Genomic DNA, 69881 nt, shown 5'->3' with positions numbered 1-69881 from the left:
CTACGCAGACCTAGGAGCCAAAGATGAATGTCGTGCCAGCTTCGAACACGAACGTAGGCTTGATGATGACTTGAGCCATCGAACTCACGTGAAGAGTTTTGGCGACCTCCCCTACCAGGCGCGCCAGCTGTCGGTGTTTTATACCCGGAAAAAACCACTGGGGTACCTGGGGTAGAGTTTTTGTTGGTGGGTGTCACCGAAATTAAGAATCCGATGGTCACGTAGGGACGCGATTTAGACAAGTTCGGACCGCTAGATCATGTAATACCCTACGTCTGTGTGTTGTTTGCTTGTATTTGAACGATCTTGTCCTAAGAGGGTCCCTGCCCGCCCTAATATATCGGGGGAGCAGGGTTACATGGTGGTTATTTTACAAGAGTACTAGTCGGACACAGTCATAGAGTACTACTCCAACTCGGAAGAGTAGTTTCCTTGCCGTACGACTAGTCTTCTGGGAGTCCATGTAGTCTACGCTACCCTGTATCATAGTCTCCATGTCCTGGATCGTCTCAGTGTACGTCTCCCTGTGTGGGTCTGTACAAGTCTTCTGGTGGACCCGAGGATGTATGCCCAACACTGGTGGCATTTTTAAGTTCAAAGAAAGTTGAAATCACGATACATCTGCAAAGTTGAAAAAAAGTGCAACTGATTAGCTCTAGCTTATACTCTCATGGAAATCACAAACAGGAAGTACATAGAGGTTTTATCAGAAAACTTGAATGCCGGATTTAATTTAAAAATAATGCGGTCGTCGTGAACTTACTATGTTGATGTGTGCGAGCTTGGCCTTGTTCTCTTCTGACTCGCACCATTGCTGTAGTTCCGTGTTCCCATCAATAACTAACTCCTTGAGGTTGGTGAGGTACTGTATACATGTAGGCAAAGACTTGATGCTATCACAGCGCCTGATGATGAGCTTTTCGAGAGAGGAGATGTCGCTCAGCCATTCTGGCAGTGCTGATATGCTGTGACAATTACTCAACTCGAGTGACTGAAGGGAGGAGAGTTGCTGTATGCCCTCTGGCAAGCTCGTCAGATTTTGACAGGAGTAGAATTGCAGCTCCTGGAGGGCCAGGAAGTGGTGAAACAGCCTGCAACTCTGGTGGTACCTTATCCAGCTGATAACCAGGCTGGTGATGGTTGGAGTAGAGTTGCAGCGATGGCTGCTGGTTTGTACCTCCACCAGTGAAGATATAACTTGGTCACTTTGTGATATTAGGAACTCACGGCATTTCGGTGGGCATGGTTTCAGTCTCAACATCGGACATTCATATACCTTGAGTGCATCTAGCATAGGGAACATGAACTCTTCCACACCATCTTCGCCAGGGCATGTTGTATTCCACTCCTCCAAACCATCCATATGAGCCACTGTGAACTTTGCCAATCGGGGGAATGCTCCTTTTCCACCACAGATACCCCTTTCAATTTTTATAACATTGGGTATATCACAAAGACGCAGGCTTTCTAAGTACGGTAACTGTCCAAGTGGTGGTAGGTTGCTACATGTAGGCAGATTCTTCAATTCAATACAAGTAAGATTAGGGAGATGATGAGAAATGGCCATGAGCCAGCTAGGAAACCTCGGACTGCTATAACCTTCTAGACTCAAGTCCTTCAATCTCATTGGTGGCACTAGTTGTCCCAACAAATCCTCGTCCTGCAGATGTCGGTAAGCATTCGAGTTCCAAAGCAGTTTCAACCTCAAAAGATTCTGTTTGGTCAACAAGTTTAGTCTCCATGCTTCCTCTAGAAGTCGTATGTTTTCAAGAGAAACTATATGTAACTCACCGATGATATTTTCACCCTCGAGCACATGCAGATTGCTATGAGCACTGACGTCATCAGCACGAACCTTGAAGAGTGGTAATGTTAGTGAATAGTGCAATAGAGAACTAGCCTGATCCATCAATTCATGTCGGCACCCGTCCAGCAGTACAGACTTCAGCCCAGTTGCACAACCTATACTCTCTGGGAGGGTCATGAGCTTCCGGCAATACTCGAGATTCAGTGTATGCAGCCTTTTGAGATTACCAATACATTCTGGTAGATACTCAAATCCATTCCACGATAGGTCCAGATGCTCCAGATTGGTAAGGGTCCGGATGCTCCACATTGGTAAGGGTCCAAGGAAACATTTTAATTTCAAAACCTTGAGATTGGTGAGGTTTCCAATTTCATCTAGCGTACTACGGAGCTGTGTGCCTCTCACTATTGACATATCCAGATATTGTAATGCGGTGAGGCCATGAAAAGCTCCAGCTAAGCCTTTGTCAATATAGCACCATGTCAAATCTAGATGCAATAAATTATGGAGCCTCTTGAATGACTCTGGAAATTCCCTGACACCGCAGCATGACATGTTTAAATACTGTATATTGACCAGGCTGCCTATAGCTTCTGGTAGCCGTGAGATATAACGACAAGATGCTAAGTTCAAATATTGGAGATGTGTGAGGCCACACAAAGATTCAGGTATTTTCTTGACACCAGAACATTCAGATAAATCAAGATGATGCAAATTTGTGAGATTACCAAGTGAATTTGGCAGTTCTCTTATCCCAGAACAACCTGACATGTCAAGATGCATCATACATTTTAAATCACCAAATGATACCGGCAGTTTTGATATGCCAGAACAATCTGACAAACCTAGATAGTTCAGACACCAGAGCTTGCCCATTGATTCTGGTAGTGTGGAAATGTGAGAAGATCCATTCAGGTTCAGGTACTGCAGTTTTGATAGCTCAGTCATAAACTCTGGGAGAACATCATTTTGCATTCGTGGAGCAGCAAGGTACTTCAGCTGCTTCAATTGCCCAATAGAGGCTGGCAACAGTATACCAGAGCATCCACTAAAATCCAAAATACACAAGCACTTTGCAAACGAAAATGCCCCATAAGAGAGATCCAGCTTGACGCTATCTGAGAAATGAAGTGCCCTCACCTTTGAGGGTAAAACATTGGATAACCTTGTTGCCTGGTAATATTTGGTAATCGATGCATAGCGACAATATTTCTGGCTATATGCTTTATTATTCTTCGATGCAACATTAGAAACAATTAACTCATCACCCATGATTAATGTTGCCAGATCATGCACCAGGTCATGCATAGTGTACCGCTCCATATAATCTCCTGAAGTCTGAAATGATAAGTTAACCATACTGCATATCATATCTTCACCAAAGAAATATTACTTATTAAAAGAGTAAAACATACTATCGGTCCTCAAAATTGTAATGTTATGTCATCCCTGTCCCGAAGTAGCAAAATGGACAATCAGATCCAAATAAAACTTGCTGATTGTACCATATGAGTCACAAATCATCTATCTTAAGTTAAACCACCTGCTTGATATGTTGTTTATACTATGCTAGGAAAAGGACCCAATCGACATGTGGGGACCATGTATTGGGCCCATCTCTCCTCTCTCTCTCTCTCTCCTCTCTCTTCCTCCCGCTGTATCCTCCCTCCCTTCAGTGGTAGAAAACTGATTAACAGTCTGGTTGGGAAGGCGTAAATTCTCCCGGAAACCAATCCGGCATAAAGCAATCGAGACAAAAGGGGTGTCTTTTGTCCCAGGTGCCTCAACCGGGACTAAAAACAACCTTTAGTCCCGGTTTGTAAAACAAAACTGGGACTAAAGGGGCTGCCACGCCAGGTGCGGGACAGGCCCCCCTTTATCCCGGTTAGTAACACAAACCGGAATAAATGGTTTTGCAAAAAAAAAGCAAAAAAAATTAAATTCCATGGGGGTCCCAGGGAGGCCCCCCACACACGCAAGTCACAAGTCACACGATTTTCACGCAAAAGATGCGCGTGCGCAGTATGTGGGATTCGAACCCACGACCTCAAGCCTTGTGCGTAGCTTCCTTGTCATCTCACCTACACACCACATCTAACTATATAGGGGATGCAATCCTTTTGTATTAACTCGTGGGGAACACTTTAGTCCCGGACCGGGACTAAAGACAACCTTTTATCCCAGTTGGTATTACAAACCGGGACTAAAGGGCCTTTTTCCAGCCACACGTGGGTGACCTTTTTATCCCGGTTTGTAATACTGGGATAAAAAGTGTGTAAGGACTTTAGTCCTTTTTGGGATCCTTCTATCCCGGTTGGAGTTTAAAATTAGGATAAAATATCACATTTTATCCCGGTTGGTGTCATGGGCTTTAGTCCCGGGTGGTTTTACAAACCGGGATTAAAAATATGGCATTTAGTCCCGGTTGGTCACCGAGACTAAATGGTCCCCCACGGGTACCTGAGTTTTTCAACCGGGACTAAAAGGTCCCCCTCCCCCACGGCTAGCTAATTTACAAACCGGGACAAAAGGAGACCTTTATTTCCGCTTGCAAATAATAACCGGGAGTAAAGCTCCGCGCACCCCCTTTTCTCTCGGGCCTAGATTAAACCGGATTAAGGGGGGAGGATCAAAAGTCGGTTCTCTACTAGTGCTTTCATCCCCTTCTCCTTTGGCCCATCTCATGCTCGGCATGTTACCAATGCTGTATGGGTTGCTCTCACGTTCAGTGACCATGCACGCATCCAATTCCAAGTCTCAGTGCCATGTGTGGCCTCGACGACCAGTTACTAGTTGGGAGGTGAGCTCCTACACAGTCGGTCACCAGCTTGCCGCTTGCTGCAGCCGCTGGTGTCAACACTGCTGAGGTACCCGTCAAGCTTGACCACAACCTCTCCAAGATGGGTTGCGGAGGAAGGAAGAGGCACTCGTCCTATGCACATGCTTGCAATGACAAAAGGGCAAGCACCTTTGTGGCAACCACCAGCACGACTCTACCATTTCCTGCAAGCTTCAGCCATTGTTGCTCTACCTACTCACCTCCAGTGCCTTGAACGCCACATCGAAGCAAGCAAAACTACCTCTTCTCTCTCATCGTTCTTTCTCCATGAAACCCCTAATAGGCAAGCCAGCAGGCAGCAGCTCCCTTCCTCTATGCTGTAGGCTGAATCAGAGCACCACAAGTCCACAACCCCATGACTCGTATCATACTGTAGCAATGTTTAGGGTCTTGATTGTACATTTTGCGAGTTATGGGACTTGTAAGTACTTTATTAGCATTAAAACTAATTATTACCCCTTTGGATATGATCATTCAGGCTCGAGTTAATTTTGGGACAACCATTTTAAGGGAGATTATCATCATTGCTAGCTAGTGCATTTGGTTTCATCGCAACAGTATTATCTTTGATAATGTTGTTCGGTCTATGGCTAAGTGGAAATTGGATTTCAGAGAAGAACACGACAGCGAAGCTTTCCTTGGATAATTTGATGAGTAATTCTGTAACTTTTAATTCCTCCCCCCTTTTTTCTCTTTGAGCCTGTGAGCTTTGTAACTTCATTGAAAATGAAACAGGTAGGGGACTCCCCTGCCAATTTGTTAAAAAAAGGAAACTGTTTTTTTGGGGAGAAGGTGTATTTTTCATCCGTCAAGTATAGCAAACGTGTGACATTCATCTCTCATGTTTCATTTGGTGAAAATCAACCACACCTAAGTTTGACAATGGTTCAATGCCATCTAATGACGGTTTATACCACGAAATTATCTGCTGAAGATATAAACCAATAAAAAATTAATGAATCCTCTAAACTTCCTATCAAATATAAATTATTGTCAAAATTAACAGAACTGATTCAAACTGAGCTATTATAGCAATTGACTCAACATTAGATATAGCTAAGCAGTGACTAGTAAGATGATTACATGGCCTAAATTGATGGTATACTTATGTGACACTAAACTATTATCGAACTTAGGTGGGGATGATAAATGCATGGGTTTAGTAAATTAAGAGGCTGATCCCATCCACCTATATAAATGGTATCTTCACAAGTGGTTCCTTATGTGAACCACCGCCTATGTGCAAATGTGTTTCCACGTGTGGTTCAAAGATACATGAGACTCCTCCAACTAGGCAAGAAGCCCATAATCTATTTATCAAAAAAAAAAGAAGCCCATAATCTATGCATGTGGGAAGGCAGGGTAAATAAGAAAATTGTTTTTAGTAATATATGTGGAAAACTCAAGAATAGGTAGTAGTGTGCTCCCACACCTTACCTATACTTTAACTGAATTTAGGATAAAGATTACCCATGGAAATAATATTATAATTCCATATCCGATAATAGTAAAATGTCAAATGTCATCAATTGAGTTGTCGTAATGACTAGTAGTAGGCAAAAACAACCAATATGGGAACAGATCAATCAGCAGGCAAGGGTAGTGTACGTTCTGGTAGTTATATATACTTCAACATTACCTTGGGCAACTTTGAAACTTGAAGGAAGGACATGCCCAAAAGTTGCCTGGTGTATTCCTTCCCCTTCGATGGCTTGATAAAACCAAGAGCAATCCATTGGTGAATCAAATCATCTTTAGAAATATTATGGCCTTTTGGGAATATGGCACAATAAGAAAAGCATATCCTTAGCTGTGGTTGCATCCTTTCATAACTTAATTTCAAGGACGGTAGCACACCACCATTATCTTCAAAAGATTCATTCCAGATATCACTGTTGTTTATTTCTATCCATCCGGACAGGTCTTTGGACTGTAGCATGTATCCAAGTGTTTGAGCTGCTAATGCCACACCTCCACATTTCTTTGCAATGTCCAATCCTATCTTCTCTAATCTTTCTTGGTAATGTTGATCTTCAAACCTGCTATATCTCTTAATTATTTCCCAGCATGTATAATCGTTCAAAGGCTGCAGCTTGTATGGTGTACATGTGGAAACTTTCCTTGCAATGTCTTCCTTGCGCGTGGTTACTATGACATCTATGGTAGTGCCCTTCTTGCCCACCTGAAGCATACTCCTCAGTTTCCCCAACTCAGTGTCCTTTTCCTCCCATAAGTCATCTAAAACAATAAGAACCTTCTTGCCACCTAGTAAGTTATCTAGGCACTGATTTATGGCTTCCAGTGTATCCCTATTCTGCCGGCCTCCTTCTGTTGGTATTAGAGAAATTATAGAGCTTCCTATTTTATTTAGACTGAAATCCCGGGACACATAAACCCATATACGATGGTCATACTTCTTGAATTGTGCATCATTGTAAATTAGTTGTGCCAAAGTACTCTTGCCTATACCTCCAAGGCCATGGATAGAAACAATCACAGTCGCATCACTGTGGGTACCTGTGGATAAGAGGTTTATGATTTCCTGCTTTTCTCTATTCCTCCCAATTGGTTTTTCAGGCAAACGTGATGATGTTTCACGATCGTCATCATGTTGCTCAAGAGATGTGCAAGTGCCACCCTCTGAGAATTTAAAATCCCGAAAGGCATTGTTGATTTTCTTCAGTTCTTCTCTCATGCTCTTCATCCATGAAAGCACTCCTGGCTTCTGCAAGAATTTCATTTATTCTCAGTTGGAATCTACACTAAACAAAGAGGCTTCAGATCATATGAACATACATGGAAATTGAACCACAAACTCAAGTAGGAACTGGCTAATCGGCTAGATATTTCAAATTTAAGAGGTGAGATGACCAATATTAACCGCTACTAGTGGTATCGACGGCCGGTACTAGATGGATGGTCTTTTATTCTGGCCTGCACTACGCTAGAAACGATTTGTGCTGGCACAGACAAATTAGCATGCTGGCAGACGTGATTGGCACCCGCCAGCATAGATTGCCCCATTTGTGCTGGTGCGCGCTTATGTGGCCCGCCAGCACACAGGCCACTATGCTGGCTGGCCACATAAGCGCCTGCCAGCACGGTGCTTTCAAGAAAATTCAAAATTGCTTAAATACTTGGTAAATATTTTCGAAATTATTTCAAACTTTTACACATGCACATAAATGTTATTTAGTGAATTTAAAAAATATTATTTCATACATAACAGAAATTATAATGAGTAGTTAGTTCACTTGTCACTTTAGGTTGAAACACCCTATAACTCATGAGGTGTTTCAACCTATAGTGACAAGTGAACTAACTACTCATTCTCAATTGTGTTATCTATAAAATAATATTTTTTAAATTGACTAAATAGCATTTATGTCCATGTGAAAAGTTTGAAATAATTTCAAAATCATTTGGCAAGTATTTTGATCCTTTTGATTTTTTTGAAAGCACTACGCTGGCAGGTACTAATGCGGCCCGCCAGCAAAAGGCACTATGTTGGAAGGCGATAATGTCACCCGCCAGCTCAAAAGAATGAAAAATTTTGTGGACACTGCGAGTGGAGCCAAAAATTGGCGCGTTGTCTCCCATCCCTCCCTCTGTACTCATTTATCTTTCATCCATCTCTATCTCTCTCCCTCTTGCAGCACTCTATCTCCCCCCCTCCACTTTTCCTGCCTCCCCTCCCCTCTCCCCCTCCACTTGCCCCTCACTGGTGGTGAGGAGTGGCGATGGGAGCGATGGGGCGGAGCCGCGCCGGCGCAGAGGCGGCGGTGGCAGAACGTGGCAGTGCTGGGGCTGGTCGATGCGATGGCAGGCGGAGGAGGCGGAGGAGGGGCGGAGGACGCAGAGGAGACGAAGGAGGGCCGGCGGAGGAGGCCGGTGGACATAGGAGGGCGAATGAGGCGGAGGAGGGGCGTAGCGAGCAGGGCAACAACAACAGAGAGGGTTGGCAGTGGGGCTGCTCCATTTGGGGAGCGAGAGTGAGAGGGATGGAGAGGAGCGCGCATGTTGGGTGTTGTGGTGCGATGTCGGGCGGTGGCCAGCTACAGGCGCGGCCGGCGGTGGCGCATCGGGTGGCTTTTTTTCCTAGAAATAGTTGTGTTGGCAAGGGATATAACCACCCGCCAGCATAGACCGCTATTTGTGCTGGCTTAAAGTTACTGGCTTAAAGTTACTGGCGGGTGCTAGACCCTCCAGCACAGAGCCCTTTTACCCTCCAGGAAAAATCCTTTCTGGCCTGGTTCTAGGCACGAGTTTGGCTGATCCCCGAACAGGATTTACAAGCTTACATGTCCCAGTAGCCTGTAGGTATTGAGCTATTATCCAACAACATCATCAGATATATGAAACCCAGCCCAAGGACCTGAGCAGTACAAAGGGGAAAAAAATAAACCGTGCTAAAAAAGAAGGTATATTTCTTTGGCACAAAAACAATTATAGGAGGAAACTCAATAATCCAAATGACTTACATAATAAGTAAGTTTGTGCAATATATCTTGCCTTAAATTTTAGATGTATCCGAGTGTAACACACTTGCTATAGCCTAATATAAAGTTTATTTGTGCGAAGTCACATGGCTGCACCTAACCCCTTTGCACTAAATCTTATCTATCGAACACGACCGAGATCGAGAAGACATTCTATTCTGGTTTAGAGTTGTAGACATCCGGTTGGAAATAAGAGTGTGAAATTGATAATGAATTAGTTCTCCCCAGGAGGGATGCTATCGGTTTCAAAGGTATTGGAGATAGATCCTAGCATGTATAAACACGCACCTTTGCAGTTAACCGGTAGCTAGTCTCTTGGTAGTCTTCGAGCATGTCAGCGATTTCTAAGGCAGCATGCTTGAGCCGCTTGAGCCATAGCTGCACCAACTTCTCCTTGGCCGACCGCCTCTCAGCATCCTGGAGCGCCGCTGAGATGGCCTCCAGCACCGAGTTCATGTCCTCCAGGTCGTCGCCGAAGTTCCAAAGCAAATTGGCCTGCTCCTTGATGGCGGCGGCCAGCTTATCTTTCGCAATGCCGACAACAGCGGAAGTGAGCAATCCAGCTAAGCTCTCCGCCATGGCTGCAGAGCTCTGAGAACGCGGTGTGGTGTGTGCAGAGGAGCGCGTCAACAAAGGTTGTGAAATACACTCCTGAGAACAGCTAGGCAGGCGTCAACATTGCTCCAGGCTGGACCACGGCGCTGAGAACAACTTGGAAGGCGTACGCGTCAACATTGCTGCGTTGCCGGCTACGCGGCCGGACCAATGTCCAATTCTAGGCTCGGGGTTATCTTGATTACCAGCTGGTGCCACTTAATTGTCTGCGATTGATTAGCAGCTGGCGCCTGTACCAGTGGGAGCGCACTATGTCTGATTGAGTGCTTAGCAACTAACGGCTGAGGTTGTCGTTTGGTAGGGTTGAATAGTTTAGTTGAACAAAGTAAAAGCTCATGTTTTATGGATGCAAAGGATTGCTACATTAGTACTGTGCTTGAGATATTGAGCCGCGGTGACATAAACAGCATGCTAATCAATCCAATTTTCTTTTAATCACATAGTACAAATGCATATGCTCACATACACGTACGTACACTCGCCCCTACAAGCATACGCACACAATCCTACTCCTATAAGCACCTCCAAAAGACTAAGTTGGCAAATCCTCGAGATTGAAAAAGACATCACCAGCGAGATAGGCACATCGCCTACCACTAAAAATATAACGCTGAATAATTAATGGAATAAATCCAGAAAAATACGAGCACTAATGCCGAGTCGAGAACTCGAATCCTGGTAGGTTCATTCCACCATAACTACACTCAGTTGGCCAATCGAGCTAGTTTAAGGAAATAACATAGAAAATAATCTTACAAAGGGTTGTGTAACCTCCGGTCTACTACTGTAGAAGTGGAATGCGGTGTACAATTATTGCCACGTGCTGAAGCAATTATTGCCTCCCTGGCCATTGCAGCCGCAATGATTTGATTTGATTTGATGGGGTGGGGACTCGCTCGTGGATATGATGGACGATCCTGCTGCCGCTGCAAGCGCCTTTCTCCTGCCGTAGTTCAGGCAGAGATCAAGACAAGGGCATGTTTATTTAGCTGCACCTTTAGTAAGCGTTCCAAATCACAGAGAGTATGGCAAAGAAATTTATAACCACACGAGGATCATCACACCGCTTGCCCAGCAGGTCGACGATCTCTCTCTTTCTCTCTCTGAGGATTTCAAGCATCCTAACAACTACCCACCCACCCACGTCCTCCGATCTGATCGCATCGGCAACACTATTGCTGAGTGCATAGATCTCTTTGAGGTGGTGCTACGCTCAACCAGGTTGGTGCAAGGTCCTCCCATCGTCCCCTTTGGTTTGAGAAACTTAGCTGATGCGTTCTCCATGAATCTCGCGCAGTCCCTCCAGATCCAATCTTGAGACCCACCCACACCCGCCCAGTTTCCGGACTGTGGCGAGTTCCAAGTCCCCTACATCGTCCTGACGTCGAATCCCTACGGAAACGACGATGAGAGCAACTCCTCCACACCAGATCATGAAGCTTTCATGGTCTCCGTTGACGAGCCACCCAGGGCTAGCAAAACCTCATCTCAGGAAGCAGGTTGCAATGCCAGGAACCAGAACCGAGCAACACGATGAGAATAGGAGTAGGCCAACACCTAGAAACAACCTGCCACTAACATGGAGGCAGCAGACGATCAGCTCCAACCACTGCGCGACAGCGATGACAACACCGACCAGGGCTAGATGCAGGTGTCATGCGCACGCCCGCAATCTACAAGCCGACCTCAAGAAGGCCAGCCACAATATTTTCACCACACCCTAGGCTAACCTAGGGGCTGCCTTTGCTGACCTAGAAAATCTTCTAGACTTGGAGCTAATTTGGCGGATCCAGGTGCGACTCCGCCTCACCAACGCCTAGATCAAAGCTTGTAAATTCACCTTGTAGTATGTAAATGATAGCGTTATGCATCAAATGAGAAAAACCACGCTCGATTCGGCCTTAAAACAGAAAAGTTGACTTTCAGGGCAGAAGAAACTCAACTTTGAATTTGGTACCCTAGTTCATGTTTCTACTCCACGAAACGGGCCGAAACGGATGGATCACATCACAACGATGCACCTAGGATGACATGTAGCATGTGCAGGTGTTCTCGGACTAGTGCTTGAGTTGTGATCCATCCAGGCTAGTGCAGGCAAGGCCCTCTCACGAGCAGCACCGCTGCCACGCCCAAGGGATACTTCTATCCACATATGGGTATCATTTTATTTTTTAGATAATAACAATTGCTCAAACCATGTAAATTCACCTTGTAGTATGTAAATTATAGCGTTCCGCATCAAATGAAAAAAACCATGCTCGATTCAGGCTTAAAACGAAAAAGTTATAGACTTTCAGAGCAAAAGGAACTCAGCTTTCAATTTGGTACCCTAGTTCATGTTTCTACTCCACAAAATAGGGCGAAACATATGGTTCACATCGCAACGATGCACCTAGGATGACATGTAGCATATGCAGGTGTTCTCGGACTAGTGCTTCAGTTGTGATCTATCCACTCTAGTACGGGTAAGACCCTCTCACGAGCAGCGCTGCTGCCACACCCAAGGGATACTTCTATACACATATGGGTATCATTTTATTTTTTACATAATAACAGTTGCTCAGACCTTATAAATTCACCTTGTAGTATGTAAATGATAGCATTCTGCATCTAATGAAAAAACTCGATTCGGGCTTAAAACAGAAAAGTTGTAGACTGTCAGGGTAGAAGGAACTCAGCTTTGAATTTGATACCCTAGTTCGTGTTTCTACAACACAAAACATGCCGAAATGTATGTATCACATTGCAACGATGCATCTAGGATGACATGCTGCTTGGGCAACCTTGCACAACTCAAACTGATACTTCAGGCATTGGAGGAATGCATCTACAATGCTCAGGGGCCTCCCTCTAAGAACTTTACCAGATCACTCCCCGTTAAGGTAGTAGCGCCCACATTCAACACCGGAAGATCATTGCTTTGCCAATTAAAAACATAATATGTCAATTAGTCAATTAAAACTACTCTCAGGAAACTCTAAAGAAACTTACCATTCTTCTTTAAAAAGTCACAGAAGAACTAAATTTGGTATTAGGAGTCATTATAGAGATCATGTACCTTTGTGATTTCATCATTGCGTGATTATAGAGATCATGTACCTTTGTGATTTTATCATCGCATCGCCCTTACATCTCATTACACGAAGAAGGTTGGACAATAGTAGATATTCAATCAAATGCAAAGCTTCTCAATATGTTACATGCTGAGAGATCCCATCATAACATAGCTTGCCAAGGACAAAGAACCAAAGAAATGACAAAAATGGCTTTCAAATTTCAGCAAACCACGTGTAAAAGGTGTAAAAGCGTACCAATATTGCTTTTGAATCATCAATCCCTCCAAGCTACAATTGGACCACATTTAGTCAACAAATTTACCACATTTAGTCAACAAATCAATCGATATGAGAAATAAGGTTCATCAATAATAGAGCAGGGATCCATTTCGATAGGATAGTATAAAGATCAACTTTACATGTGAAGTAAGATGTCTATCACCGTATTAGATCCCTTGGCGCAGTCAGGTGCAGAAGTAACAAAAAGTTGTGCATACTGCAACATTCATATCATCTAATCAGAATAGGTAGCTACAAAGAAAAGATCGGTAATAATATTAGAAAGATGGATAATAAGGTTATAAGTTTACAAAGCAAGCAAAATGATTGTCTACTAAATGATGCCTAACTCCAGTGGGAAACTAATTTGAATGAATGATAATAAACCGAGTTCAGGCAAGACATGCAAAGCCAAGCTTATTATATTAACTCAGGGTTTAGTTAGTTTGTCCTCAACTAATTTGAATGAATGATAATGAACCGAGTTCGAGCAAGACATGCAAGCCACTTTATTTCCAAAGTACATGTAAGCAGATTTCAAAAAAGACAAAACGTAACTGGTCATTTCAAGGTAAATATGAACATAACAAAAATTGATATTAAGGTCATGTAAAACTATGTAAACAGTATTCCACTCAACAGAAAACAAAAAATTAAGCTCAACTCACCATTGAATTCTCATTGAAGTGATCCAAACTGCATAACAAAATTAACCCAAACAACCATAGACTATTCATTGAAAAATCCAGGTCATGGAGTCGTGATCCATAACAGTTTGAGAATGTAGACATATATAAAAAAGTAAACAGTATCCCCTATCCATCTTTGTAACCACAAATTCGCTGGCCATCCAAAAATTTGACCCTTGAAGCAAAGGATAAGATTGCCGCACTCAACATAGATCCAATTTTACATGGAATATTTTTCACGTGATCAATATCCTGTGCAGAATCACCCAGCCCTTTGGAAAGCTCCTCAAAATGCTGAAACAACAACATACATGTAAAATATGTAGAATACAATCACCTAAGGATGAAAAGCAAAGGGAAATAAGATCAAACCTTCTCAAAGTATCTTGTTGAGGTCGTAGAAGCATTGGGAAACCCAATGCTCTTGTGTTGCCCAAAGGTTACTTGCATCATATCAATATGGTGACTAGGCTCCACCTTCAAAGATCATTCCATCCCAAGAAACAACAACAAGCATGATTGACCATCAAGAAATGCTTGCAGAAAGTGAGGGCTCAATGTACCTATACATCCCCGCGTGGTCACCGCATATTAGCATCAAGCATATTGCCATTATTTACTTATGTAATTGTGGTTATCATAAATATACCAACAAAACCATCTTCAGAGATCAACATCTAGTAGTACACAACCTTCAAAAAAATCATCTAGCAGTACACAAGAAAAGAAAAGTATTTAAATACTATGAGCTCCCAAAAAGAAAACAAATACATAACACACATAATAACTCACATTTGTTGAGACTGAAAACCATCTTGCAGACAACCATTAGGGAACATCACAGAGACCTGAACAGATCTCTAGTACATAACAGCATATATGTGGTACTGCGAGTGATGAAGACAAAAATACTATGTACATGCTAATAGAAATGAAAATTTAACAGCATGTTGCAGCTTGAATATTCAACATGTATTTGCCCAAGGTATTAAATCAACAAATCAAGTCTTGTATCTTAGCTATTACCAGACAGTATAGCAATATATATATTAGTTATACGTATTAACAGGGACAATCAGTAAAGTACTTCAACATCCAATGTCACATTGAGTAGTATACTAATATGTTGCATTTTCTCCTCTACTAACTGACAGATATGTGCATACAATGCAAGAGTCAAAATCTTAAACCAATCTTTCTCAAGACCTTTGGTAACTTAGCAATAAATGGTATGTTACAGAACTAGAGCAGTAGATAGGCAATACGTACATTGACAAACACAATTTCTGTAGAGGTTTATAAGGGGAAAAAGAACGCAAAATTTATGTCCCCGCAAGAAACAAACATAATAACTCACATTTGTTGAGACTGAAAACCATCTTGCATACAGCCATTAGGGACCATCATAGAGACCTGAACAGATCTCTAGTACACCCATAACAGCATGTATGTGGTATTGCGAGTCGATGAAGACAAAAAAATACTATGTACATGCTAATAGAAATGAAAATTTAACAGCATGTGGCTGCTTTAATATTCAATATGTATTTGCCCATGGTGTTAAATCAACAAATCAAGTCTTCTATCTTAGCTATTACCAGACAGTAGCTATATATTAGTTATACATATTAACAGAAACAATCAGTAAAGTACTTCAGCATCCAAATGGATCACAATGTCACATTGAGTAGTATACTAATGTCACATTTTCTCCTGTACTAACTGACAGATATGTGCATACAATGCAAGAGTCAAAATCTTAAACCAATCTTTCTCAAGACCTTTGGTAACTTAGCAATAAATGGTATGTTACAGAACTAGAGCAGTAGATAGGGAATACGTACATTGACAAACACAATTTCTGTAGACATTTGTAAGGGGAAAAAGAACGCAAAATTTATGTCCCCACAGAAACAAACCGCGAACATTGACCATGATTTCAATCAGAAATGCCTAGAATTCTTTCTGATAAAACTATAAAAGGTTAGCAAACATGCAACAAAATTTAGCTAACACTTCTTCTTCCCATTGTTGATGTTCATGAGGCAACAAACTAAGTTACATCAACTAACCATGGCAGTATTCACTAGCCATACATCTGAAATAAGGATCTGGCTAGTATCCTACCAACGTGTAATGTGGATTAATATTCACACAACAAATGGAGCGAGAGTGGGGAAGGACCATACCGTGAAGGCCTTGATGATCTTGGAGCCCTCGATGGCGTCAACCGTAGGCGGGTAGTTGCACTTGGTGCCTGCGCATCAAGCTGATGATGACGGAGATGGCCGAGGACCAATGTGACTGCAAGTCGGCAACACGGGGTTGCCGTGCCGCTGCCCCTTGTCTTGGTGGGCATAGCGTAGCTCTGATGCTTGATGTTGGGCATGGACGAGGAGCAGTAGGCCGCGGCGACAACAGTTCTTGGATCGGAGGGGGAATGACAGGAGAATGGCTTCAGATGGCAGTGATAAAGGGATGAGGCTGGAGAAGACGGCGGGGCGACGGTTCGGAAGATGAAGTGGGGGCGGCACGAGAAACCGAAGAAGGCAGGGACGGACGGAGCTCGCATTCAGTTGAAGGAACGCGAGTACGCGACGATCCCTCTCCCAGGAGGCGCGTCAGTTCTCGGTGGTGGGGGAGAGGCGCGTCAGTTCCCAGGAAGAATGGCTTCTGTTTCACGCGACGATCCCTCTCCCGTGTTCCTCCGTCTCCGCGTTTAGACGGACGCATTGTGGTTGAGCTGGGCCATTTTTGGGTTTGGGCCTACGAAGCAGCCCGGCCCAGGACGGCGGCTTCTTCCTCGCGGCGCCGCAGGCTTCTTCGGTTCTTCCTCGCGACGCCGCCGGCTTCATCCTTTCCTTGCAACGCTTCCTCGTGCTCGCACCCAAGGCCGGTGGAGGCGGCGGGCAGCGTCGCACGAAGCTCTGGTCCGTGAAGACTCGGCTCCTGTAGGGCGGGCGGCGGAAGACGCTGGGGGCGTGGGAAGGCAGGACGCTGGTCCAAAGGGCAGTGCCCAGGACCAAGTGGCGGCGAGCAGGCGCTGGTGGTTGGGTTCTCGACTGGGGCTTTGGGGAAAGCCTGGAATTTCAACAATTAGAAATTTCTCAAGCCTTAAGGTATTTCTCTTTGCTACCTGTTCCTCTTTGTAATTAGAATTTTTTTTTTCCCGTCCAGACTGCTGAAATTAGTTTGAGTTGGACAATGCGTACCCAAATTAACGTTTGATGGTTTGATTCATTGATTGTATATACGTAAGTAGAAGAGAAGACTTATGGTGTCATCTCCAGTCTCAATTTTTCAGGAAAGGAAAACATGCAAATATGTTAGTAGATTTGCGAAAGAAGACAGAGAAGGTGGAACTTCGGAGATCAACTATACTACTCACGTCCGTTTCACTCATTTGATAGGATACTGTTTCTAATATTCATGCCAAGTCCGATACATATTGGATCAGTTGGGTGTTATCCACACCTGTTAAACTACCTCATGAATATTGTGCCTTGGCACCCAAATCATACCTGAACGCTGATGGTGCTGATACTATGCTTCATCGTCGTTTAAGTGTTGGCAGATGGTACCGTTGATAGCACTTCTAGAGGTCAGGTCATTGTGCGTCTCAAAAGAAAAGGGGGGATCACGATACTTCTGGCACATGCTCACAGCTGGGAGGCAGTAGTAGCAAGAGGGCACATGCTCACAGCTTCTTGTTGGTGGTTAGGAATCTGGGAAGCAAGGGAAAGCTCAAACTGTTTGTGTCTTCGATGTATTTGTGCCCAATTATTGGTTAAAATTGACATGATCCACGGAAGTTACGCTAATGTATATTTTAAAATATGCGTTCTTATCAATGGCAAAAACATGTAGCTTTCTCTAACCAACCGGAGGATATAATCGTATTAGTCAACGTTTGGTCTCACATGTACTCTGTGTTCTATGCATACCCCTCTTCATCTACAACTATAATGATTGGGTTGTTTCCTAGCCTTTTGTAATTTCTGACATCCTAGTTTCATCTCTTCAATTGCCTCTATTTAATTTTCCTTGCTATCAAATACAAAATTACAAAGTACATATGGTCATAAGAAAAAATACAAAAAACTACACAGTAATATCTATAGTCAAGTGAGCACTACAGAACATTAAAGAAAACTTGTAAATTCACATATTAGGAGCTTCTGCTGGTCTGGACACGTGCCGTGCATAGGATGAGGCTTGGGATTCAAATGGGAAGAATGCTGGTTCTTATGCTACACTGATGTTTGCTTTCTTTCTTTCTTTCTTTTTTTGTTTCAAACTGTGTGGCAATCCTTAATACTAGTGGTCACTTTGTTTGGGTTTTTATGGGGTATAGCCATACCCTCAGGCCTTGGTACACCTATATTGTAGGGCTGTAAAGCTGATATCTTTCTACTAAATTGGTAAGTATACATGGGCATATCATATCGACTACTTATTCTCTTAACCACTTAATTGTTCAACTATAGGCGTGGTTGCTTTTAAAATTCGATTGTTAGTTTGTTTTTGAAAATTAAAACTGAATATTCATCTGTATTCAATTATGTTTTGTTTTGCACGGCATGTATGCAGAACTGAGATATGGAGGACGAAGAAAACATTGAGGATGAACTGTTTCTTGTGGGGTCACAACTCCAGGACATTCAAGGTATGATCACACTAAACACTTCCCAGTTGATAGACAATTAGACATGAATTATCGATACATGCATCCTTTTCCCTGACTATTCGCCTGTATCAGCTACTTACTGAATTGCTAATACGTCTTTAAGTTTTAATGATAATGGACATGAAAGTTCCTTCACTTTTATCTCCCTTTTCTTTGGTCCTGAAGTCAATAAACACTCTTATCTCCCTTTGTCTCCTCCTTGCTTGCTGGAGACTCCCAGGCTTCCGAGTACTGTTGTTGTTTTTTTTTTTAAAAAAAATCTTGATCACATGGGGAGACTCCTCCCCCGGGCTAAGGTGCCATGCTTCAAACCCGGGTCCATAGAGGAGTTTGAACGACTCCTGGAGTTCAATGCTCTAACCGGTCCACACACGAGAAGCTTGGCAGTAGTATTGTAGGGTTAGTTGTTGTGTTCATAACAGGTTTTCTCAATTATTGTTGCATTACCCATTATTCTTAGGGCCCTTCATCTGCTTCTTGATGTATGGAGAAGCAATTTTGATCTCTCTCAGCAAGCAGTGTTGACAACCAGAAGGTTTCATTTAGCATCACACTAACAGCAGACATGTTTTCTGCATTAGTCCTTTTGAGTGCTATACTGACTTTTTTGTGGACAAGGAGTGCCACTGCGTTAATTTTCACAGTTGAAATTAATGCTTTCCAGGACAAATTAGAACATTACTTGATCGCCAAGAGGAGTTGTATGAGCGACAGTCACAGTTAAAGGCTTTGCTGGAAGTATCTAAGAAATCTAGAAACAATTCAACTTCAGTTATTCTGGAAGATTGGTCTGGGAGCTTCCCATGGGATTCTCGGGCTGATGATACCAGATTCAATGTATTTGGCATCACCTCCTACCGGTCAAATCAACGAGAAGTAAGTTTACAGCAGAAATAATCTGTTTCTTTTTTAAAGAATCCTTCTTGGGCACACCTAGTTATAACCTGAAAGAAATGCGCAAGTTTCTGTTTCATTTTGACTCCAAGTGGGATTTCTAAAACCATTTCATTATTGAGGAATAGATGTTCAAAGTGTTTTGGTTCTTTCTGATGGTTTTTGGATTACCATTCCTCTGATATCCCTATTGTTTTTATATCCTTTTTGTTTAGTGTTGATCCTAATTTTACACCCATAGGCTATGTTATATTGTATAATTTCATCTTATTTTCCGCTCTGTAACACATATTGTGCTTACAGATAATTAACGCAGTCATGAGTCAAAAAGATGTTCTGGTCATAATGGCTGCTGGTGGAGGGAAGAGCCTGTGTTACCAACTCCCAGCTGTACTTCGTAATGGAATTGCATTGGTTGTCAGCCCTTTACTTTCTCTTATCCAGGACCAGGTTGTTAATCTGTAAACATCTTTTTTTTTCCTTGCCCTATACATGCACATGCTAATTCTTAAGAAGTTGTGCTGTTCTAGGTCATGGGACTGGCAGTTTTAGGTATAGCAGCATACATGCTGACTTCAACTACCAACAAGGAAGTTGAGAAGTTCATCTATAGGGCACTTGATAAAGGTGAAGGAGAATTGAAGATATTATATGTGACACCAGAAAAGATATCGAAAAGTAAAAGGTTCATGTCTAAGCTTGAGAAATGCCATCATGCTGGACGTCTTTCTCTCATTGCAGTAGATGTGAGTGATGATAATACTTTTTTTGAAAACTATGAGTGATGATAATACTTGTTTCTATTTGTGCCTAATGCCCGAAATTGTTACACTACACTAATATCGTTTCTCTCAATAAATGCTCTTTCTGTTGTTCTTATGCAAGTTATAAATTCCTAAATATTATGCCAAGGAATGACCATTGGCAATTATTCTCTTCACTGTCCACATTTTTTGAGTTGTTTATATTCTGTATACAGTTGTTTCCATTATGAGATAACTTAAATAATTTGTCAGTGGATGAACATATCTTGTGTTCTTTTCAAACTCTATGTAATCTATCTGGAATTACCATTGTCATTTGCATGTGATGGTTGTCATGCAGGAGGCACACTGCTGTAGCCAATGGGGCCACGATTTTCGTCCAGACTACAAGAATCTTGGCATTTTAAAGATCCAATTTCCTAGTGTTCCTATGATTGCTCTAACAGTGAGTAACACAAATACAAATAACAATCAAGTTTAGAAAAAAGTTAATTTTGTGTGAACTTGCCTGCATTCCATTACAGGCAACTGCAACAGGTAAAGTTCAAACAGATTTGATAGAGATGCTTCATATCCCGAGGTGTGTCAAGTTTGTTAGCACAGTTAACAGGCCCAACCTTTTTTATAAGGTATGCCTTTTATCAGTCTGCAAGTGTTGATATTTTCTTTTCCTATTCTTTATCAAATTCTGAGAAAGTAAAATGCAAAAGGATGCAACGAGGATAAAGAGGATTTAACTATCCTTGTTATATTTATAGAACTTGTTTACCTTGTAGGTACATGAAAAATCACCGGTTGGAAAGGTTGTCATTGATGAGATCGCAAATTTTATAAGTGAATCATACCCAAATAATGAATCTGGAATTGTATATTGCTTTTCAAGGAGGGAATGCGAACAGGTAGGCAGAACAACCATGAATCACTCTGTTTCTTTTATTCGCTGACATGGACTTAACCATTCTAATAACTGCATTGCTGCTTCCCCATTGTGATCAAACTGAGCATAGTTGACCCAATGCTTCAAAGATCAATATTCTTTTTTAGAGTTCCATGGAGAAACACCCCTATCCGTATGCATTGCAACAGGACCAAGTCCAGCGTCTCTTACAGCACCGATGGGTGTTGACACACCACAAAACATGTTCAGGAGCTCGTAGGCATCCAGGAATACATCCAAAATCGAAGTTCATACAGAATCAAAAGCTTTTTTGCATCTCTAGTTGCTACACCAAAACCTGACATCACTTCTTTTGTTCTCCCACCGATCAGGAGGGTAGTTCTCTCCCCACACCCCTCTTCTGTTGCTGTCTTGTGGTCATCAGATTGGGATCAATATTTTGTAAAGTTCTTTTAGGAGACACGTGTAGTTCAATCAATATATCTTTTAAGTACAAAAGATGTAAATACATTTCAAACACTGAAGCAAAAAAGAATTGTACAATTTGAATTTATCTCAGCATTAAAATATATATTTCTTTGTTTCTTGTGTCAGCAAGTTTCTTTTTCACTATATTTGAACGTTCCCCTCTCCCCCTCAAACTGCTAGGGCACTATCCACTAACCCTTTGTTAAATTTTTGTGCTTTGTTGACAAATAGGTTGCAAAAGAATTGTGCGATAGGGGTATTTTGGCTGAGCATTATCATGCGGATATGGATATTGTTGCTCGTGAGAAAATTCACATGCGGTATGTACAGAATTTCTGTTTATTCTCTTTTGTTTGTTTCGCTATCCTTAATTTTTTTCTTTGGTTCCATACATGTTTACCAACATATATTTTTAGAACAGAAGCATGATTGATCAAGTAGGTTGAATTCTAAAATACAGCAATTGCCCCTTTGCCATGGTGAATGCCCCTAGTGTACATAGTGTTTAAAAACTGGGTGCCTAGGGGCAGCAGTGATTGCTGTACTATTGGCCCTGATGGTCAAGCTGCTACATACTCCCTCTGTCCCAAAAATAAGTCATCCTAGAAAATATCAGACAAATTAAAAAGATGTAAAATGACCTTATTTGCCCCTATTTTTTAGCCATATTGGGTGCTAATTGGTTCTTGCATGCACATGGGCATACCAAATAAGGAATAATGACTTGTTTTGTGGGGCAAATTTTGAATTCAAGATTAGAGGAAGCGATGAAGAATGCAGTGGAAGAAAGGAGGGTGGCAGTTGCCAAATGGAATGCAATGTAGTGTGTCGTTTCCATTTAAATGGCATATACTTTGGCTGAATGGGCCAAAAGGTTAGGCCCTACTTAGGTTAAGGAAACATGAGTCTTTTCGTAACCCTTCCCTCTTCAAGTCTTCATCTTTCTTCCGCGGGACACCACCATTTCATTTCAGTGGTAGCAAGTAATCTATGGTATATGCCTTTTGGGTTTAGAATATATCATAACCAAATATTAGAAAGTATGACTGTGCCGAATCTAAAAATATCATATACAGATAGGGAGTACTATCATGAGAGCTTTGTACTACTTTTTGGTAATTCACTGCCTTGATGTGGTATTGATATAGTCCACATTTTTCTTTTCAACAGTTGGAGCAAAGGGAAATCACAAGTTATCGTTGGAACAGTGCGTGCCCCTTACACCCCTGCTCTCCCTCCCTCCCTCTTCTAAATCTCTCTGTCTAACAAGTTTTTGCATGTTTGTTGGACTGTAGGTGGCATTTGGAATGGGAATCAACAAACCAGATGGTGTGTTCGCTCTTTGGAGTTTGATCAAAATGGCTTGATGTACTTCCCTACGTATTTAATCAAGTTATTATATAGTGTAAACAACACCAGCAGGAGTCTGAAAACAGATTAAAATTTGCATGTTATTGGTCATATGACTTGTGTGCTGGACATGCAAAACAAATTGAGAAATCAGAAATGGGATCAAGGACAAAATGAATTGGCCTGTATATTTCCCGAAATCATCTTGTTTTTGGTCGGCAAACTGATGAGCGTTGTCTTGTCCCTGAAATAGTTCCGTACAGACAAAATACTAAGCCTTCTCCCTGAAATAGCGGTAAACACTATTTCGTAGGTTTCTGTTATAATTTAGTTGAGAAATGTTAAGCCATTCCATATTAAATGTGCTCGTACTAGGATCTTTGAATATGGGGTCATTATGTGAAAACATGGATTATCAAGTCAAGCATTTCCCAGGAACTTGGGTGACATCTAACTTCGGCCATCGATCGAATTACAGTTTTGGTATTTGCTATTGCTTTCTTCCCAATAGATTATCTAAGAAATATTTTTTTTCTAGTTCGATTTGTGATTCATCATAGCCTTAGCAAGTCTATGGAGACATACTACCAGGTATGTTAATATCATTTTTTTTTGTCACCCAACCAAGGGGTCCCTTTCTAATAAAGCTATCTGACTTCAGGAGAGTGGTCGGGCAGGGCGAGATGGATTACCTTCAGAATGTGTTTTGTATTATCGGCCTGGCGATGTTCCAAGGCAGGCAAGACTATAAATTCTTGCTTTTCTCTCAGTAGAAGTTCTTGTTATCATCACTATATGTGCCATGTTTTCGATGAACAGAGTTCAATGGTCTTCTACGAAAATTGTGGCCTTCAAAATCTATATGATATTGTACGATACTGTCAGGTAAATTCCCACATTCCTCAGAGATACTATGGCAATCTTTAGAGTGCTAGTGAATTAGTATAAGGTCATCTTCTATTTGATTTTCTTTGTCAAGTCCTTCCTACATGAAACTTCATTTATTTTAGTCTCTTTGCTACAAACAACTGTGTAATCAAGCCTTTCTGCCAACCACACACCACAACAATACCAACAGGACTACCTATCTGTATAATGCATTACAGCACTACTGGTGACCACAGCCACTGCATATCCAGCTCTAAATTGTACCTTTTTTGCCTTAATGTAATGACACGCAGCTCTCCTGTATTGTTCGAGATAAAAAAAATACAATGGCAATTTAAATTTATTCCCTGCTCTAAAAATGTGTGTTATATTCTATCTCAGAAAGTGGACCAAATGATGTCAAATACTCCCTCCGTCCCCAGTTATAAGTCAGTTTTGGGTTTTTTAGAGTTTAGGGTTTTTACTATGCACCTAGATATAATATATATCTAGATGCATAGCAAAACCTATGAATCTAAAAAAACCAAAACAACTTATAATTTGGGACAGAGGGAGTAGCAGGACTTCTAGCACATTTTGCATTTGAGAAACAAAGTAATAAATTGTCACTGTAGTGTTTTTGTTTTCAGTATAATCTGATTGCAGTTTTTTTCCCAGTCTAAGAGGAGTTGTCGACGCGGTGCCATCTTTCGACATTTTGGAGAGGCTCTGCAGGACTGCAATGGTATTTTCTTGCTACTTTATATTTATCAGGATCAGGATCTAAACATTTGGATCATCAATATTTACAGAATTCTTCACAGGAATGTGTGACAATTGTGCTTCTAGTATCGAGCTCAAGGAGATAGATGCCACCCGTATGATGACTCTGCATCAGTCTCGAAATTACAATTAATGATCATAATTTGAAGTTCTTCATTTATTTTCTGTTCATATTCCCATGTTAATTTCTATTACTTGTTGTTCAGACCATACCAAAGTTGTAGTTTCAGTTCTACATGACCTGCAACTTAATGAACAAAGAGCTACACTGTTGCAGTTGGTGGATAAGTTCAAGGCTAAGTGGAAAGGTTTAGGTATATCTCCTGAAACAAATCTTTTATGATGCCATAAGCTGTTACTCATAGGTATTATGTCATCAGTCATCATCCAGAGGTCTGTTCACTGTTCTAATGCAAGTCGCATATCATCTAGCAATTTTACATTACAGTTGATCATGTTGAAGCAGGTCGTTCCAATCAAGATGTTGATCTTAAAAGAGAAGAAATTGAGCAGTTGATAGTCCAGCTTATACTCGACCATGTTTTGGTATGTGTCCCTGCAAGCAGTGCAAGCGAATTCATTACTAGTGTATATTCTAGTTCAACCACCTTGTGCAATGACCGCTAAGGTCAGATCCTTTCTTGCACTTCAGAAAGAAGAATTTCAGCATACAGCATATTCAACCAACGCCTATGTTACCTTAGGACCACTGTGGAAGCCAGCCTTGCAAGGTATTATACTGGATTGTACATTCACATGTAAAATACTACAGCCAAGTGCTGATGGGCTCCATGCTACACAGGGAACAGACCAGTGAAGCTTGAGATTGCTGCTGTCCAGAGTTGTCAAGATAAAGGTGGTGGTGGTAGATCATCCAGAGGTGCAAAGCGCAGCCGGATGAGTGATCTGGAAGCTAAACTTGATGAACTGCGCAGGGAGCTGTCATCATCGTCCAGTAACGGGGGCATAAGCATTTTTCCCCATGCAGTTCTCTCCTCTGAGCAGATTTCGCTCCTGAGCTGCCAGAAACCAACCACAGAGGCGGAGGTGAGGTGTTTGATACTTATCTCCTTGTGTTTGCAATTGCAAGTGAATGAAGTAATGTAATGTAACATGGTGCACATTTCTGTCTGATAACCCCAAGCAGCTAGAGCAGGTCATAGGGAAGGTGAAGACGGAGAAGTACGGCAGCAGGATCATTGAGCTGATCCGGTCCCATGTCAAGGATGCAGGAACAGGAAATGCAGTTGATGCTAACAAGAGGCACAAGAACAAGAAGGGTAAGGATGTTGTCTGTGTAGAGAGTAGCGACGAAGAATAGCAATGGTCTTGTCCGCGTCTCTGGTTCTTGTTTCCTGTCACTGTACCATACACATAATGCAGACAGAGTGGGATAGACAAGGTTTTCTTCTGAGGAACATACAAATGCGTGAACAAGGAAGAAATATCACATTATCAGTGGAAATGGAACAAAGCTTCAAATTTACTTGCTTATTACTTACTGGGCAACAAGACCAGAGGACTAACTAGGACAAACAAAACACATAACGATAGATGATAGCAGCAATGTCTTTTCTTCCTTTTTTTCATCAGGAGGAAGGAATGCATAGCAATGCGGATACGGTTCTTTGTTCCCGAAACAGAAGAGACATGACATTGGATATTTGGATGATTGCAATTGCAAGCAAGGAAAACAAACAAGACATACTACTCAAAAAAAAAAAGACATACTACTCAAAAAGGAAGGGAATGGAAGAGTTTTTTTATTCGAGTTTTCTTTGGTTTCTTATAGAGTCGATGGGCTCCCTGACGATGCAGATGGAGGAGCCTCATCGCCGCCCGCCTGCCTGACTGCCTGCTGCCTGAGTCGGAGCGCTACTCGGAGCGCGCGGCGTAGCGCTCGACCTTTGGGTCGGAGAGGTTGATCCCGACCATGGCCTCCCCGAGGCCTGAGCTGACGTCGGCGAGGATCTCCGGGTCGCTGTAGTGCGTCACGGCCTGCACGATGGCTCGCGCCCGCCGCGCCGGGTCGCCGCTCTTGAAGATGCCGGAGCCGACGAAGACGCCGTCGCATCCGAGCTGCATCATGAGCGCGGCGTCGGCCGGGGTGGCGACTCCCCCCGCGGCGAACTGGACGACGGGGAGGCGGCCCAGCTGCTTGGTCTGCATGACGAGGTCGTAGGGGGCGGCGATGCGCTTGGCGTAGGCGAAGACCTCGTCGTCGTCCATGTTGCGCAGCGCGCGGACGTCCCCCATGACGGAGCGGATGTGGCGCACGGCCTCGACGACGTTGCCGGTGCCGGCCTCCCCCTTGGTGCGGATCATGGCGGCGCCCTCGCGGACGCGGCGCAGCGCCTCCCCGAGGTCGCGGCAGCCGCAGACGAAGGGGACGCGGAAGTTGTGCTTGTTGATGTGGTGCGCGTCGTCGGCGGGCGTGAGCACCTCGCTCTCGTCCACGTAGTCGACGCCGATGGCCTCGAGGATCTGGGCCTCGACGAAGTGGCCGATGCGCGCCTTGGCCATGACGGGGATGGTGACGGCGCGCTTGATGTCGCGGATGAGTCCCGGGTCGGACATGCGCGCCACCCCTCCCTGCGCGCGGATGTCGGCGGGGACTCGCTCAAGGGCCATGACGGCGCAGGCCCCGGCCTCCTCGGCGATGCGCGCCTGCTCCGGCGTGACGACGTCCATGATGACGCCGCCGCGCAGCATCTGCGCCAGGCCGACCTTGACGGAGAAGGTGGCGGCGGCGGCGGGGGACTTGGAGGAGGCGTCCATGACCTTGACCTTGTTGTTGCCGCTGCCGCCGCCGTAGAGGGCCACGACGCCGGTGCCGTCGGAAGCCATTGATGGGGGGATTGGGGTGGGGGGGATTGGGGGTGCTGGCGGCTCTGGGAGTCTGTCTGGGGGTCTAGGAGAAGGAAGAAGAAGATGTGTGGCGGCTGTGTGGTGGGGGTGGGTGCTGCGTGCGTGCCCTGCCCAGGAGCAGAAATGGGCCGCGCTATCTATCCCAAGCCCAGGAGGAGAAATGCTGCCAGCCACTTACTTGTTAACGGGCTGGCTGGCTGTCGGCTGTCGCTGCTGCCTTCCTTTAATTAAAAAAAAATCCGAGACCGAGAGTCGAGAGAGACAGACAGGTGGGCCTCCCACCATGGATGGCATACCCTGCCTGCTGAGGTGAGTGAGTGGAGCTGGTAAGGATAATCGAAAGACGACCGACGTGGCCAGCACGCTAGTAATTCTCATCTTCTGATTCCTCCTCCACCACCCAACAGAAAAGAAAAAAAAAATAAAGGAAAAAAGGCGCTACCTGCATCTGCAAAGCGTGCCTGCCACAAATCATCAAGAACAATGCATCATCATGACAAACCATTCATTCATATGGAATACATATATAATTCTGCACCACCAATATATCTAATAAATATATAACTGATCGGGATATGAAAAATGATGATGGCTGAGTTGCACATCCATGACCAGGATTAGAGATGGCATGCATTATTCTGGAGCGAGCAAGCCATGGATATGATGATCCCGGCCGCCATGGAGTCAAAAGCCACCATTATTCAGTGAGTCAGTCAGTCCCATGGTATCCGCCTGTGGATGGTCCACTCCGACGGGTTCACCGTGGCGTCGCCGCTGGAGGAGACGAGGTCGTAGGGCGAGTCCTCGGCGAACTCCGTCGGCATCGCCTTCCAATGCAGGCACGGATCCCAGTCTGCCTCCTTGAGCACCTTCAGGATCTCTTCCACCACGATATTGCTACCCTCTTCAGACAGATGCAGGCCATCGCTGCGATCGAAACAGGATTACAGAATTTCACGAGTTGGAATAATTCAGCAGATCGATCGAGTGGTAGCAACAACAAGAACAAGCCACTCACGTAAAGCACGCAGTCATCCAGTCCTCCCTTGTCTGCATGGCATGCCAGAGGTCAACCACCTTCAGGTTCATCTCTTTGCACAGAGCCACACAGGCGTCCGAGTAGAGACGGCAGGTTTCATTGGTTCGCACGATCTCGCTCAGTATGGTGCTGCTGAATTCAGGATCGATCTCACCAATGCCTTTGTACTATGTATGTAGATTGCAACAAACATGTATGGATATGATCGCAACAAACCTGGTTGATCTACGAAGCATCTCCTCATTCAGAGGTGGACAGCTCAGGAAAATAACACGGGTCTTCTCGGATAAGCTCTGGGCACAAAAATCATAAGCGCATTGGTACATATTCGCTCGAGGGAAATAAACAAGGTGCACAGGTCGACACATTTTTTACCTTCAGGTGCTCTGCAATCTTTCTCATGTTGTCTATGTACTCGTCTACTGGCACGTGAGGCCCCAGACCAGACGGGTGAGCAGCAATCGAGTCATTTCCACCAAAGTAAACTATGACCAAGGACGGCTGCACTGGTGAATCCTATGACCCATGGAGGGTACAAAGTAAGTGAAAAATTAGCCTGCTGATTTTGAACCTCATCAACAAATTAATTGCATCCATGAAATCGTAGGTAAGAATATGTTCATTGGGCCGGGAAAGAATAACTATTCCTCTATTTCAAGGAGCATCCATTTTAGTATGATCAATTAATGAATAGGCCCTAGTAATCAGCAATTTAACATAGTACAGGTTCGCACCTTCTGAGGAAAAGAATAGATAACTTCTTTACATTCAAAAGCTACTAGGCATGCTTTCTTTCTCTAGCCTTAAAATTTTGTGGACGTATGGTATTTGCATAAGTTCAAACAATACAAGAGTCATAATGGAGAAAAACGAGAAACAGAATTGAGATCACGAGATGTGATATAAGACAAGTCCATGTATTGAATTCAATTCTCTTACCACTTCATCTGATCTTAAGGAGGCCATGAGGTTTGCAGAAAAGGAGCATACCTTAGGGAACACTTTGTCCATGACTTGAAGGGCCCGCCTTGTGTTCCAGCCAATATATCCTCTAAGCAAGATATCAGCCTGAATGAATGGCAGCCAGACACAAGCATTAGTGAAGTAACAATATTGCCAGGTGGTTTCATGCGCCAACAAATTGACCCAAAAGCTTAATCTGAACTACAATGTCATTGATCGGCATCACATGCATCTTTAATGTTTCTCTAATGTCAAGTCATGTCACAGAAAAACACACACGCAGAGGACACCCCGTTATGATAGCAGATATTAAAGTTCCATGAGCCAACCAGTTAACCAACTGAAGAAAAAAACAGTGTAATATGTTCCCAGCACATTCATACATGTAATTTAGCGCAGACAGCAAGTAATTTAGCGCAGTAAACTGTGTTTCAAATGTGTATGTTTCCCCCCAAACTGTATTTAGCGCCTTGGGGTGTTTAGTCATTCCTATATATATCCAGCTCAAAGTCCTATACATGAGAACTATCTGTAAAAAAAAATCATAGCAAGCTTTCTCCACGAAAGGGGAAAAAGGAAGAGAGAAACAATCAAGACATTGCAAGATAGGAGTGTAGCTGATTAAATACTAATGGAGACATGAAAATCGTGTCGTCGATGATTCTGAGAAATTATATTCTGTTGTTCAGCTAGCGTTACTCCGTGGCCTTTTTCTGATTGTCACCTCACCTAAAAAGTAAAAACAGAGAGCGAAACTCATTCTGGTGGCCGTATTTAATTATATTAAAGACGCCTTTTAATCATGCTAGAAGAATGATTTGGTCCTTAAAACCCCGGAAGAGTAGCATGGATGGGACATTTCTTTCTTTGACGACGATTGCTAGCTGTTGGATCAATTCCATCATCCTTTTACTGAGTGACGAGGCCAATCGAGCTTGAAAACAACAAATCATGGCGTACCTTGCGGGCGTAGATGTCGGCGAGCGCGGCGCCCCATCCGCCGTTGCTGAAGCTGTACTGCACGATGGAGGAGCCGAAGAGCACGATGAGCGGCCGACGTCCGAGCATCCTCCGGTCCGACGCCTTGGCTTAGCTTGCTTGGTCTTCCTCCACCTCCTCCGCCGCCGTCGGGAAGGCTCTCGATTTGCTCTGATCGAATTGAAGAAGAAAGTAGCTGGAGCTGGATGGAGAGGTGCAGTACTGCTGTCTACCGCCCACCAGCTACTCCATTCGCTTACTTTATTGCGGCCGTCGGAGCAGAAGCACTCGATCCTGATGGGTGGATGGATGGATGGACGTGGCCGTGGCCTTGCAGGTTGCAGCCTCCTAGGAAACCACCACAGGCACAGATCGAGCAGTCCAACACCGGCACCGCTGGCACTGGTACAGCAGCAGCCACCCCCACTAGTGCTGCTGCGAATTTATTCCCCTGCCAACGGCCTCATTACTCCACACCACACAACAAGGAAAACGTACGTAGTACAAGACGTCAAAGCCCTGCCACTGTGGCCCCGCATCCGCCTCAATTTCTTTTTCTTATTCAAAATCTGACCTGCTATAAAAGCAGTGACATGATGTAGGGTGCCACTACACAAATATGAAATAGATAGAGTTTTCGATTCTTAAATATGAAATAGAGTTTATGATAATTCACGGGCAACTCACATGCTCGATAAAATTAGCGCCTGTTTGGCTCGAGCGTCCACTTTAGCACCTATTACATCGGATGTTTGAATACTAATTAAAAGTATTAAACATAGGCTAATTACAAAACTAATTGCATAGATGGAGTCTAATTCGCGAGACGAATCTATTAAACCTAATTAGTTCATGATTTGACAATGTGGTGCTACAGTAACCATTTGCTAATGATGGATTAATTAGACTTAATAGATTTGTCTCGTGAATTAGTATAGGGGTTCTGCAATTAATTTTATAATTAGCTCAGGTTTAGTCCTTCTAATTAGTATCCGAACATTCGATGTGACACTCCTAAAGTTTAGCACCTCGTATCCAAACACCCCCTTATTATCGTGCTTAGAATAACGTAACCCCCTTATTATCGTGCTTAGAATAACGTATGGTCGAGAATTTCAAGTAACACTTGGTCAAAAATAATGCTTTTAGGAACAATGTTTTTTCCGACACAGCATGCTTTCCAAAACAATAGTAGACGGGAATATGTCGACTGCTAAAATTGGCACGGTCAGATAACACGTTCCGACTAGGTTGCCAAACCTTGCCTGATCGATTTGGTGACTTTGTCGAAATGCAAAATGGCTTCACCATTGTTTAACTCTAGTCAAAACGATTCAAAACGATTGAAATGCATATACAGAACGTTTGATTTGGGTTTGATTTGGGTTCGGTATACTCGAGGAACCTATCAGCACCTGTTTGTTCTTTGGCGAATTTATGTTCTTGTCCCTATTTTGAAGTGTAATTGTGATTTTGCCCTTGTTATTCAACTTTACTATTTTGTCATCACAAGTTAATATGATTTCCCCTCTAGTCAACGGAAAATATGAGCAAATACGTAAAGACCAACGGCAAAATTACAATAACTCGTGAATAGTTGAGGTAAGATCACAAAATTAGAAAAATAAAGATGTTTTTTTCCCTCTCCGTCCCCTCGCAAACCGGCGAGGATCGGCTCCCTGCACGCTACAGCGGTTGGAACCGGAGCCTCCAAAGCCACACCAAAGTGGCCCTATACACGAAGGTCAAGCAACACGTTACACATTACCAAGAGGGCGGCTGATAAATTACAAGGATGGAGTCGGTGTGCTGAAATTTGTAGGTGGTTGGATCGTAACCGCCGTCGCATCAATCGCTGGTCAATCTGTCGCGTGCTTCGTCCCGGCAGCATATGTATAAAGATCCTTGCAGGAATTGCATGCCTTGCTAGACCCTGCATCGTCGGAGACGAGGACGAAAAAGGAGGAGCAAATAAAGCTCCATTTCTCACCTGGCTCCAAATAATCGGCCAATACAACCACTCCACTCATGGGTGCTTCTGCTTTCTCATCGCCATGCATTCAAGTCCAAACGTATGAGTAGTTGCATGCAACTGCGTCACCATCATCACCTACTCTGCTCATCTACTGTCACTACGGGAAACAAGAAAATTGCCGAGTGTATTTTTTTTGCCGAGTGTTTTTTTCGAGCACTCGGCAAACAAGCTCTTCACCGAGTGCCAAGCGCTCTTCACCGAGTGCCAAGCCAAAAACACTCGGCAAAAAAAATACACTCGGCAAATCGGGACTTTGCCGAGTGTCAAATAAAAAACACTCGGCAAACCCCCTTCTTTGTCGAGTGTCAAAAAAACACTCGGCAAAGAGGGTAGTTTGCCGAGTGTCAAAAAAGACACTCGGCAAAGAGGGGGGTTTGCCGAGTGTTTTTTTTGACACTCGGCAAAAAAATATTTTTTTTCTCTTTTCACCATGAAATTTTTTCTACTCCCCACATACAACATGTGGTACTCCATGTTAAAATTTGGTATATTTTTGGATTTATTTGCTATATTTATTTAATTAATTGCATTTCAAGGAAATTTTTGGTATAAGTCAAATTTGAACTGCAAGTGATTCAAATTATGGAACAAAATGAGTAGAAAAATGATATGCATGTTATTTGGCCCTGTTGACGCCAGATTTTGACACGTGTAAAATCGGCATTGGAAGTGGAAGAAATTAGGAGATGCGGCGAGATACAAGGGCGATGATTGGAAATTGGCCGATTGGTGCTATAGTCAAGGATCGGCCAATTAATGCTACAGTCGAGGATCGGCCGATTGATCCTTGGAGTTCCGCCTCACCCGACCCCTGAGGCTTGGGATCGGACGCGCCCGACCCTCCGAGGGAGGATCTCCACCTCGCCCGACCCCTGAGGTTTGGGATCGGACGCGCCCGACCCTCCGAGGGAGGATCTCCGCCTCGCCCGACCCCTGAGGTTTGGGATCGGACGCGCCCGACCCTCCGAGGGAGGATCTCCGCCTCGCCCGACCCCTGAGGTTTGGGATCGGACGCGCCCGACCCTCCGAGGGAGGATCTCCGCCTCATCCGACCTTAGTTCCCAGGGTCGGAATGGGTCTGAGCCCTCGACATGTGGGTCCTGATCGGTTACCCCCTTGCCAAAGAGGTGATCGGCCGATTATGAGGTTGGAATAGTTGGGCTGATGTGGGCTTAAAAAGGATTATGAAGACGAAGAGGGGGTCAGCCCATGAAGCGCGTGAAAATAGTACGAATCATACTTGTAAATATTCGTTTTCTGTTTAAATTTAGGGATAGAGTTCTAGTCGGATAAGAAGTCGTTTGTACGGGGCTATACATATCCACCCTTGTAGATCTGTAATGATCATCAACTCAATACAACAAACTACTTTTTCCTCGTACTTACTTTCAAGCAGACGACTTCGCCAATACTTTTTCTCCTTTTTCACGAGTTCGTACGGGTTGGCGGGGCTGCATTAACTTGACCTCCGGCTGATCTCGTAAGTTCCGTTTATCGAGTAAATTCTAAGCTTTAACTTCGGGTGCATTGCTGTCGTTTCGTTTAGATTTATTCACCAGTTATCGATATTTACTAGAATTCTAGGTTTTACCTGTTGTTCTAGTTTTATCACCAGTTATCCAGCTAGGAATCAGTAATTTCGGCTTTTCTTGTTCTTCGCTGTTTACCTATTTCACGCATAGCCGATCAGATCTGTTCCTAGTGTTGCTACTGTAGCGTTGTTTAGATTACTCTAGCAGTTTTCTCTATAAACGTTACCTGGTAATCGGTTGCATCATAGCCGATTCCTTTATTACTGCAAATCAGCCGAATCGCTGATAAGCTTTCTCAAGATCGGAATCTTAGCCGATCGCAACCTCTGGGAACTGACACGTTTATTTCCTTGCCAATCAACAGGTCAGATTGGCTGGCATGCCGTGCGAACCGCACCAGGGCAATCACCCGAACAGGAGCTAAGCAGATTCTCCCGGGTCGTGTGTCCGACGCTGGGAATTCAATCAGCTGATTTCTAGCGCCAACACACTTTTGGCACGCCCGGTGGGACCAATACAACCGCCACCATGTCGAAAGCTGCTGAAGTCTCCGAAGATAACGTCATCGAGGTGACAGAGGCAGATCTCAAGGACGACCAGAAGGAAGAACTAGAGAGGCAGACGGCATACTACCGAAAGACATGTCTGTAGTCCTTCAGTCGCACCAGGAGCAGGGAGACTATCAAAAAGGCTCCGTTTCCAACTCCCCGCCAGATCACAATCACTGAGGACTCGGACAAGATGTCCGAGATGGTCCAGCAATCCGTCTATCAAGCTTTCATCGATCAATCCCCGGTCCTTTCTAAATACGGTGTACAATGCCGTCATCAGCTCCTTGGCTAGCGGTGTATCTCAAGGGTACCAGGGGCCGGCATATGCTCCGCCGATTACGGCTCCGAACAAGAATACACCTTATTCGGCTTCTCAGCCGATCCAATTTCCAGTTGGGGGTTCTGGCGCTTCCTCATCATCGATCCCTATGGGGTTTAATGGTACGCAACACCTCCAGCCACGTCCTCCTCCCCTAGCTCCCTCCCCCGGCGGCCCTTCCCTTCCCTCCCCTCCCCTCCCCTCTCCCTCCCCCAGCCGGATCTGGCGCCCCTAGCTCCCCTTTCTTCCCCGGCCAGATCTGGCGCCCTCCCTTCTTCCCCGGCCGCGGGGCGGCGGCGGCGGCGGGTCGTGGCGACTGGGGCGGCGGCGGATCTGGCCGCGGGGCGGCGGCGACCACGTCTTCGAGTTCAACTACGCCATCAACGTCCGTGCCCCAGGTATGCCGCGGCAGATCTGGCGCCCTCCTTTCTTCCCCGGCTGCGGGGCGGCGGCGGCGGGTCGAGGCGGCGGCGGCGGGTCAAGGCGATGGGTCGAGGCGGCGGCGGCGGCGGCGGGTGGAGGCGGCGGCTGTGCGTGGCGGCCGGCCGGTGGTGGTGGCTGGCCGGAGGTTGTTTTTTTTTTAATTTTTCGCAAAAAATGTTGCCGAGTGTTTTCTGGCCACTCGGCAAAGACTTTGCCGAGTGCGCGACACAAAACACTCGGCAAATCCGTGTTTGCCGACTAAAAATTTGCCGTGTGCCATTTGTCGAGTGTTACACTCGGCAAACGGTTCGCCGAGTGTTTTTAGCCCTTCGCCGAGTGCCCCTGGCACTCGGCAATGTTTCTGTTTCCCGTAGTGTGTCTGTGCAGTGCTTGCCCCCGTGTTTTTAATTCACTCGCGCCTGTTTGGTTCTTTAGTAATTTTAGTCCGTCAAACCAAACACCCTGCGTCTATTCCATTGCACTGATGATGATCTGTCTCACTCTCTGACTTCTTTCCTTGTCTAATTTTATGACTGATTTTTCCTTAATATGTAGGGATTGGACTGATTCCTTCTCAATACCTGCAAAATTGGTCTGAATGTCTAGCATGTTATCGGTTGTATTCTATCTCGACCTAGTCCATCTAAATAATGAGCTAGCAGCGTGCGGTCCGACGAACAACCCACGATGAGATCATCTTCCTAGTGGCGCTCGCCCCATGCCACCATCGTTCTTCATCTTTGACGGCACTCCCACCACCCACCGCCACCTCCTCCGATCTCCCCCATGCCCCCCCTCCTCTAATCGCTCCAGCACTACCCTTATCCACCATCTCCAACAGCTCCTGACTCGCCATCACCGACCGCTACCACCCTAACCTAACTATGCTGGGAAGCTCACCGTCACCGAGAAACCTATATAACTTCCAGAAGTTTTTTTTTGTTACATGGCTTCCAATGTTTAAGATCTGTGCTATAGTATATGGATGGTGATGAAACTACCTCATCTCCCAAGCCAACTACAAGTAAATATCTTACCCCTGACACATTGAATTGGTCTATTCAAAATGTTGTATTAGGGTTTCCAGAATGTTGAATCAGTTGTAACAAAATGTTGAAGCGTGTAGCAAATGTGGGAAAACCTTGGTGAGGTGGGGGGAGCAAGTCAAAAATAAATATGCGATCTCCGTGCAATGTTGAGTGAGCCTATTCAAAATATTGACAGAGAATTTACGGATTGTTGAATCAAGTGTAAGGAAATGTTGAATAGTATTCGTGGAGAAAGACTGATGGGCTGCAATGGTTGTGCTAGATAGGCCTAACGGGCTTTGAAGTTGTGTGGCTTAACTGGCTTCCGCAAGCCACATAGGAGCCCCTCGTCATCACACCCCCCACATCCTCCGCTACCCATTGGTTGTCTCCCACCACGCACGGCTGCTAGCGTCCTGCCGCCTCGCCTCCCCCACCCACAACCCATCACCACTTCTCTCAAAAAAAAACCCATCACCACCGTCGACTACCCTCCGAAGAAGCCCTCGCCCTAGAACTCTAAACCCTAAGGCCCACGCCCTCCTACTACTAACCCTAGCAAGGATCGAATGAGCGATGGTGCAAACAGAGCACGAGCAAAACATGAGGAGGAAGAGGGTCTGCCAACTAGTGGGCCCCGCGGAGCATTGGATGTGGATCGCGCATGACGTGTTTTTGATAGATAGGATTCTATATCACGTGCGCGATACATACTCATTGACATCTCAAGGTCCTTCATGGACAATGATGGCCTCCTCCAAGCGCCCTAGCTTCTCAATTGCCTCCTCCCGCCCTTTCAGTGGGGATGGTAATGAGTGCTACCATAGGATTTACTTTACTTTACATCCTCCCAAAGACCCAAAGATCCATCTCTTGGGCAGGGCGAATGAGTGAGACGCCAATAGTAATTTTTTGAAGAGGCTACGACAGGCTAGGAGCCGTCCTGAACATTATATTAATATGCAAAGTTGGTCCATACAAATTTGCAACATGGGGGCAGAAGGGATGGCGTAGCTTAATTTACAACTTTATGAAAAAGTCACTCCATAACATGAAGGAGGCCTTGTCTAGTGAGGCATGGAGATGGTGTCTCCAAAGCTCCAAGTCGTCCACTATGGCGCGGAGGGTAGCACAAAGAGGCGGGTAGGAGTACTTGAAGACCATCTCATTGCAAGCTTTCCAAATGTTCCAGAGGATCACCGTGTGAAATAAACATGGCCCCATAAAGGCTATAGTTACTGATTTTGGTGACTAAGTGACAACATAGTCATTAGGACTAACGGTGTGTCAAGCATGTACCTTGTAGGTTTTATAGGTCCCAAGAATGCAAACCAAATCATGGAAAGATCCAAACCATGGTATTCAATTGTCCAAGCCATGGTATATAGGATTACTCATGAAAATATAGCACCGAATGATCCGATGGTCCAATGTAGCAAGTGTTGGAGCATTTGGTATAACAACAAAATTCCCAAGGGCACCGGATGATCCGACACTAGGTGTCGGACTAAGCATTTTTACTTTGAAATCATCAAGAAAGTTCTGGATAAAATACTCTTCAACATCGGATGTTTCGATACCCATCGAATCAAACATCAGATGAATTTTGTGTTTCGGATAGAAGAGAAGGAGCGGCACTAGATGATCCGATGCACTATCGGATGGAGCGTCGGACAAATTTGGCAGGGAGGGGTCAAATTGCTATATGCATCAGTAGGAGGCACCAAATGATCCAATGCCTACTCCATATGACCATTGGATCATTCGGTGCTCATAGTGTCAACTAGTCATTGGAGTATCAGCTCCTTTAATGATTTGAGCTATTTATACCCCCTCTACTCACCCATTTGGAGTTGTTGTAGTGTGCAAGAGTGAAGCGTCCCCACATAAGTAGAGACTAAATGTGATACAAATATCAGTCCTAGGAGGCTGATAACACATTTATTCGACAGATAATTCAGTTACCGTACAACTCCCGAGGGAGTGGGCGTGAAAGCCACGCAGCAATAAACAGTAAATAAATAACGGCGGCTAACCAAGCGACTGCCAAAAGACAGCACTCGGGACTACACGGCAGCAGCAGCATCTTGGGCGGGACAACACCACAGGCAGCGTCGGGTGCGGACACAACCTCTACTCGAGGTCCTCTGCGGCGAAATCAGGGTCTTCCTCTGTAGCAATGAAGCAAGGGTGAGTACTAACGTACTCAACAAGTCCAACCCCATCCACGGAGGGGATACAAGCAAGTTTATGCACAAGTATAACAAGGATAGGCTAGAGTTTATTTGCGGAAAAGCTAAATTTTTTTTTAACACATGCAGGGGATCGTTTCGAAAGGGTTTTTGTAAAGTTTTCCCTTAATACCCAGGACATTGAGTGGGGTTGATCCTACACAAAGGATCCAAGCTTTTATCGCTATCGGACTCCCCGTCCGTCATAGCGCACGGCACAACTGCCGGACTCTTCTGAATTTCCACACACACACACACACACTCATGACATTCTTGCCCAAACACTAGTTATGTGACCAAGCCGTAATTCATCCAATACCGTGGACACGGCTACCCGGGTAGGTGTTAACTCTGCAGAGGGTGTACACTTTTCCCACAAGTAGGGTACCGTAGCACAATCACCTTAGTGATGGTATGGATCCTAACGAAGCCATTACCCACCTTAGCTAAGACTGGCTAGTTCTCGCGGAAACACCCAAGGGGTTCACGGCTCGTCCAGGAGACCGTAACCGGGACGTAAGTCACCAAGATCTTACTCCTTTTCCATGGGTTCCCGTTGCTCACCAGCACTCCTGAGGACTAACCCTCCAGCTAGTGGGATTTATGCTAAGCCGTTGCCCATACAACGGTCGAGTGGTTGCACGATAGTGGAATTAGGCAAGATGACACATCAACTCGGTCCTTAATTACGACCGGATGGATATCTCCCAACATTGCTCAACCACCAAGGTACGAGCACAACAACGTGGCATCCACACAAGGAACACCCATCCATCCCGTCTACACATCCTTTTCCCCGAACCCAAAAGCCATTCCTCTTACTTGGACGCACACACATGTTTACTTTCCGAAAACACCATTGTAATAATGATTGCATTTGAGTATCAAATTCCTAAGCGTTCTAGCAGCGGTTATCAACAAAACAGAGCGAGTCATATTTAGAGATAAGCATAGGACAACAAGGAATGTTCATATCAATCAAGGGGTGGCTATCCAACCATGTCTTGCGGTGAAATAATATGCATTTTGTAAAACAGGCCAATAGGTTGTGTTTGAAAAACTAGGTATTAAGTATGCATCAAAGGGTGAGATTGGACTTGCCGTCTTCAAAGCCTTCCGGGAGTTCCGGCTCGCGGTACTGGTCCTCGGGCTCGGGCTCATGGTCAAACTCTTCCTTGGGCTCCTCCTCGGGCAATCCGTGATCTACGGCACACACAAACAGACACACAAATAAATAAAAGAGAAACGATTTTTAACCGTGAGCTCCGAACAGGAAACGCGAACGGAAAATAGGTAGAGGGATTATTTTTGGGAAATTTGGATATGGATCGGCGAAAGTATTCTGGAGGATGACGTGGTAAAGTTTGGGGTTAATCGGAGAAAGTTTGGCGCATGAAATGACGGGTTAAACATGGATTAGGGGCTTAAACGGAGGCTTAAGGGCTGATTTACAGTAACCAGGGACCTATTTGTAATTTCTTTCGGAAGTGGAGGGGCTTATGTGTAATTTGGGTAAACTTGGGGGTCGGATCTAAAATCAAAGGCAATCTTCTCTTCTTCTCCAGGAACTTGGAGAGAGAGAGGGAGGAAGAGAAGTGGCCGGCGGCCGGCCGGCCGGGCGTCGCCGGCGGCGAGCCGGGGGCGGCGGGTGGTGGAGGAAGAGGAGGGGGCCCCGTTTTGCCCCTCACCTTGGGGAGGAGTGGGGAGGGGCGACCGGGCGTCGGTCTCCGGGCGGAGAAAGGGGGCGGCGGCCGCTCGTGGCGGCGGCGGTGGCTCACGGCGGCGGCGGTGGCTTGTAGTAGGGAGCGGTGATGGTGCTGGTGGATGAGGAGGTTGGCCGTGTGCCGGGCCTTTTATAGGCCGGCGAGGGAGAGGCGGCCGGCGTGGAGTGGGGCCGGCGATGGCGTGCGGCGGTGGCGGGCGGCGCCGGGGAATCGGTAGGGGCCGGCGGTGGCGTGCTCCCACGGGTAGCGGGCGGCGCCGGGGGTCGGTAGGGGCCGGACGATGGCGTGCTCCAGCGGGCGGCCGGGGCGGGTGGCCACTTCGGCGCGGGCGTCGCGCGGCGCCTGCTGGGGCCGGGCGGCCGGAGCTGGCAGCCACGCGCCGGGCGCGGGCGCGGCAGGGCCCGGGCGGCCGGTACGGCCGGCGGCCGGAGGAGTTAAGGCCGGGGAGGGGGGGCCCGGTCAAGGGAGGGGAACCGGCCGGAGGGAGTGGCGCCAGTAACCAGGAAGAAGAAGGAGAGAGGAAAGAGAAGAAGGAAGGAAGGAGAAAGAAGGAGAAGGAAGAAAGGAAAAGAAAAGGGGAAAAAGGAGAAAGAGAAAGAGGGGACCGGCGGTGATTTCGGCACGCGGTCGGAGCACGCGCACGGCGGTCAGACGATGGCGCGCGACGAGATTTACGGCACAGATAAAAGGATAGGTGGGGGTCGGCATGGGTACCGGGACGGCGAAATCGCCGGGAAGGTTTCCGATTTCCGGGAGCTCAGCGGTAAAAAGATTTTTAAAGACGGTTTTTAACGGCTGATTTTAGTTAGTGATTTCTGCGGGCGTTACAAACCTACCCCACTTAAATTGAATCTCGTCCTCGAGATTCGACTGAGTCCGGAAGAGATGGGGAAATTCCTTCTTTAACGCGTCCTCGCGTTCCCACGTGGCCTCTTCTTCGCCATGCCTGCTCCATTGTACTCTGCAGATCCGGACTGTTGTATTCCTTGTCCTTCTGGTGACAGTGTCTAAAATCTTGACGGGTACTTCTTGATACCGAAGGTCCTTTTGTAGGTCTATTGTTTCCACCGGTACTTGTTCCTCCGGTGCTCTCAAGCATTTTCTTAGCTGGGAGACATGGAATACCGGGTGTATATCCGACATTTCTTCAGGCAGTCGGATGCGGTATGCTACGGCTCCAACTCTCTTTAACACCTGGTATGGTCTAATATACCGAGGGGCTAGCTTTCCTTGCACCTGGAACCTTCGCGTACCCCGAATCGGGGATACCTTGAGGTAGACAAAATCTCCCTCATTGAAGCACAATTCTCATCTTCTTTTGTCAGAGTAGCTCTTCTGTCTGGACTGTGCAGCCTTTAACTTCTCTCGGATTTCTGCTACACGGTCTTCTGCTTCCTTGATGAAAGCTGGTCCGACCAGGGAACGCTCTCCGACTTCTGACCACATCAAAGGGGTCCGACACTTTCTACCATAAAGAGCCTCAAATGGTGACATGCCTAGACTGGCTTGGTAACTATTGTTGTATGAGAATTCTGCATAGGGTAGACTTTGTTCCCAATCCTTTCCATAGGTGAGGACACACGCCCTTAACATATCTTCCATGATCTGATTTACCCGTTCGGTTTGGCCATCGGTCTGGGGGTGATAAGCTGAACTAAAATCCAGTTTGGTGCCCATGGCTTTCTGTAAGCTCCTCCAAAACCTAGAGGTGAACTGAGTCCCTCTATCCGAGACGATTCGGCTGGGCACACCATGCAGCTTCACTATGTTGTCGACGTAGAGTCGAGCCAGTTTTTCTCCACCGTAGGTGGTCCGTACAGGCAGATAGTGAGCAACCTTGGTGAGTCGGTCCACTATTACCCATATGGAGTCATTTCCCTTCTGAGTTCTGGGCAAGCCTACTACAAAATCCATGCCGATCTCATCCTACTTCCAAACCGGGATAGGCAAGGGTTGTAGCAAGCCGGCTGGCTTCTGGTGCTCGGCCTTGACTCTTTGGCAGGTATCACACCGGGCGACAAACTGAGCTATGTCTGCCTTCATCCCATTCCACCAGTACTTCTGCTTTAGGTCCATATACATCTTGGTGGATCCGGGGTGAATAGAGTATGCTGAGTTATGGGCTTCATCCATGATGGTTTGCCGGAATTCTCCGTCCTTAGGGACACAAATTCTGTTCTTATACCACAAGGTTCCCTTGTCATCTACCCTGAAATCCAGGGCTTTATTTTCTCCGGTCTGCTTGCGGATTTTTACTAGGTCTTGGTCTGAACCCTGGGCTTCTCGGATTTTATCCTCCAATGTGGGCTGGACACTTAGCCTACGGCTAGCATTCTGGGGAATGATATGCACATTCAACCGGGCCATTTCCTCTCGTAGACGGACATTCTCGGGTCCGGGCTGTCCATAGGACTTTCTGCTTAGGGCATCAGCTACAACATTAGCTTTGCCGGGGTGGTAATGGATTTCCAGGTTGTAGTCTTTTACCAGCTCTAGCCACCTCCTCTGCCTTAAGTTCAGATCGGGTTGGGTAAAGATGTACTTTAGGCTTTTATGGTCGGTGTAGATTTCACACTTATTCCCAATCAGGTAATGTCTCCAGATCTTGAGGGCATGCACTACGGCTGCAAATTCTAAGTCATGGGTTGGGTAGTTCTGCTCATGGGGCTTAAGCTGTCGGGAAGCATATGCCACAACCTTCCCATCCTGCATGAGGACACAGCCTAATCCTTGTCGAGATGCATCGCAGTAGATGACGAAGTCTTGCTGGATATCTGGCAAGGTCAGCACTGGGGCTGTTGTCAATCTTTTCTTCAGCTCCTGGAAACTCCGCTCACATGACTCGGTCCAGGTGAATTTCTTGTCCTTTCTGAGCAACTCTGTCATGGGCCGGGCTATCTTGGAGAATCCCTCAATAAACCTCCGATAATATCCAGCTAAACCCAGGAAACTTCTGATTTCACTAACATTAGTGGGCTGCTGCCAGTTGGAGACGGCTTCCACCTTCTCAGGGTCAACTGCTACTCCTTCCGCGGTCAAGATATGACCAAGGAATGCCACTTTCTCAAGCCAAAATTCGCACTTGCTGAATTTAGCATAGAGTCGGTGGGCTCTCAATTTTTCTAAGACCACCCGTAAGTGGTGTTCATGTTCTTGAACACTCTTGGAATAGATAAGTATGTCGTCAATAAAGACTACGACAAACTTATCTAACTCGTCCATAAACACCTTGTTCATGAGGTTCATGAAGTAAGCCGGTGCATTGGTCAATCCAAAGGACATCACGGTAAACTCAAATTGACCATAGCGGGTGACAAAGGCGGTCTTCGGGATGTCGCTCTCCTTGATCTTGAGCTGATGATACCCCGATCTCAGATCTATCTTGGAGAAATACTTGGCTCCCTTTAATTGGTCAAACAGGTCATCTATTCTAGGGAGGGGGTACTTGTTCTTAATGGTGACCTCATTTAATGCGCGATAATCCACGCACATCCTCATACTTCCGTCTTTCTTCTTGACAAAAAGCACGGGGGCTCCCCACGGGGATGAGTTGGGCCTGATAAAACCACTATGTTGTAACTCTCCCAACTGCTTCTTCAGCTCGGCTAACTCTGAGGCTGCCATTCTATAGGGTCTCTTGGCTATAGGGGAGGTCCCGGGGACAAGGTCAATTACGAACTCTATGTCTCTGTCAGGGGGCATTCCAGGTAGTTCCTCAGGAAAGACGTCCGGGTATTCACTCACTACCGGGACTTCTTCTATGGCCTTGGTCTCCATGCTGAACACCATGGGGTCTGGACCACTTCCCTTAGTGTGACAGGTCACTTGCACACCATCTCTATTGGTCAGGTGCACTACCTTATCAGCACACCCTATATGACCGTCATGCAGGCTTAACCAGTCCATTCCAAGGATCACATCTATCCCCTTAGACTTAAGTACTACCAGATCCGCTAGAAACTCTACCCCACTTAAATTGATCCTTACCCGAGAACAACCTAGCCGACACTGGATGTCAGCTCCAGGAGTCCGGGTTAATAGGGGTAACTTTAGTAGTACTGTAGGTATACGATGTTTTTCCACAAAGCTTGAGGATATGAAGGAATGTGATGCTCCAGAATCAAAAAGTACTGTTGCCAAGATTGAGCTGACTAGGAACTCACCGAGTACCACGCCCTGAGCGTCGCGAGCCTCCTGCGCACCGATGTGGTTGACGCGGGCTCGTCCGAATGACTGCTGGGGCGGCCTCATCTGCTGGCCGTTGTTGTTGCTGGGGTTGCCACTGCTGCGGACTGGCACACGGTTGGCTCCTGACAATGCGGCCCTGGGCCCAGCTACTGAGTTGGACAAGGCTGATGCTGCTGGCTTGTTGGCATAGGGGCAGTTGGCGATGAAATGCCCTGGCTCTCTGCAGTTGAAGCATGCCCTACCATTGCTGGTAACCTAGCTGGCACTGCTCTGTGGGGCCTTGATAGAGTTCTGGCTCCTGAATGGGGCGGCAGTCTGATGCGAACCAGATGCTTGGGACTGGGTCCGATAATGCATGGGAGCTTGGGACCTGGGCAAGGGGTGACCGAAGCTCCTTGGCTTCTGGAATCGGTCCTGCTGGTGCGCCTTGCTTTCCAGGAACCGACGCTTGTTGTCCCTCCGCTCTTCTGCCTTGGCCCTCTCAGTTAAGATGGCCATGTTCATCAGGGTGTTGAAGTCGGGGTATATCTGAGGAGTGAGCAGGGTCCTCAGCTCTGCGTTCAAGCCTTTCTTGAACATGTCCTGCTTCTTCTCATCCTTGTCCACCTCCTCCGGAGCATAACGGGCCAGCTCCATGAACTGGAAGGTGTACTCCTCCACAGATCGGTTGCCCTGGCGGAGTTCACGGAACTCATCCGCCTTGCGCTTCATGGTGGCGGCGGGAATGTGGTAGCGATAGAATTCCGTCACGAACTCATCCCAGGTGATAGTGGAGGCATCCTGGGCGGCAGAGCAGTAGTTCTCCCACCAAGCTAGGGCAGTCCCAGTGAGCTGGTGTGCAGCCAAGAGAACTTTGTCCCTGCCCTCACAACCAAAGGGCTCCAGCTTCCTCTGGATGACGCGCAGCCAGTCATCTGCATCCAAAGGGTTGACAGACCCGCCAAAAGTGGGTGGCTTGGTCCGGAGGAAGTCCGTCAACTTCTCATTCATATTCTGCCCGCGGGGCCTCTGGCGAGTAACGGCGTTGGCTAGAGCTTCCAGCAGAAGGGTCTGGTTGTTCATCACTTGAACCAGATCGATGACCGGTGGGGGTGGTGGCTGCTGTGTTCCCACTTGGCTTTCTCCCCTTCCTTCTGGCTGGCTTACTTCCTGCTCCTCAGGAAGTACTGCTGGGGGTGGCTCCTGCCTTTCAGGCTGCCTCTCTGCACTGGGGGAGGCATGGGCCTGACTTGGGGAAGTCCTGGTGGCACGCTTGGGCGGCATCTGCAGATTGAGTGAGACCTTTTTATGAGAGTATGATTTGGATTTTAGTGATCTTTAAAGTGGTTAATTCGTATTTTTGAAGAGACAGAATCCACCTCCTGTCGACAAACACACAGACTAACAAGCAACAAGCACAAACGATTTTATTTATTTTGCCACGGGGGGGGGGGGGGGGTACAACACTGCTGGGGTAAGGCCAAAACACGCACTACACGACCGGTTACAACAACACAACTGGGGGTACAACTCTAAACTGCGGACCATGACGGCTTCATTCCTTGGGCAAACCTGGCTGGCACACTACTCGCGGGGCGAGTCTTCTCCCTGGACTGAGTGATCTTCCAATGGGATGAGAAGGGCCAGCACCTCATCCTTTAGAGTCCCGCCCGTGGGAGGGGTCTCGGGAACCACTCCATCCGACACCTCGGAGTTCCTTTCTGAAGGTGGTGGTGCCGGGGTGGCATCCGGGCTCTTCCGCTTACTGGGCCCTGGGACAATGGGAATCCCTTCAAGGATCGGAGCTTCGTCGTCCTCGATGGCCACCATCCTCCTTCTGGCACGAGCAGTGAGGTGGGCATCCTTCAGCTCCTTGGAGTGCCGATCCTCAGCCTCCTTGAGAGCCTCAACGGCAATGGCCTCGTTGCTTTGAGTGGCTGCGGCTCGGGCTTCGGCAGCGGCTAACTTCACCTGAAGCCTCCTCACCATAACCTCTGCGTCCTCGGCCCTACGGATCTGCTGCTTCAACTTAGCAGCCTGCTCGTCGTAGAGCTCATACAAGGTGAGAAGGTAGGCAGCCATGTGCAGCACAGTGGGGTCATCCTCGCGCTGTCCACGTCCTTCCAAGGTCCGTACCCGGGCTAGCCAAACCGGGCGGTTTTTCTTGACAGGCGGGTAGAACCTCATCGGGGTGCGGCCGATGTGCCTCTCATAGATCTGGCACAGGAAACGGAGGGCCTTCCGGGCTGCCACTTGATAAGTATCCTTGTGTCGGAAGCCGGTGGCGGTCACGTTCCATGGCTGGATATCCGGATAGCGGCTGCTCCACCCGATGTAGATAATCATCTCACACCGAGGGGTCCCGCGGTCCTCGTACTCCCTGCTGGTGTACTCCGGACGCTCGTAAATCCCAAGGCGGTCCATGCAGGCGAACAACAATCTGGGAAAACCAGGCTCCTCCAGGGAGTGGCTGTTGACCCATCCTTCCTCGGCCATCTGGAAAAGATCCGGGGCACAAATTAGTTTTACAATAGAGCAAGGGTAGGAAGAAATTTTGTAATTCTTTTGTTTTGTTCAAAAAGGGATAATCCGGTCCTAAGGTCGCGTCCTACAGCCAACGACGGCTCTGATACCACCTGAAGCGTCCCCACATAAGTAGAGACTAAATGTGATACAAATATCAGTCCCAGGAGGCTGATAACACATTTATTCGACAGATAATTCAGTTACCGTACAACTCCCGAGGGAGTGGGCGTGAAAGCCACGCAGCAATAAACAGTAAATAAATAACGGCGGCTAACCAAGCGACTGCCAAAAGACAGCACTCGGGACTACACGGCAGCAGCAGCATCTTGGGCGGGACAACACCACAAGCAGCGTCGGGTGCGGACACAACCTCTACTCGAGGTCCTCTGCGGCGAAATCAGGGTCTTCCTCTGTAGCAATGAAGCAAGGGTGAGTACTAACGTACTCAACAAGTCCAACCCCATCCACGGAGGGGATACAAGCAAGTTTATGCACAAGTATAACAAGGATAGGCTAGAGTTTATTTGCGGAAAAGCTAAATTTTTTTTTAACACATGCAGGGGATCGTTTCGAAAGGGTTTTTGTAAAGTTTTCCCTTAATACCCAGGACATTGAGTGGGGTTGATCCTACACAAAGGATCCAAGCTTTTATCGCTATCGGACTCCCCGTCCGTCATAGCGCACGGCACAACTGCCGGACTCTTCTGAATTTCCACACACACACACACACTCATGACATTCTTGCCCAAACACTAGTTATGTGACCAAGCCGTAATTCGTCCAATACCGTGGACACGGCTACCCGGGTAAGTGTTAACTCTGCAGAGGGTGTACACTTTTCCCACAAGTAGGGTACCGTAGCACAATCACCTTAGTGACGGTACGGATCCTAACGAAGCCACTACCCACCTTAGCTAAGACTGGCTAGTTCTCGCGGAAACACCCAAGGGGTTCACGGCTCGTCCAGGAGACCGTAACCGGGACTTAAGTCACCAAGATCTTACTCCTTTTCCATGGGTTCCCGTTGCTCACCAGCACTCCTGAGGACTAACCCTCCAGCTAGTGGGATTTATGCTAAGCCGTTGCCCATACAACGGTCGAGTAGTTGCACGATAGTGGAATTAGGCAAGATGACACATCAACTCGGTCCTTAATTACAACCGGATGGATATCTCCCGACATTGCTCAACCACCAAGGTACGAGCACAACAACGTGGCATCCACACAAGGAACACCCATCCATCCCGTCTACACATCCTTTTCCCCGAACCCAAAAGCCATTCCTCTTACTTGGACGCACACACATGTTTACTTTCTGAAAACACCATTGTAATAATGATTGCATTTGAGTATCAAATTCCTAAGCGTTCTAGCAGCGGTTATCAACAAAACAGAGCGAGTCATATTTAGAGATAAGCATAGGACAACAAGGAATGTTCATATCAATCACGGGGTGGCTATCCAACCATGTCTTGCGGTGAAATAATATGCATTTTGTAAAACAGGCGAATAGGTTGTGTTTGAAAAACTAGGTATTAAGTATGCATCAAAGGGTGAGATTGGACTTGCCGTCTTCAAAGCCTTCCGGGAGTTCCGGCTCGCGGTACTGGTCCTCGGGCTCAGGCTCGCGGTCAAACTCTTCCTCGGGCTCCTCCTCGGGCAATCAGCGATCTACGGCACACACAAACAGACACACAAATAAATAAAAGAGAAACGATTTTTAACCGTGAGCTCCGAACAGGAAACGCGAACGGAAAATAGGTAGAGGGATTATTTTTGGGAAATTTGGATATGGATCAGCGAAAGTATTCTGGAGGATGACGTGGTAAAGTTTGGGGTTAATCGGAGAAAGTTTGGCGCATGAAATGACGGGTTAAACATGGATTAGGGGCTTAAACGGAGGCTTAAGGGCTGATTTACAGTAACCAGGGACCTATTTGTAATTTCTTTCGGAAGTGGAGGGGCTTATGTGTAATTTGGGTAAACTTGGGGGTCGGATCTAAAATCAAAGGCAATCTTCTCTTCTTCTCCAGGAACTTGGAGAGAGAGAGGGAGGAAGAGAAGTGGCCGGCGGCCGGCCGGCCGGGCGTCGCCGGCGGCGAGCCGGGGGCGGCGGGTGGTGGAGGAAGAGGAGGGGGCCCCGTTTTGCCCCTCACCTTGGGGAGGAGTGGGGAGGGGCGACCGGGCGTCGGTCTCCGGGCGGAGAAAGGGGGCGGCGGCAGCTCGTGGCGGCGGCGGTGGCTTGTAGTAGGGAGCGGTGATGGTGCTGGTGGATGAGGAGGTTGGCCGTGTGCCGGGCCTTTTATAGGCCGGCGAGGGAGAGGCGGCCGGCGTGGAGTGGGGCCGGCGATGGCGTGCGGCGGTGGCGGGCGGCGCCGGGGAATCGGTAGGGGCCGGCGGTGGCGTGCTCCCACGGGTAACGGGCGGCGCCGGGGGTCGGTAGGGGCCGGACGATGGCGTGCTCCAGCGGGCGGCCGGGGCGGGCGGCCACTTCGGCGCGGGCGTCGCGCGGTGCCTGCTGGGGCCGGGCGGCCGGAGCTGGCGGCCACGCGCCGGGCGCGGGCGCGGCAGGGCCCGGGCGGCCGGTACGGCCGGCGGCCGGAGGAGTTAAGGCCGGGGAGGGGGGGGGCCGGTCAAGGGAGGGGAACCGGCCGGAGGGAGTGGCGCCAGTAACCAGGAAGAAGAAGGAGAGAGGAAAGAGAAGAAGGAAGGAAGGAGAAAGAAGGAGAAGGAAGAAAGGAAAAGAAAAGGGGAAAAAGGAGAAAGAGAAAGAGGGGACCGGCGGTGATTTCGGCACGCGGTCGGAGCACGCGCACGGCGGTCAGACGACGGCGCACGACGAGATTTACGGCACAGATAAAAGGATAGGTGGGGGTCGGCATGGGTACCGGGACGGCGAAATCACCGGGAAGGTTTCCGATTTCCGGGAGCTCAACGGTAAAAAGATTTTTAAAGACGGTTTTTAACGGGTGATTTTAGTTAGTGATTTCTGCGGGCGTTACAAAGAGTCTATTGAAGTGCAAGACACATCAAGAACACATCCATACCACAAACAGTGCAAAAGTGATCATCCAAAGGCAATTAGCACAAGCTTAGAGAGACATTAGTGCTAGGATAGGCTTAGAGAGAGTGAGTGAAAGGTATTGCTACCTTGTGATTGGTTCAAGAAGTGAACCAACATTTGTAAGCTTGGTGCGCTGGTACCTTGGGACCTTGGTGGCTGGCCAGTGTTGGTATTTATTAACGTTACGAACAAATCCGCAAGCGTACATATATACCAATGTAGCATTTCACCCGGAGAGTATTTAGGGTATCATATTTATATTTTCCCAAAGGATTACATTGGTGTAAAAGGATTTATTGGATACATATCCAAGATAATAAGATTAAGTAATACACCAAAGTTCAGGCAGGGGTAAGCCAGGATAAATATATGAGGGTAATGTGACACACATTGTCGTACATACATCTGTGGACCCACCAGAAGGTTTGGACAGGCCCAAATATGAGGCTGGATACCGAGACACATCTGACATGGAGACCATAGTGCATGATGGTGTAGTCTACATGGAAAGATAGGAACTAGTTGAGGATTAGTAAAGTACTTGTTGTAATAGGGTAGGCTTCTTCTAGTCGTATCCGACTAGTATTCTTGTAACCAACCGACCTGTAACCCTGCCCTCAACTATATAAGGTGAGGCAGGGACCCCCTCTAAAGCAATTCAATCCAATCAACACACAGGACGTAGGGTATTACGCAATCTAGCGGCCAAACCTATCTAAATCATGTGTATGCATTTACCTTTGAGTTCCTGATCTCAACGAGCCCCACCAACCAAAACACTACCTCGGGCACCCCCTTGGTAGGTTGTCGGGTCTAAACACTGACACACACAGCCAATCTCAAGAATAAAGAATAAAAAAATAAGCCTAATGTTAGTGGGAGCAAGGCATACATGAGGTCCTAGTGGCATCTATCTATACTAGCAAGGGTCGTACAAGCACATGATTAGAGCTAACTCTAGGCATACAACATTACGGGGAGAATACCCATCTCTGGTCCGCCAAGGCAAGGTATCTTTCAGAACTCCTACACTATACCCGAACGTGGGGGACTACAAGGGACGGGCATGGCTGTCACCATTTGCCGCCTACCCCTCAGACCATGGTGCACAGTCATATTCGATGGATCCCAACACGCCCGAGCACCATGCTCGTACACGTGATCACTACTCTAGCCCCTCCGGAACCCCGACCATGATGATCGATAGGCATAGAGCTAGAGCAAGCTTGAAGGCACAATGAACCTATGCGGTAAGATAGATTCAGCCTAAGCATATGAGTATAACTTAATAGAGCGCAAGTCATGGCATAGCATACTATCGAAATAGCATAACAACTATACTCTTTATAGATAGGATACCAACAAGTTAAGTACAAAATCATACCGAGACCTTGACCGGGAGGGACTTGGTGACCGGAAGCATATCCTTGGTGGAGCTCCAATGTTGACTAGGGGTAGCATTTGTCTACCGACACCACGGGATAAATTATGGTGCTAAGTTTGCATCCTTCCTAACCCACTCTTTTACATTTTTCACATTTTATACTTGCAACTTGAATGTCTTTACTTTCTTAGAGTAGTTATTGGTAGGATCGGCTCTAGGTTGCAAAATGCTTTTTGGTGGGAAGTTTCACTATATCAACTATATATGCACATCTAGATATTTAGATATTTGATACTTTAGTGGAAGCCATAGACTAAATATTTTAAATTTGGCTAATTCGCTCCGTGCTCCTCTTAGGCTACAAGCACATAAAGCTCCTTTCACCATGATAACAGCGGACCGAACATGTCAAGTGGGGAGTACCGCCACTTCTGGAATAGTACAAAGGTCTGTGAAGGAGGATAGATATGGCGCACAAGGCCAGCCAATGCAGCGCCAAAGCTGTCGGGCCCTGGCGCAGCATAGTAGTAGGCCAGCCAATGGGACAAGGGAGACTCCAGTTCCCCTATTAGCCTGGGATGATCGCTATCTGAGTGGCATGCATATCCCTACTATTAGCCTAGCCTCAGCAAACATGGGAGTATTTGCTTGTCTTGAGTGTTTTTCTATAACTATATGATTTTGCCATATTGTTCATCAAAAAAAGTTTTTGTATTATCATTTTGTTCATTTTGCTCGACTACTAAGTTGATGTTAAAACCATTATTGTATATCTTCTTAAAATGTTGCTCACGACTAGAAGGTAAGCGATGTTCTATAACTTCCAAAAATCAATTGTATTTTGACTTCCTTCTAGAACACCAATACATGCTTTCCTTGGAACTCTCGATTGAGCTTGGAGCATTTCCAGCAGATCTCCTTTTCCTTTTCACACATTTCCTCTTTTTCAACCATAAAGGGGATTTAATGCAGAAAACCTCCTCCAGCAGATCCCTTTCTATTTCCCTTTCCCCTTTCTCACTCTCCCACTCCTCTTTACAAACGGGAATTCACCCCTCTCCCTTTCCATGTCCCTTTCTCCCTTCCTCTCTCCAACAGTAGGATCCACATGCCACGCAACATCCCTAGCCGACCAACCCGCCCTGCCTTGCCCCTGTTGTGTGCAAGCATCGCTACCGGCCACTCCCACCATGCACGCCGCTACTGTGGGCCCTGTCCTCCCGCACAGCGCGCCAACCGGCCTAGCTAGCTTCGGCACAGGCAAGAGAAGAGAGAAAGAAAGAGGGGAGGAAGAAGAAGGGGTTTTTACCCTCTAACGCGCTATTAACCCTCTAGACTCTGGTATAAATATACATGCACAATGTACGTATTAGCTGTTCAGCTCCTCGCCTCCTCCCATTCATTCCAAACGTTAATTGTTTTTAAGGCCCAATAAGAAGCAGCCCATTTAAGCCTATCTAGCTGTTGCTCATCTTCTCCCTTCATTATTATTTAGAATACGAAGCATCAAGTGTCGTGACTTTGTCCGTTCGACTGTTCGTCTTTGGTCTTTCAGTCTTCTCCTTCGCCATTTCACCAGATACCGCGACGGCGCGATGCTGGTACTGCCGGACTGACCACTGGAAGACCAGACACCACGCGTCGCCACCGCGGCCACGCCGCCGCCGCTATCCAAATTGACATTGCCGCAAGTAATCCATAATCACATGGCTATCGGTTCTACTTTGCTTTGTCCATTGCCCTCCTTACCTCAAATCCTGGCTCCGCCCTGTACAGTTCCATATATTAAAGAAAGGGGGAAATATTGGTGGCGGAAAAAGCTAGTTGGAACCTAATGTCTTTTACACATTATCTTGGCAAACAATCCAAAGAACAAATACAATGTGCAGCATGCAGAATGAGCCAAGCAAAAGCACTGTCCCGAGCATGTCAGCAGACCACCACTACTCTAAGTTTCATGACTCCATTTAATTTCCATATCTTGGACCAAAGCCAATTACTCTTCTTGTAGTCAACTTTACTCTGAGGTAGTCTTCGAGGCTTGTTCTTAGCATTGAGGAAGATCCTTGGGTGGTGGTATAAGAGTCTCATCAGGTCTTTTCCCATTGTCCACCACAAAGACCATCTTTAGTCCCCATGATGTGTGCACCTCAAAATGGCAATGCATGAACCAAACACCTTGAACATAGCAACTCATGTTAGGAAATAGAAGTAGACTTTGATCTGTGAAATGCTAATTAGAATTTAGGAATCCTTACCTGGGTTGTCTGCCCTAAATCTGATTGCTGCCCAACCTCCGGTAGGAACTCCGATGGTGTTTCTCTCAATGGGGTCAATGAGGTTAAACGTGGAGGGAGAGGTTTTGGGGTTGTAGTTCCCGACCCCATTCCCAACCACGAAAAAGTTAAAACCATGCAAATGGATCGGGTGGCTCTCAGGTGATATGATCCCTGTATCCTGGAGTACAACCTGCACTGAAGCATTGTATGGCAACCTATAAACCCTCGTTCCCTTCATGGTTTGAAGGTTCTTGGGGCCGCTTCCTGTATAGTTGAACTTGTGTGGTGGTGTTGCTGGGAAATCATCGGTGAACACCCCTGGAATGTTGTAATAGTGTGCTTGTAGAATTGGTGTGGATGGCATAATGAACGTCACATTGTTGATTGTTCCAACCAACCTTGTTGCGTTAATGCATTTTGCACATGGGTTGACACCCACGCCAACGGTAAACACAAGGGAGTGGTCTACTGTCAGTGGCACATTGGCTGGGTACTCCTCTGAATTGAGGCTACGGAGGGACTCAACAAATTTTGAGACGATGGTGGTGGCATTTTGAGGTGGTGGCTTGATGAGAGTGAGCGGTGCTGTGGCAGAGATAGTGTTAGCATAATGCAAGGTAGCAGTGCCTGTTTTGTTGTCAACTTGCACGGGGGCATCCATGAAGGGAGAAACTGACAAGAGGTAGCGGCCAGCAGTTCGATCAGCAGTGAGGAGGACGTTGGTGGTCTGGCCTGGAGTAATGAGCAGAGTTGCAGTCTTAAATGGCTTGGTATAGACTGCATCAACCTCAACCACAGTGAATTTGTGCCCGGCAATCTTGAAGAATAGGTCATCATTCAGAGCAGCGTTGATGATCCGGAGCATGTATGTCTTGCCATTTTCAACGTTTAGCTTGAATCCATCTGTCCAGTTAATTTTGAACATGCATCAGGAAGGCCCCTTTGTTTTGGCATTCTAGTAGAAATGGAAGAATTAAGGTGCACAGACTCTTGGATAAGTAATACAGTTCTTTCATGTACCTTGCGAGGAGGCACAATCGGACAGTGGACCAGGGTGACCGTTGATGGTGTGTGAATCGGAAACATTAGGTCCTACTCCTTGTTGCATGGCCTGGTTGATCACCACTTCTGTGTCTGCTTTCCACCATTCTCCTGCAGAACATTACGAAGAATTGCTGCTCATTGTGTGCTAGAGATTATATATGAACCCTGACATATGCATGAGAGCGAGACCATCCATCAGATACTACGTACCTAGCACAACAACAACCTCCTTGTGGGGAGTGGGAAAGGGATAGGGCACACCGAGCTTGGGGAGGATGACAATGGCGCCATGGACGGTAGCCCTCAGCCAGTTGATGTGGGCATGCCAGAGGAGCGTACCCCGTTGGCCAGTAACAGTGAAGTTATACAGAAAACTGGTGCCCGGCTGGATCGGACACTGTGTGATGTATGCTGGTCCATCAGACCACCCTGTCCGGATCTGCCTTACTCCATGCCTGATTTACGATTGATGACCCAGTTAGCAAGCTATACATGCATGCATGTACTCCATATGCTGCATATATCATCTTTGTTTGCCATCGAAAGGCATGGATGAAAACAGAGCTGAGATGCAAATTTGAGCTCGATCGAAGCGTGGTGTGAGTGTGACCATGGGCTACTTTACCAGTGGATGGTGACGTTGTGAGTTACATGATTGACAACCTTGACAAGAACATTATCACCCTCTCTTGCATAGAGGGTTGGTCCTGGGAACTTGCCATTCACAGTGAGGATGGGCTTGGTCGAGCAAAGGCGTGTCACGTTCCTCATAACCACCTGCACAAAGCCAATCCATATGCTGCCATTATATTTTTTTTCTTATTTTTGCTAGCACCTGATCAACCTTGGTTAGCTGGCGCAATAAATCTTGGGATCGGATGGCTTGACTAAACTAATCCTTAACATGCGGATGCAGAGTGGTAATAATTAGCTTGTTCAGTACTATGCAGCACACGAAGAGAAACGGTGATGATGGAAAGCTAAGCTGGGACCTCACATTGAACTTGTAATGGCGGGTAATGGCGTGGGCGCTGAGAGCCTGAAGCAGGACGAAGCTGGCCATCAGGAGCAGCCGCACGAGACAACGCTGTGATCCGGGCACGGCCGCCATTTCTCTGTTGATCGGACGATGCATGGGTGCAGAGCGAGCTAGGCAGAGGAAGCGGAAGAGACTGTGCGGCATGCAGTGTCCCGTGTGCATGGAATGACAGGGCAACGCACGCTTATAATGGCCTTTCGGAGGTGTTGCGTTTGCAGCTGCCATGTCGTTTTTAATTTTAGGTGAACAAGCCTTGCTCGCCAAGGCTACCCAGGCTGCGCTGCGGTAGGAAATGTGTTAACACCACCACATCTGCAGCTAGCTGTGGTTTCTTTTCATTTTATTTACATGCAGTTACACACACATCACACAAGTCCCTTTCTTCCATGGGTTTGGGTTGGCTGGCTTTGCTTTGCCGACCCAGCTAACACTGCACTAGTTCATCTACTTGTAGCCGCAGCAGGTCTCTCTTTTCGGCCCAGGGGTTTGGTTCCATGTACTTGTCCTGGATCTCTCTCAGTCGTACTCCCTACTAACAAGAGCACTTGCTATTAAACTACTGCCACAGTGAAGCTAGGATTGCAGGTATGGGAGTAGAAAGATCCCTCACATTTCAGTGCACCTTTAAGTAACTTGCAGTCCACATTGTTGATTGTCCTCGTGTCATATGTACAAGCTGCAAATTACAACGACACCCACATTGATGTGAATGCATACACGCTATATTAGTTTTGTTTCTTCATTGCAAGACATAATATTTGCCAATTAGAGATAATCTAATTATATTAGTTTTCATTTAGAAATAAGCAGCCTTTTCAGTTATATATATAAGCCAAATCTGACAAAAGAAGTTGTTAGTGGCGTGCAAGGTTTGTTTCTTCATTGCATGACAACATACATCATGGAACATCTCATGGATCCTATAGGAACAATCCTAAATACACCATAGAACATCTCATACATATATCATGGGAATAGTTCAAATTACACCATATGGAATATCTAATTAATACCATGAGAATAATCTAGATAGACAATGGAGCATCTTATGAGTTATGAGTATTGTGGGAACAATCCAAACAAAACTACCAGATATACCATCGAACATCTCATTGATACTTCCGGATCACAAAAAGGGACATTAGGCTCTCATGGACATTTCATCGAACAGGTGTTGTGCATTAGCTAGCTCACCTCGGCAGCGGGTAGGGCAATGCCAGCGGTGGACCGGTGGAGACGGTGGTAGACGAGCACAGGGACGACGCGGCAGCTGGCAAAGATAGCGGCTGACGGGCATAGGGACGGCGGGTGGTGACGGACGTGATAGCTTCCACTACTAATGTTTTTACCAAAAATTCTTTAAATCCTAGAAAATAGCAAAATAGTTTATTTAAATCCTGAAAAATAGCAAAAGAATTCAAAAAAATGGAAACTCCTGCACTCAACTTATAGTGAAGTATAATACATGTAAAAGATGCCCTTAGCATACTTCAGCAACCACCTGTTCAGAGAGAAATTGATCTATTGATGTTAATTTTCACTTTGGTTTCATTCTTCCTTGTGAAAACAATGAGAAGGAAGCCCTAAAAAAAATAATGTAAAGAAGAAGAAAAGAGAAAAACGAAACGAAAAAAACACACTGGGCCGGGCCAGGGGCCCTCAACTCAAGAAGAGTCGCTTTCAGCTGTCTTGTGCTGTGACTAGTGTCCATGGACCATGGATGGATCCTTCTTGGATCTGGTAAGTGGCGCGTGCGCCTCGGTCCAAACTCCAAACACCTTTTCTTTTCCCTTTTTCTTTTCAGTTTTTGCCTTTAGTTATTTCTTTCCCCAGCAAGCACGTTCATCAATTTCTTGAAGAATGCACAATTATAATATAGTATAATGCAGCCTGCCTGCCGACGGATCGACAAAGGCGTAGATGGATTTGGTTTCGGAGGAGTAAAATAGATTAGATGGTACGTTGCCGCTGCCTGTCAAGATGTAGCGGCAGAGAGGGTAGGCCTGATGTGACCAACACAACACAACACTTGCAACTGCAGCCTCCATCGTTCTCCTTCGTATGCTAGCCTTTTTAATTTGCATACAAGGATATATACGGTCCGAAAATTAAAGGTCCTCCCAACGTTCCAAATTGTAGATCGTTTTAACTTTTCTAGGTGCATAGATGTTGATATGCACCTAAATAGTGTAGGTGTAGATGCATACAAACATCTATGAACGTAAAAAAGTCAAACGATCTGCAATTTGGAATGAGAGGAGTAAAACATTATCTGGAATTCAAAATAAACACTAGGATATTAAACGTAGAGTAGTTCTAAAAAGAAAAAGAACGGGCCGGGCCGGGAATCAATGCGAGTGCATCTGCCGCCCAATGCATTGCATTGCTGCTGGACTCAACCCCCAGAAAAGAAAACAATCGCAAAGCAAGAATACCCTTGGAAATGGTGAAAGCAAAGGCGATCGGCAAAGCAGATCTGCAGTATTCCGAAGGGAGCTAACAGTCAGATTGGTGTGGTTGGCCCTCCACGCAGACGCAGCAGAATTGCAGACGCAGCGCTGCGATCTATTCTTTTCATACGCACGCATGGATTCTACTATCTTACTCCTACTGGAGTATTTATTCTTGTACCAGCAGAGAGATGCTCATCACTATACAGGCTACAGGTTTTGTCTTGTTTCTATGACTAGTAGTCTATACAGTGATGATCTGCAGCTCTTTAATTTCTTTGTACTTTTCTTTTCCTTTCAGAGATTCGGCTCCATTCTACTCTGACTGATGGATCCATCTCTGTCTCCTACTGGTTAACGTACTGTGAGTATGTATATACATGGTCCATGGTTTAGTTTTAGTTTGCACTTCTCCGTCCAACACTTTATGACATCGACGCAGTTTCTAATAATATGCTAATTTGACCAATAATATGTATAAAAATAAACTATGCATTTCTTTTGCTATTAAAAGTTAAAAGGATTGATTTGATTATTTAGAGCAAATAAACCTAGAAATGCTTATATTTGTTAAGTACGTACTCTCTCCGTTTCACAATGTCTATCCGCTCTGGGTACGACCGATGTTGTTCACATCCTCCGATGCTGATCATCGAGTTCCCATCCATGATCAGTGCGGGCGTACGTGTGGTGGTTGTGATCGACTGCAGGCAGCTGAGCTAGCATATGCTGTATAGGAGCAGTAGCACCAGTGGCACCGGAAGAATGATGATGATGATGATGATAATGATGATGTTGAACACTTGAACAGCAGCGAGCTAAGGTGTGGGTCGACAGCAACATTACATTGGCTAAACCCTATACATTGCTATGCTACTAGATAGCTATAGATAGTCAAATTAATAAAGCAAGCTAAGCATGCTTGCCTGTCTCTGCCTTGCATTATATTGCTTGGAATGATATATAACTATCATCGCCGTTCATGATGTGCATCCTGTTCTTGGGAGTATTATCATCACCATCATTATACAGCATGCGTGCATGGTTGGCTCGGCCACCCCTTGCTAGCCACCGGGTCCATCCAGCCAGCTAATGTTGTTTCTCGACACATCGGCACATGCATGTATCACTTGCAGCTCAAAACTTGTGTACATTTGGCCCAAGTTGACATGACTGAGTTTCTTTTGAGCAAGAGATTTCCCATTGTTGTATCTAGAATTGCTTGTGATCCCAGTTACCATGTACCCTTTTATAAACATGCCCATGGACTAACTCCCCCCATCCCCCACATGTGTCGATTGCCCAGGCGACCTGAGGGGGTGACCCAACACCACCGGCACCCATCCAAACCCTAGACTTGCTCGCTGCCACCGGCAGAGCCGAAGTTGGTCCCGTTCATTCCCTATCTCCTCCCGTACTTCCTCCCTCTCTCCATAGTTGTATTCATCCACGTCAATGTTCTTTGATGCAAATCTGTGGTTGCCTACGGGGTTTGCTACGGTCTTGTCATGGGTGGTTGGTTCCAGCCTCCTCCAACTTAGATCCGTTGTTGCCCATTCCTCCTCTTTAAGTGTATCGCCACCCTACTCACCACCAGCCATGTTCCCGCCTCCAGCTGCATGTGATCTATTTCAGGTCCTTGCATTGGCGAGGCCTAGTCGCCGTAGTTGTGGTAGGAGCGTAGCCCCGTGACTAGGTCTTAGGTTGCCATGGGTAATGGTGCCCCTCAACTCAGTTCTTCTCTACCCTAGCAGTTGTTGTACTTTATTCATGGTTGATCTTGTAGTGCTATCCTTTTTGCTTGTCCACGGTATGGCCAACTACTGCAATTCCGTTGTCTGCGATGCTTAGTGTGTGGGGGACATGTTTTGGAGGTCATAGGTGAAAGTCTTGCCTATCTTCAATTGGGTCGGTCTTGGCAATGCCCTTGAGCATTGTTCACCTTATTTGAGTCGTTATTATGGTGAAATATGCCTTTGTATCCCTCATGTGAAAACCTTGTCCAAATTTCCTAGATTGGCGGCAACGGCTCCAAGGGTGTTATGTCCTTCCGACAGGCTCAAGTGCTTCCTCCAAGCTACTTCTTCGACAATTTGCTACACATGTTGATGGTTTTGCTCTTTGATTGCAAGGTGTGCTTTGTCACTTCTGGAGCCGAGTTGGTTTGATTGTACGATGGTGGTGCCATGGACCACTTGGCCACTGTTGGAGCTAGTATGGTTGTTCTAATGCTCTACCTTCGTGCACGGTCATCTCCAAGTTTGGGAGTTGGCTCGTATCTTAGTGAAGATTGAGCTATGAACTTGGTGATCCTCAATATTGTCAGCCTTGTAGTGTTTGGTGTTCCATGAAACAGATACCTTCAAACTTTTTCCATCGAAGAGGGATGAATTGTTTGTCATTTGCCACTTTCAACAAGTCTTAGCAATACTTTATACTTTATTATTATTTGGGTCAATTCAAATTCAAAATGATTCTTTGTTCCCTCCTTCATAAGCTCGTTGTGACAAAGGAAAGGGGTAGAAGGAGGAAAGCAAAAATGATCGACCACTCTTCCACTACGGGGTTGCCACCTTGACCATAGCCTCTCTCTCCCGCTCCCGCTCCCTCCCCTCCCCCCCCCCCCCCCCTCTCTCCCCCCTCTGACAAGCATAGGCACTAGGGTTCTAATATGAAATGTTTGGTCATTATTATAGAAGTGAGGCAGTCGTTGAGAGGAAGAAGAATAGGTTGAATTGGATCCTGCCGATGAGCGAGTACAAGATGGCCATTACGTTTTAGCTACTCCGATATAGCCACTAGCATTGAGAGGAAGAAGTGGTGGGCAAGACTGCACAGAGGAAGATGATGCAGTTGCTGAGGTCTGCCGCGCACTAGGCTATGGATTTGAATGTAGCCATCGCATGGTTGGGTTAAGCAACGAGGAGAGATGCAGCAGTGATGACCACGAGCAAACTAATGATGCAATGAAGAGTTACATTCGGCCACAAAAGAAGAAGAAAGTCCCTCCTCCCCAACTATAAAGTGGCCAATGAAAGAGAACACATTAAAATGTATGGCTTTGAGAGTGTACTACCGGTTTGGGTGTAGCGGTAAAATGTTGAATTCCCCGCATATATATATTTATGGATGGGGTAGTAGTATAGTCGTATGAATGAATGAGAGATATAAGGAATATAAAGCTAATATAAAAAAAGGAAAGGGAAAAGGGAGAGAAGACAAGATCAGAAGTAACGGAAACCGGCCGTGTAGACAAGACAAATGTTGTTAGCTGCGAAGCTAGCTATGCATACTTTAAATTGCTATTGCTGGAAGGAGCATTCTGAATGCTACATTGTTTTGTTGCGCAACAAGGTAGTAGACCCATGGGACATGCTGCATCTGAATGAGGATGCATGGATCGAGTGGGAAAGCAAAAGCGAAAGTGTAAAGAAGGAGGCAGGCCGGGAAAAAGGAAAAGAGGACAGCGGCAGCAGCTGAGCCTGAGCCTTAGCCGAGCGAGCCTCTCTGTGCGTGTGCGCGTGTGTCTGTCTGTCTAGCTGTCGAGCTGCTAGCCTGCTAGCTCAGTGCCTCAGTCATCAGTCAGGCAGTGTGTGTCTCTCTCTTCTCTTCTCCTCTTTTGCCTGCCCTGACCAGCACAGCAGCCGAGCTTGTTTCATTTCATTTTCATCAGGAGAGCTCAGCTCATCACATCATCTTCTTCTGCTTCTTCAACCTTCCATATAGCGCAGAGAAAGAGAGACAAGACAGCTAGAGAGATTCCTTTCCTCCTCCATTCCATCTATCCGCTTGAGATCGAGGAGGAGGAGGAGGAGGAGGAGGAGGAGGAAGACAACTCGTTTCCATTTCTGCTTCTGTTCCCAATTAACCCCATCCACCACACTCTCTCGCTGTCCGTTATGTTGATTAACTGAGAGAAGAAGAGAAGAGCACGCTACGCCTGATGGATCCTTCGGCCGTGTGCCGCCTCCACCCGGGCGTCGCCGTCACCGGCTTCTGCCCCGCCTGCCTCCGCGACCGCCTCGCCGGCCTCCAACCGCCCTCCTCCGCCGACCTCCGCCGCTGCAAGTCCTTCTCCTACGCGCGCTCTGCCTCTGCGTTGGAGCCGCAGCGCCGCTCCTGCGACCTCTTCCGCCACCAGCAGCCCATCGCGGCGGCGGTGCCGGAGGAGCAGGCGGATTACCAGTATCAGTATCAGGAGGAGCCCCAAGCAGAACAAGAAGCATACTGCTCCTCCAGAAAGTCCTTCCTGGGCAGGAAGCTGCAGCAATGGCGCCGCAAGAACAAGAAGGAGCCGGCGGCGGAGATGCCCGGGACGCAGGCGCAGCGGCACCGCCCCTCCTGCGACGTTGACGGCTCCTCGTGGGACGCCCGGTCGGGGCCGGTGCCGGTGCTGGCTCGCCTGCCCGCCACGATGCTGTCCCTGCCCGTGGAAGAGGACGACGACATGACGATGGCGCCGCCGGTCCAGCGCTCCGATGGGCAAATCCCCGTCGAGGAAGACTACTACTACTTGGATGCATCGGCGGCGGCGGCTCCCGGCGGCACCGCGCAGACGAGGGACTACTACCTGGACTCCTCCAGCTCCAGCAGGAGGCGGCGAAGCGTGGACCGCTCCGCCACCTCTGGGCGCAACTCCTTCTCCGATGCCAACAACGGCGGCGAGCTGCCCGCCAGCTGGGCGACGACGGCGATGAATGCCAACGGCAATGCCAGGGTCTCGCCGGCCATCGCCGCAGAGCGGCCGTTGTACCACCACCACTATCACCATGAGGCGCAGAGCGTGCTGGTCCACCACCAGTACGACTTCTCCGGGAGCCATCAATCTTCTCAGAAGCAGCCTGCTAATAAGAAGGGGATCAGGGGGTGGAGCATCTGGGGCCTCTTACACAAGAAGAGCAGCAGGAAGCAGCAGCCTGCAGAAGCAGCAGCAGGAGCAGGAGATGATCGGTACCCGTACCCGTGGCCGGAGCTCCGCGCCAGGGGGTACAACGGGCAGATGCTCCGGTGCAACAGCAGCATAAGCGCGCGAAGCTCCTTCAGCGGAGGCGCGGCGATGATCGGCGGGAGCGGCAGGAGGAGCATCTCCGGTGTGGACATGCGCGATCCCAGAGATGGCCATGGCGGCGGCTTATTATCGGAGAGGAGGACGAGGAGGGACGAGGTCCTGCTGGAGAGGACAAGGTCTTCTTCCTACTCGAGATCAGGGCATGGCCTTGAACCTGCAACTGCCATGGGAGTCCACCACCACCAGTTGAGCAGCCGGCCGCCCAACATTCCCAGGCGTTCCTCTTCCAAACATGACTTGAGCTCGATGCACAGGAGGAGTACGATTGGACTCTAGTGAGTCTGCTGGCTGCTGATCGATTATTCCGTCCTCATAGGCATAGTTTCTTCTGGCTGACAAGGCGGGCCATTTAGCTAGCGGTGAAGTGGTGGTCATTGTGTTTTGGTTTATAGTCTAGCAGGTGTTACATTACATATACACACACAATCCAGTACTCTACATCTACATAGCAGGGCCTTACTACTTATTGTATATTCACAACCTTTTGTTCTTCAAGATTTCCATGCTTTGTTCTTCCCCATTTGAATTCAAGCACGGCCTCGAGCGAAGGCGAGGATGCAGAGACACTGATGCCAGGTTATTGTGGTTAATTCTGGTTTCTGGAAATGAAGTCAAAATTTGGGGGTTCCAGGGGATTCAAGTATGGCATGTTGCAGAGTTCTGATGCAATTTGTTTGAAAATTCTGTCACTCACTCTAGTTATCCCTTGCTATAGCCTATAGGCTACATTTAATTTGTGATCGCAAATTTGAGGCTCAGATTTTCTTTGTTACATTGTACACCCTCCGCCCCAAAATAAGTCTTCTTTTAGCCTTCAAAATTAATCCTACAAAGAGTGTTATTTTAGCTCCTAGTAAGGTTCATCAACACTCACACCAATAAAAAAATGTGTATGGAAAACTGCACAAAGCTAATCAAATGATCAATTGATGTTATTTCTCTTATTCCAATGCACGTGCATTTATTTATGATCCATAAAATCAAGTAGATAACATAGCTTCCAATCACAACTCATATGAATAACTAGGGGTGATATGGTCACTTCTCACCCTTACTAATGTGTCTGAAATTTTCTAAACGGACACTTATTTTGGAATGGAGGGAGTATGATTTAAGGTGCATAGAACAGATGGGGTAATAAGCATGGCCTAAAGAAAACCAATGTTGTAATAAAACACAATGATATGTATATTCATTCTTTATTTTCTTCTTTGTATCACATTATAATAGAAAGAGAGGAATCAGGATAGGATGCCTCAAGTGCTCACAATTAACTATAGAAAAAAATAGCTTTTAGATGAATACATCGTACCTATTAGAAAATAAACCCTCACGGTGATGAGTCGCTCCACCTGTAGAAGTGATGATTGGATTTACTGAGACCAACATGCAAGATCACATACGACACTGCACACACAATCTTTATTGACGAGGTTCGGCCGAAACGTACATCCCGGGGCATGACTACGGGCGCTCTTCCCCATTATCACAACACCGGCCGCTTTAGGATCCCAGCATCATGCCGCCTCCCTCTAGTGAGCCTATCGTTATGGTTACAATAGCATCACCCCTCTCATATTTATGAGGTGACCCAGGTTACAAAATTTGATACAGACTTTACTGTGTACTGCTAAATTGTAAGTGCATTTGGCCCCCTAAGTGGGTTGTGGTGTTGATGACTAGCATAGTTAGGGGACTAACACAATTATTAAGTGATTAACAGGTACTAAGTTGAAAAGAATGCAAAGCTGCATGAAAAGACTCTCAAAGAGCCCCTATTGCAAGGCTGAGACGGCGTTAAGCTCAAAAGAAGTCTCTTTTTGTTATTTCTAATTTTGAATTTGAGTTTAGGAATGCCGTACTATAAAGTAGGATGTGAATGGATAGCTTGAAGATGCTAAGGTGATCTATTGAGATGCTAACTAACCTTTTGAGAGACACAAATCTCCCACGTACACAACCTTTACCTCAGCATTTCTATGCCTGTCGAAAGTTCCGACGGTGTGTCGGAAGTTCCGACGGGTATCAGAAGTATCCAGATAGTCTCGATAGAGGTCCTTTGTGTGTCTAACTCAAAAGTGTCGAAAGTTCTGATACTCCATCGAAAGTTCCGATAAGTGTCGGGTGTTTCTAGAAACTCCCGACAGGATCCTTTGCTCGCCTGAGCTAACTCTGTCAGAAGTTCCGACCCTGTGTCGGAAGTTACGACAGGTACATAACCTGTCTAAAATGGCTAGTTTTTGGGGGGCTGGGTATAAATACCTCCTCAGCCCCCCCCATTCAGTGCTGCTGACCTAACTCGAGCCAAAACACTCCCATAGCATTGAATACTCCCTCTCCTCACCCCTTTGAGCCTAATCCTTGAGTTCTTCAGCTAGGGTTTGGGTGAGAGTGAGATTGAGAGTGTGAGGGACTTGAGGGTTGAGTGGGAAGTTCAAGGAGTTCATCTCAAGAGCACCTCAAGCATCCTTGGCGTTGATTCACGTTTGTTACTCTTGAAGCTCGCTTCTAGATGGCTAGGTGTCGCCCGTTTGAGCGCCCTCTTTGTGTGATGCGTCTGGGAACATTTGTATCACCCATCCTTCGTGGATTCATAGTAAGTGACTCAATCTTCCTTTGTGGTTGATTGAGGGAGGTAAAAGGGTTAGTGAGGACCCGGCTCTTTGTGAGATCCTCAACGGAGACGTAGCTCTCTTAGTGAGAGTGAACTCTGGTAACAAATCCTTGTCTCACGTGCTTATTGTGTTCTTTGTTCTAAGTCTTGCCTAGAAGCTCGTTTTTAGCCGATCTATACATTTGAGTTGTTCCTTGCATATATATCACCTGGAGTAGCATCTACGCTTCATTTACTATCTTTTGATTTAAATATTTTTGGCAGAATCAGGTTGTGTTTTGAATTTCGTTCAGCTCACTTTATCTTATCGGAAGTTCCGATCTAGTACCGGAAGTTCCGATCCATCAGAAGTTCCGGCACTGCGTTAGAAGTTCCAACAGATCTAATACTGTTGCGAGTTTTTTAGGAAAATTCGAAGTGAGCCTATTCAACCCCCCTAGGCATCACAAGATCCTTTCATAAATACAACTTAAGTCCCATCGTAACCAGACTCGTACAAATATTTGACACAATACCTAACAAACTTCACCTTGCCAAATATTCCACCATCTTGAAGTCATCATGTGTGAACCTCCATATACACCGAACTTGAGTTGTCACATTTTGCCACTTTATGAGCTGCCTGAAGAAACACTGCTATCCCTATAATTTCCAACTCCGTGACTCCACCTTCAACTGTGAACCCTTCTCTTCTATCACCACAATCTCCGTCGATTGTAAACATGATGCTAAGAATCTAGCTATCGCATATGAGTAACATATAGAAATCGTGATATTAGAATGGCTCTTCCATTACCGCTGCCATACTACGTCTGACGTCTTACACTGTAATCTCCTTCAACATTGACCAACCAAATTACTCCAGTTTCAAGAACATACATCATAGCCTATACATCCTTCCAGCTCAACCCTTGCTAATTTGGAAGCTCGCAAACTCCACCCATGCAAATCTACATCCAGAGCTCATGTCGCGTGTTGCCACACCATAGAGAGAACAAAACCCCATCAGCCACCATGCTCCTACGTCATCATCATTGATCCTGTCGTCGCCTTTGACCCATAGTCTGACCAGCCTATCACCACTAGTCTCTCCACCATACACTACAGAATGCTCACCCTCCAAGTGAACTATCCATCACCCATGTACCCCAAGAACTATTCGATCCAATCTATCCATCACAAGTAGATCCACCATGCGCTGCTCAACACCTCGACCATGCCAACCTGTCCATATGACTCTGTCACTCCTAAGCACTCACTGAACCACCATCTAACTCTTATCAGTCGCCTTGCATGCCATAACCAAACATTGTTGATAGCCTCATGTCCTTGCCAATGAGCCGCAACACCATCCTGAGATCTGGTCTTCCAAACTCTACCTGTTCTTGTTCACCAGTTACAATTTCCATTAGCTTATGTGATGTCCTGTTGAACCTTATAGCTCCGTTGTACACCTAGCCCTGCCACACACTTGCATGACATACCTTATAGTTGTATAGTGTATACTGATCCAATCAACGTGGCTCGTCGATCAGCGGACTATCCACTCTTTTTGCGGACTGTCTATACCCCATCGTTGTTCAATCTTACTGCATGAAACCCCACTGGTTCACACTATCTCCAAACTGACATCCATGCCGCCTGCAACGATGACATCAAGGTAGAGATCCTAGCCACTGCCGCCGCTCTTATACATATCTGTGCAGGCCATGATGCCCGCAACATCTTTGCGCTGGCCTGTGTACACTAGCGATGATCCATAATGGCCACACGCGCATCACTAATCTGTCCTACTACTGCCATGATCTACCTTGCATCATATCCACATCATACCAACTGTAAGCCGCAAAAACTCCTTGTATATGCATAACCTTTCTAGGAATACGGTTTATGATATATGTGGTAGCAAGGAAATATTCATAACAAAATTTTAATGGATCAGAGGCATATACAAGGAGAGCAAGGTCAACTTCTACAATGTGTTGTGCTTTATTCTTGCTGCATCATTCTATTGATGTTCATGAGGGTAGGAAACATAGTGTGAGATGCCAATTTTATCAAAAAAAGGAAAAGAATGAAGTCTTTGGTATTCGCCTCCTTAATCAGTCCGCATGGCAGTGATTTCGCAAGGAAACAATCTCTCAACAAGATATTGGGACACATGAAACTTTTGAAAACCTTTTGGCTTGAACTTCATAAGGCAATCAAGTAAATTTGTTGTAATCATCAATAAAACTAACATAGTACTTCTTGCCTCCAATAAAACTAGGTGCAGGACCCCAAACACCAGAAAAAAATAAATTGCAAAAGTTGAATAGAGACACTTAAAAACCTTTGGCTTTTGATAGGCATCACGGACAAACTCCTTATTCGACTCATCATGATAAGGCAAACTATTACTTCTAATTACCTTTGCAACAATGGAAGTAGTGGGATGCCCCAATAGACTCTGCTACCTCTCAATGGATGTCTTGACCATACCAAAAGTCTACTTTAATTTATTGGAGTTGCTAAAGGGAGAGAATAGAGTCCTTTATGGCAACACCTTCCAAGGGGAGTGTTCTTCGTGGCATGTTCCGTGATAAAAAAAATTGGGTGGAACTCAAGGAAAGCTGAATTATCTTTAGCTAAACAGTGGATAGAAATAAGGTTTTTAGCAACCTTTGGGACGTGGAGGACATTATTTAGATTTAATTTACAAATGGGGGTATGGACAATAGAATGACCAATATGCTTAATTTCCATACCTACACCACTCACCGTGTGAATATGATCCGTGCCATGATACTTGTCACGGACAATGAGCTTCACCAGCTTGTTGGTAATGTGACCAGTGGCTCCCATTTTGGGGTACCAATTTGTGTCCACACCGTATGAGTTTATAGCTGCAGCAATGTGACGTTCGTCCGACGCATAGGTCTCATCAAACCATTTTGGTGTCCCAATTTGTGTCCACACCATATGAGTTCAAGGCTGCAGCAATGTGACGTTCATCGTACGCATAGGTCTCATCAAACCACTCAAGTGCCATGTGTCGCTCTTAAAGAAGACCTGACTGTTTGGGCATCAATTGACCTCATCGTAGTGTTTAGAACGGCAACCTACCGAGGAATACCTCAATATAGTAGGTTGATTGGTGAGGTTTCATTGACATCAGGAACTCGAAGGTGAACATGAGACAAGATTTAGATAGGTTCGAGCCACTGGAAAAAAAGCATAAAACCTTCATGTGTTTTGGGTGTTCATGTGTTTGGAGAGATCCTTGCCTCGCCTTGTATTTTCGGGGCAAGGTTACAAGTTGCATTGGTTTACATGAATACTAATCGGTTAGGACATGAAGTGATCTAATGTAATTATAAACTAGACTTTTCCTATTACCTGACCAGTTCTTATTTTGTATCGGTCTACCACGTTGTCTTGCACCATAATCACCTCTTGGAGTAATTGGACTAGCACATCCTTTTTTTGGGGGTGCATCAACCCTCTTAGGGACACCCACGGATCTCACGGTAGTGCTGGGAATGTGGACATAGTTCTTTTGTTGCATTGCTTGTGACTCAATTGGTTGGAGAAGTTTAGGCCCAACCTGATTGGCCATGCCTAGCACTATGATAGGCATCACTAAGGGCAACCACAACCCCTACGATCACGTGAAGAACCAAGCCATGCACCTCCGCAACATCTTCAGTTTGTGGTGTTGGTAGGTGACGATGAACCGCCCTGTTTTAGCTTAAGCCTATTCTGAAAACTCAGTGACTGGGAATACAATAAGAGATCGTAAGGGGTTCTACCCTAGTTACAAGTGCAGAAGCTAATGTACCGAACTCAGGATCAAGACAGTTAAGGATATACGTAACCAACTCTTCATCTTCAAGAGGCTTTTTCCAGCCGCAACCATCTCAACTCCATATGCTTTCATCATGCAAAGGTACTTGGGGGACTGTAATGGCCTCCTTTATTGTTGCTAGCACCAAACAGACATTGATGGACCGTGCGCGGGGTGTGGGAGGCGAAATTTTCTTCAATCACCTTCCATGCTTTAGCTGATTTCAAAGTCGTG

General features: G+C 46.3%; 6 protein-coding genes across 9 annotated transcripts; 2 read left to right on the top strand and 4 right to left on the bottom strand.

The window, feature by feature from the left end:
* Positions 1-257: 257 nt before the first annotated feature.
* LOC117833296 (uncharacterized) lies at positions 258-9858 on the bottom strand. Of its 2 annotated transcripts, none has more exons than XM_034712736.2 (4): positions 9434-9858; positions 6286-7371; positions 764-3145; positions 258-621 (listed from the first exon to the last, which is right to left on the bottom strand). In XM_034712736.2, the coding sequence occupies exons 1-4, from the start codon at positions 9722-9724 to the stop codon at positions 595-597; spliced, it is 3786 nt and encodes a 1261-aa protein (XP_034568627.1). In that variant the 5' UTR covers positions 9725-9858; the 3' UTR covers positions 258-594. The 2 variants fall into 2 exon arrangements, with proteins under 2 accessions (XP_034568627.1, XP_034568628.1); XM_034712737.2 differs by having other exon boundaries at positions 6286-7403; positions 9434-9575.
* A 6720-nt stretch (positions 9859-16578) lies between these two features.
* On the top strand, positions 16579-25981 carry LOC117833861 (ATP-dependent DNA helicase Q-like 2). Of its 2 annotated transcripts, none has more exons than XM_034713459.2 (21): positions 16579-16903; positions 18375-18450; positions 19136-19347; positions 19669-19815; positions 19896-20111; positions 20470-20574; positions 20654-20758; positions 20906-21028; positions 21727-21815; positions 22666-22702; positions 22791-22824; positions 23384-23436; positions 23507-23584; positions 23665-23730; positions 24391-24457; positions 24525-24590; positions 24702-24809; positions 24962-25041; positions 25148-25226; positions 25298-25542; positions 25643-25981. In XM_034713459.2, exons 2-21 carry the CDS (start codon positions 18384-18386, stop codon positions 25814-25816), a joined length of 2151 nt encoding a protein of 716 aa, XP_034569350.1. In that variant the 5' UTR covers positions 16579-16903; positions 18375-18383; the 3' UTR covers positions 25817-25981. The 2 variants fall into 2 exon arrangements, with proteins under 2 accessions (XP_034569350.1, XP_034569351.1); XM_034713460.2 differs by having other exon boundaries at positions 16580-16903; positions 24537-24590.
* Positions 25955-27708, bottom strand: LOC117833862 (probable pyridoxal 5'-phosphate synthase subunit PDX1.1). Its single transcript, XM_034713461.2, has one exon. It carries the CDS (start codon positions 27340-27342, stop codon positions 26371-26373), a length of 972 nt encoding a protein of 323 aa, XP_034569352.1. The 5' UTR covers positions 27343-27708; the 3' UTR covers positions 25955-26370.
* A 146-nt stretch (positions 27709-27854) lies between these two features.
* On the bottom strand, positions 27855-30759 carry LOC117833863 (GDSL esterase/lipase WDL1). Of its 2 annotated transcripts, none has more exons than XM_034713462.2 (6): positions 30326-30759; positions 29393-29470; positions 28778-28918; positions 28619-28695; positions 28382-28534; positions 27855-28290 (listed from the first exon to the last, which is right to left on the bottom strand). In XM_034713462.2, the coding sequence occupies exons 1-6, from the start codon at positions 30431-30433 to the stop codon at positions 28077-28079; spliced, it is 771 nt and encodes a 256-aa protein (XP_034569353.1). In that variant the 5' UTR covers positions 30434-30759; the 3' UTR covers positions 27855-28076. The 2 variants fall into 2 exon arrangements, with proteins under 2 accessions (XP_034569353.1, XP_034569354.1); XM_034713463.2 differs by having other exon boundaries at positions 28382-28531; positions 30326-30758.
* Positions 30760-53072: 22313 nt separating this feature from the next.
* LOC117866668 (laccase-22) lies at positions 53073-55866 on the bottom strand. The gene is made up of 6 exons (XM_034750944.2): positions 55648-55866; positions 55276-55427; positions 54861-55105; positions 54627-54758; positions 53586-54509; positions 53073-53505 (listed from the first exon to the last, which is right to left on the bottom strand). Exons 1-6 carry the CDS (start codon positions 55849-55851, stop codon positions 53375-53377), a joined length of 1788 nt encoding a protein of 595 aa, XP_034606835.1. The 5' UTR covers positions 55852-55866; the 3' UTR covers positions 53073-53374.
* Positions 55867-61494: 5628 nt separating this feature from the next.
* LOC117866579 (uncharacterized) lies at positions 61495-63771 on the top strand. The gene has a single exon (XM_034750821.2). It carries the CDS (start codon positions 62083-62085, stop codon positions 63481-63483), a length of 1401 nt encoding a protein of 466 aa, XP_034606712.1. The 5' UTR covers positions 61495-62082; the 3' UTR covers positions 63484-63771.
* The last annotated feature ends 6110 nt before the right edge of the window (positions 63772-69881 follow it).

The sequence above is a fragment of the Setaria viridis genome, chromosome 8 (assembly GCF_005286985.2).
Source record: "Setaria viridis chromosome 8, Setaria_viridis_v4.0, whole genome shotgun sequence".
Classification (NCBI taxonomy): Eukaryota; Viridiplantae; Streptophyta; class Magnoliopsida; order Poales; family Poaceae; genus Setaria; species Setaria viridis.
The sequence above is the reverse complement of the archived record's forward strand: the minus strand, read 5'-3'. Positions and strand labels throughout refer to the sequence as shown.

Coding starts and splice junctions, on each gene's coding strand:
- LOC117833296 (XM_034712736.2), bottom strand. CDS start 9,724: ATGGCGGAGAGCTTAGCTGGATTGCTCACTTCCGCTGTTGTCGGCATT. Junction 7,372..9,433: donor GCTACCGGTTAACTGCAAAG/GTGCGTGTTTAT, acceptor AAATTCTTGCAG/AAGCCAGGAGTGCTTTCATG. Junction 3,146..6,285: donor AAGTTTCAAAGTTGCCCAAG/GTAATGTTGAAG, acceptor TTATCATTTCAG/ACTTCAGGAGATTATATGGA.
- LOC117833861 (XM_034713459.2), top strand. CDS start 18,384: ATGGAGGACGAAGAAAACATTGAGGATGAACTGTTTCTTGTGGGGTCA. Junction 21,029..21,726: donor CAAGGAGGGAATGCGAACAG/GTAGGCAGAACA, acceptor GTTGACAAATAG/GTTGCAAAAGAATTGTGCGA. Junction 24,810..24,961: donor GGCTAAGTGGAAAGGTTTAG/GTATATCTCCTG, acceptor ATGTTGAAGCAG/GTCGTTCCAATCAAGATGTT.
- LOC117833862 (XM_034713461.2), bottom strand. CDS start 27,342: ATGGCTTCCGACGGCACCGGCGTCGTGGCCCTCTACGGCGGCGGCAGC.
- LOC117833863 (XM_034713462.2), bottom strand. CDS start 30,433: ATGCTCGGACGTCGGCCGCTCATCGTGCTCTTCGGCTCCTCCATCGTG. Junction 29,471..30,325: donor CCGACATCTACGCCCGCAAG/GTACGCCATGAT, acceptor CCATTCATTCAG/GCTGATATCTTGCTTAGAGG. Junction 28,919..29,392: donor TGGACAAAGTGTTCCCTAAG/GTATGCTCCTTT, acceptor CATGGGTCATAG/GATTCACCAGTGCAGCCGTC.
- LOC117866668 (XM_034750944.2), bottom strand. CDS start 55,851: ATGCACACGGGACACTGCATGCCGCACAGTCTCTTCCGCTTCCTCTGC. Junction 54,759..54,860: donor GGAGGTTGTTGTTGTGCTAG/GTACGTAGTATC, acceptor AATGTTCTGCAG/GAGAATGGTGGAAAGCAGAC. Junction 53,506..53,585: donor ATTTAGGGCAGACAACCCAG/GTAAGGATTCCT, acceptor GCTATGTTCAAG/GTGTTTGGTTCATGCATTGC.
- LOC117866579 (XM_034750821.2), top strand. CDS start 62,083: ATGGATCCTTCGGCCGTGTGCCGCCTCCACCCGGGCGTCGCCGTCACC.